Below are 72,089 nucleotides of genomic sequence, written 5' to 3' on the forward strand. Positions count from 1 at the left end.
TGGCTTCTCTCACAAAGCCAATGTTTAACCCAATTTACTATCTCATCTTGAATACCAAACAACTGAGTCTTGACCAACTTCTCACACGGGACCTTCTCAAATGCCTTACTAATGTCTATGTAGACAACATCCACTGCCTTCCCTTCATCAACTTTGCTGGTAACTTCCTTGAAAAAAAAACTCTAAGATTGGTTAGACATGGCACAAAGCTATGCTGACTAGGGTTTATTCCTCTTGCTGTATCCAAGAAATTCAGTCCTAGCAGGTAACTCTTGTTTTCTGTGGTATGCAGTTCCGACATCAGATCTATAAGCTCCAGTAGCTTCTATGGTTCTTTGTGTGGAGACCTTTGGAAAACTATAGAATGTACTGAACAGAGATTCTTCATTTGCCTCCGGAGAGGCACATCTATATCATTTGTCCAGTCTCTACCACAGTATTCGTAATCGCACAGCTGGATTATTGATGTGAACTGACTTAACCCTACTTGCATATTCCAGCGACTCCCCACCAATCCACTTGCAGAGAAGATCTAGCTCTCAGCTAGACCTGAGGCTTAGTCCTTCCATGAGATTGCGAAAGCTTGACTTCCAGGACAGATAACCGGCAGACTGGTCATTAAACATTTTTGGTCCTGCTGTGACTAGGTCTCAACGAGCCAGACACTGTGCCAAATCTAATGCACCTGCAGCTTCTGAATGAGGGCATTGAGCAGTCTGCTTGCCAAATGTGTGTCCTGGAACAGATGGAAGCCCAGGCTGTCCATATCTGTGTAAATGGAGCTGGTATTTGTAGCAACTCTTGGCAGAGATTTTTGCTGTGTTGAAACTTCAGAAGGAGGTGTTGTGGATTTTTGCTACTGTAGACTTAGACTGTTAATACCTGGACTATGTTGTTGGCTGCGTGGTGTGGATATCTTCTCCTTATAGAGCTGGAACACTGTCTCTTTTATAGCCAAAATGCATTAGAACATATTCTTTAGGAAACTGTGTTGGCTATTGTGACAGCAAAGCAGGGATGAACCTGGTTGCAGACTCACCACTGTCTAAGTCAGGTGCTGCTTCATACACCTTTGCCTCTGCTGTGGCAGCCTCAGCTTCATGCTTTTCCCTGAGCGCATTTAATGTAGCCTCTACAGGTGGTCTCGTCATGTTTATATGTGCTTTCCCTATGTCTATAAGAGCTTTCTCCATTTGCATCTCAACTTCACATTTGGCATAAGCAGCTTTCATTCTTGCACCTTCAGCTCTGGCGTGGGTTCATGCTGCAGCTCGGGGAATTGTGGATTTGTTCGAGCGATGTGAGGAAGCGATCGATGCACCACATTCTGACCTGACTTTCAAGTCTCGGCAAGTGATGTTGCTTGGGTCAGAAGCTGACATTGCCGTGTACGACACTAAGATGCACTTCCAGTCTCTGGGCAATACCTTGGAAGACAAGTTACCCTTTCACTCTACTGCTGTCACAGTGCATATTTACAAAGCTATGCAGTGAGTTAAACACCCTTGTAAAAAGCACCCCAGGCAGAAGCTTCCTTCAGGATTGTTAATAAGATCTTACTTATGAAACTGCAGAAAGTTAAGTAAAATGCAAATTAAATTCAATACAAAATTGCAGCATGCCAGCATATACTAATACTATTGATTATTCTTACTATCTGTGTTAACCTAGGTAATACCCACACTCAACTCTCCATTACTATGCTTTGTAAACAAGGGTAAATTTGTGACACAAAGTTATCTTAATAATGATAAGTAATAAACATAATACTTTCAAAATATTTCCCAAATGTTTACTGATATTAACAACAAGGATGTTGCCTGGAGTGGGGAGCATGCCTTATGAGAATAGGTTGAGTGAACTCAGCCTTTTCTCCTTGGAGTGACAGAGGATAAGAGGTGACCTGATAGAGCTGTATAAGATGATGAGAGGCATTGATCGTGTGGATAGTCAGAGGCTTTTTCCCAGGGCAGAAATGGTTGCCACAAGAGGACACAGGTCTAAGGTGCTGGGGAGTAGGTACAGAGGAGATGTCAGGGGTAAGTTTTTTTACCCAGAGTGGTGAGTGTGCGGAAGGGGCTGCCGGTAACGCTGGTGGAGGCGGATATGGATCTGGAGAAAGTAAATGAAGTACAACGATACCACAAACATGACATACAAGGTTTCTAGGGTCAAAAAAGTCTATTTACATTCTATGCCAGAAACATGGCGACACTTGTGGCTGCCCAGCACAATCCTCGCTGATTTGACTTGACGCAAACGACACATTGCGCTGTATGTTTCGAAGTTCATGTGATAAATTAAACAAATCTTTATTTCTCTATACTTCCCTGTAAGGACAGTGAAAAGCATAAATTAAATGTAACGGGCAGCCTGCTGGAGAATCTCAGCGGGTCAAGCGGTATTTGTGCAAGGAAAGGAATTGTCCACATACCGGGTCAAAACCCTGCACCCAGTTTCTGCAGTCTTTTGTGTCAAAACCCCTCTACCTGCATTCCAGCTCCTGTAGTCTGTGTCACCACTTAAATTTATTCGTGCACCTAGAAACCATACTGGGAAATATATCATTGGCTTTGTTATGTTCCAGAAAACACGAATTAACATTATACAAACAGCCGTGATACTACCCACCGCAAGAAAAAAGTGCCCTAACCTGAATAGTTATGGTGGCAAACATTATAACTTGTCGCTAACAGATACTTTCGAATCTTTGAATTATTATGAATTATTCAACTTTAGGTTTCTGATTTATATCGCCTATCTATAGATAGGGAATAATTTTCATTGTGTTTAGAAGGGAGTTAGAGTAAAAACCACAGCACACTTTCCCTCGTTTCAGTTAGTTGAATTTTAATTACTGGTTGCTTATAGAGTGGCTTTGCAGGAACCAACTCACTCTGCTGCGCTCACTTCTGAATATGTTGGCCACACATCTTCCACTAACCTACAACAGCTGCCGTCACCCGGCAACGGCCAGCCATTCGGGTACTACCAAATAGAAACCATGCCTTAAAAGGAGGCAGTTAACTCAGTAAACGAGCGCTATTTATACACTAAGAAATGCATTAGTTCGAACAATTCTGCGCCGAGGAATCACTGCAAGTGCGGAGACCGATAATTAAATAGCTGACGCTGTTTTTGAAGCACCTCTACTAACGCGATGGAAGGACGATGTGCAGCGCACGTCGGGAATGGTAGTCCTCGTAGGCTGTCCAACGAGGTGTAAGAAAGGTTGACTTCGATTCCAAAATACTACAGGAACCAGCATTCCCCGCGAAGACGCAGAGGGAAGCGCCTGTCGGGACAATCGAACAGGTCGCCGGTAAACTAAGTAAGCGGTTTGTCTTGTGCGCTGCTCAGGCTTCTGACAGCGTCTGCTGTGTTGTCCGGCCTAGGGTGGGATCGCGGAGCATTTCCCTTCCTTCCCTACTCCCCCTTCTCGTGAGGCGGATGTTGGGCCTGGTGATTGTCAGTGATAGGCACGCACAATCACAGTATGTTACAGAGCATCGGTCTGACCCTGCTGGTCTTGGTCGCCACTCTCCTCTGTGTCCTACTCTTCATGTTGTTCGGTGAGTAACATACAGCCTAGAAGGGCTCTTCTTCTCTGCAAAGAGGAGACTGATTAGGCTAAAATTTGAGATACAATTTTGTTTAAATATTCACACTGCACGGGATCTAAATTTTTGGCGTCTACAGAATCAACGTCTGGTTTCAACAGGGAATAATTTTCAGAACTGTGGAGAATGAGACGAATAGATCAATGATTTCATGTCTACCGACTTTAATGCATGGGTTCGTTATTTTCTGGAGTTGGAGATACAGTAGTTGCAGTGATTGGGTGCGTTTGAAGAGCGAGAATGTAAGTGAACTCCTTGTGAATGGGAAACATCAAAGAAGTATTTCTAGTTCCAGACAAGAAGGAGCCCGTGCATTAAAGTCATTAATCATGATATAGATTTGATGGGCTGAATGGTGTTATCTGAACTTTAACTCTTCCTTCACTCTAAGCAAATGCATTGGTGGGCATCTGGTATCCCAGCACAAATACTGTGTAATGACTTTTGGGTATTTCCATTTATGTATGCCTAAATATATGTATGTATGTCTAAATTATTGAGTCTGCAAGGGTAAATTGAGCATTTAATTTGTATTATTAAAACCAGTCAAAGCCTAGAAAACATATTAATGTCTTTCATGGAGATAGGCTTTTATAAATGACTGCAAGCCATGATAGGTAACCAAAAGTTTGGTTAGGGAGGTGGGTTTAATGAGGAATCTTGAAAGAAGAGTAAAGTGTGAAGATTTTCTGGAAAGAATTCTAGAACAGACAGAAGCTGTGGTTTATTTCACTTTGTTTTGTATAGACCCAATGCATAATTAGATTTTTTAATGGAAAAAAGTAGGCAAAAAACATTTAAAGTAGCTCTGTCATTTTGTACACGTGCATGGAAAAAGTGATGTTTCAATAGGTACATTTAATATCAGAGAAATGTATACAATATACATCCTGAAATTATTCTTCGTAAACATCCATGAAGACAGAGGAGTGCCCCAAAGAATGAATGACAGTTAACTGTTAGAACCCCAAAGCGCCCCCTCCCCCACATAAGCAGCATCAAAGCGACAACTCCCTCCCCCAACAGCGAAAAAGCATCTGCTGTATGCAGTTCTGCTCAAGTGCTTCGTGTGTCACTGTTGTGTTGACCACTGGGAAGTTCAAAGTTCAAAGTAAATTTTATGTTCAAATTAAATTTTATTATCAAAGTACATGTATGTGACCATACACAACCCTAAGATTCATTTTCTTGTGGGCACCCTCAGCAAATCTATAGAATATTAACTGTAACAGGATCAATGAAAGATCAACCAAGTGCAGAAGACAACGAACTGTGTAAATGCAAATATAAATAAATAGCAATAAATAGAGAACGTGAGATAATGAAATAGAGTCCTTGAAACTGAGATAAATGGTTGTGGGAACTTTCAATGATGGGGCAGGTGAAGAGTGTAGGGGATAACCCTTTTGTTCATGAGCTGGTGGTTGAGGGGTAGTGATTGTTCTCGAACCTGGTGGTGTGAGTCCTGAAGCTCTTGTACTTTCTGACGGCAGCAGCAAGAAGAGAGCATGATCTGGGTGATAGGGATCCCTGGTGATGGATTCTACTTTCCTACCATAGCATTTCATGTAGGTGTGTTCAATGGTTGGGAGGGCTTTACCTGTTATGTATTGGTCCGAATCCACACTACACATCTATAGAAGTTTGTCAAAGATTTAGATGTCATGCCAAATCTCCACAACCTCCTAAGGAAGTGAGTTAGTGCTTCTGGAACTTTCTGTAGCAACCATAAAACAGTGGCCAATATGGCTGCTATAGAGGTAAGGAAAACAGCAAGGAGTATAGAAATTATATTGTCCATCGTGTGCCTGTGCACATACCACATATTGGATTAGCCTATTTCGCTTCCATGCCATAAGAGTTCCAAGCCATTGTTGGCTGAAGACTGATCAGGGCACACAGGAACTGCTGGTTTGAATTGGATTATATTTACAAATTGCATTTGGTGAAGTGCACCATTTTATAATGCTGTTCTTTGAAAGACGAAGCTGGCAAGTGCTCTGTGTGATATGTTTGTGTGACATTGCAGTTCCTTTCATTGCTGCCTTATTGCCAGACCCTGCATGAATGTGCTGTCAGTTCTGTGAGTCATCAGCAAAGGTGGTGGGTACACCCAGTCCTCACAAGAAAACAATTCCAACTTCTACCAGCAGTGAAGGAAATGTGCTGTGGACAACATCTAACATTAGATGCAGGACTAATGGGCATATATTGGCTTAGGTAAGGTAAGGTGAGTCTGCAATTTATATCTAGGATTTCCTGATGCCTTAATTTGAGCAGCAAAGTATCATTCTGGGGATCCAAGGAAACTTTATTTTCTGAATGATTTGCACATGTTTTTATAAATGTTTGTAAATGGATTCATTTAGTTGGCATATTGGTGTATAACCAATCCAAACTTCTCGAAGGCAATTAATTTTGTTCTTGAAAATGTTTTTCAGTAGTTTTCGCACTACTAGTTTACATTGATTGGTAATCCCAATTCCCTTTTGTGAATAGCATTTGCAATTTATTCTGGCACCACAGTAGTGTTTAAGGTGAATTAGAAATTCTGTTCAGCGTTTAAACTATCTCCATTTTTCGTCGCTTCTCCCGTCAAGCTCTGAAGGCGACTCTCTCCGCCATGAGGAGGTACTTGATGTCCCTATCCCAGACCCTTCCACACCTTCGGGACACTTTCTTCGCCGTCTGTAATGGTCCTACCCGTTATTTCATCCTCCGTCGGATTCACGCCTGCAATCGCCGTTTTTTTGACTTTGTCATGTTAGGCAAAGATCGCAAGATCCTACATCTACGGACTCCAGAGCCTGCTGGCCCTGAAACTAGCAGGTATGAACTTCAGATTGCAGCCCCTGCCATTGATCTCGTCGGCTCCAACACCTCAGGGCATATTCAAAACCCGGACTCCAGCAACGACCATGGACACCTTCACAGCGATTGCGCAACCACCAACTGCGACTCCAGCCTTGAACTCCAGGCTATGTGCTACTTTATGTGCTACTATTGTGACTCCCGTCTCCCCTTCCCCCACCACCACTCTGCAACTCCATCTCCCTCAGATCCCACCATCAGCTCCTGGGCCCTCAGAGGCTCCATCTTCCTCTCACCCCAACCATCCCCTCTCCACTGACACCCCCAGCCTCCCCCCTCCCCCCTCTGATCCCAGCTCTCAAGATTCCAGCCTTGAACTCCAGGCCGAGTCTTTATGTGCTGCTATTGTGACTCCCGTCTCCCCTTCCCCCACCAATACTCTGCAATCCCATCTCCCTCAGATCCCACCATCAGCTCCTGGGCCCTCAGAGGCTCCATCTTCCTCTCACCCCAACCCTCCCCTCTCCATTGACACCCCCAGCCTCCCCCCTCCTCCCTCTCATCCCAGCTCTCATCCGTGCCGGGTCTTTACCATCCCCTCCGACCTTCAACTGTCGGAGGCAGAACGCTCTGTCCTCAGTAAGGGCCTCACCTTTGTCCCCCTTCACCCACACCTCAGCGAGTTCCGTGTTCACCATGATACGGAACTTTTCTTCCGCCGTCTCCATCTCCGAGCCTACTTCTTCGGCAAGGACTCTTCCACCCCCACCGATGACCCCTTCTCCCGTCTTCAACCCTCCTCTTCTTCATGGACACCCCGCTCTGGTCTTCTGCCTGCTCTGGATCTCTTTATCGCTAACTGCCGACGGGACATCAACCACCTCGACTTCACCGCACCTTGTCCCCATTCCAACCTCACTCCTTCGGAACACTCTGCTCTCCACTCCCTCCGCACTAATCCTAACCTTATTATTAAACCCGCCGATAAGGGGGGTGCTGTTGTAGTCTGGCGTACTGACCTCTACCTTGCCGAGGCACAGCGACAACTCGCGGATACCTCCTCTTATTTACCCCTCGATCGTGACCCCACTAAGGAGCACCAGGCCATTGCCTCCCACACCATCACCGACTTTATCCGCGCAGGGGATCTCCCATCCACTGCTACCAACCTTATAGTTCCCACATCTCGCACTTCCCGTTTCTACCTCCTACCCAAGATCCACAAACCTGCCTGCCCTGGCAGACCTATTGTCTCAGTTTGCTCCTGCCCCACCGAACTCGTTTCTGCATACCTCGACATGGTTTTATCCCCCCTTGTTCAATCCCTTTCTACCTATGTTCGTGACACTTCTCACGCTCTTAAACTTTTCGATGATTTTAAGTTCCCTGGCCCCCACCGCTTTATTTTCACCATGGATGTCCAGTCCCTATATACTTCCATCCCCCATCAGGAAGGTCTCAAAGCTCTACGCTTCTTTTTGGATTCCAGACCTAATCAGTTCCTCTCTACCACCACCCTGCTCCGTCTAGCGGAATTAGTCCTTACTCTTAATAATTTCTCCTTTGGCTCCTCCCACTTCCTCCAAACTAAAGGTGTAGCTATGGGCATCCATATGGGTCCTAGCTATGCCTGCCTTTTTGTTGGCTTTGTGGAACAATCTATGTTCCGTGCCTATTCTGGTATCTGTCCCCCACTTTTCCTTCGCTACATCGACGACTGCATTGGCGCTGCTTCCTGCACGCATGCTGAGCTCGTTGACTTCATTAACCTTGCCTCCAACTTTCACCCTGCCCTCAAGTTCACCTGGTCCATTTCCGACACCTCCCTCTCCTTTCTAGATCTTTCTGTCTCTGGACACAGCTTATCTACTGATGTCTACTATAAGCCTACTGACTCTCACAGCTATCTGGACTATTCCTCTTCTCACCGTCTCTTGCAAAAACGCCATCCCCTTCTCGCAATTCCTCGGTCTCCGCCGCATCTGCTCTCAGGATGAGGCTTTTCATTCTAGGACGAGGGAGATGTCTTCCTTTTTTCAAGAAAGGGGCTTCCCTTCCTCCACTATCAACTCTGCTCTTAAACGCATCTACCCCATTTCATGTACATCTGCTCTCACTCCATCCTCCCGCCACCCCACGAGGAATAGGGTTCCCCTGGTTCTCACGTACCACCCCACCAGCCTCCGGGTCCAACATATCATTCTCCGTAACTTCCGCCACCTCCAAAGGGATCCCACCACTAAGACATCTTTCCCTCCCCCCCCCCCCCCCCCGTCTGTGCATTCCGCAGGGATCACTCCCTACGCGACTCCCTTGTCCATTCGTCCCCCCCATCCCTCCCCACTGATCTCCCTCCTGGCACTTATCCATGTAAGCGGAACAAGTGCTACACATGCCCTTACACTTCCTCCCTTACCACCATTCAGGGCCCCAAACAGTCCTTCCAGGTGAGGCAACACTTCACCTGTGAGTCGACTGGGGTGATATACTGCGTCCGGTGCTCCCGATGTGGCCTTTTATATATTGGCGAGACCCGACGCAGACTGGGAGACCGCTTTGCTGAACATCTACGCTCTGTCCGCCAGAGAAAGCAGGATCTCCCAGTGGCCACACATTTTAATTCCACATCCCATTCCCATTCTGACATGTCTATCCACGGCCTCCTCTACTGTAAAGATGAAGCCACACTCAGGTTGGAGGAACAACACCTTATATTCCGTCTGGGTAGCCTCCAACCTGATGGCATGAACATCGACTTCTCTAACTTCCGCTAGGCCCCACCTCCCCCTCGTACCCCATCTGTTACTTATTTTTATGCACACATTCTTTCTCTCACTCTCCTTTTTCTCCCTCTGTCCCTCTGAATATACCTCTTGCCCATCCTCTGGGTTCCCCCCCCCCCCTTGTCTTTCTTCCCGGACCTCCTGTCCCATGATCCTCTCGTATCCCCTTTTGCCAATCACCTGTCGAGCTCTTGGCTCCATCCCTCCCCCTCCTGTCTTCTCCTATCATTTTGGATCTCCCCCTCCCCCTCCAACTTTCAAATCCCTTACTCACTCTTCCTTCAGTAGTCCTGACGAAGGGTCTCGGCCTGAAACGTCGACTGTACCTCTTCTTAGAGATGCTGCCTGGCCTGCTGCGTTCACCAGCAACTTTTATGTGTGTTGCTTGAATTTCCAGCATCTGCAGATTTCCTGTTGTTTTCATCTTTCTCTCCCTGGTAATCTAGAATACGCTGAAGGTGTTTTGTGTGTGGGGGGTGGGGTTTCAACTAGAAGTGCCACTGTCTCTCAGTTTCAATGTCCTGGGTTTTTATGCTGTCTGTATGGAGTTTGCAGGTTCTCTCTATGACCACTTATTTTCCTTTGATCATCTGGTTTCCTCCCAGATGTCAAAAACATGGTGCGCGGTAGGTTAATTGGGTAGGTTATTTGGGTGATAAAAGAATTGGGGCATGTTGAATTTTTTAAAATCCACAATGTGAGGGAGTAAAAATCTTTACATTATGACGCCGTTACAATGTACAGATATGAGAATTTATAAATCTAATAGCTTGTAGAAAGAAGCTGTCCTGTAGCTTGTTGGTCCTGGTTTTAATGCTGCAGTACCGTTTGACCGACGGAAGCCATTGAAACAGTTTATAGTTGGGGTGACTGATGTCCCCGATGATTCTCCAGGCCTTCTTTCTGCACCTGCTGCTGTAAATGTCCTCAATGAAGGGAAGTTCACCTCCACAGATGTGCTGGACTGTCTGTTCCACTCTGTGCAGTGCCCAGCAATTAACGTTGGTGCAGTTCCCATACTAGGCGGTGAAGGGCTTGAAGATTTGGGGGCTCATGCTTAACTACTTCAGTCACCTGAGATGGAAGGGACACTGTTGTGCTTTTTTTTTGCAACTCAGCCGCTGTGTAGTCCAGGTGAGATCTTTGGTGACGTTTATACTGAGGTACTTGAAACTATTAACCCTCTCAACTGCAGACCTATTGATGTTGATCAGGGTGAGCCTGACTCTGTTCTTCCTATGATCCACGATCAGCTTTTTTTGGATTTTTTTTGGACATTGAGGGAGAGGTTGTTATCTTGGTACCATTGTGTCAGGGTGTCAGCCCGTCCTCTGTAGACTGTCTCATCACTGCTAGAAATAAGGTCGATCAAAGTCGTGTCATCTGTGAATCGAGAGAGAATGGGTTACAGGGAAACTGGTGGGAAAAGGCATCAGTGCTATTTCTCTGAGAGATGCGGGACTCAGTAAGCTAATTCTCAGTTTTATGTTTTGAATAAATTTGAGAAATATAACTAGTAACTAGATACTGACAACAAAGCAATTCCAAAACCAATGATCTGCACCTCCTTCTGTGAATGGAGATGCGTGGATGGTTAAGAAGATACTAGATGTGGAATCTGAGTAAGCATTCTGTTTTAGCAATGCTGAAATCCTTCTCATGAATACAAAAAACAAAGATGAAGTACTTGCAGTTACCATGTTGCCAGAAGCATCAAGTGAAAATTTTCTTATGACATAGTCTGTTTGGCCCTCAAATCTATTCTAACTCTTGGGGTATGTGTGTGGCGCGTGGCCAAGTGGTTAGGGCATTGGACTAGCGATCTGAAGGCTGTGGGTTCGAGCGTGTGTGTCCTTGAGCAAGGGACTTAACCACACGATGCTCCAGTCTACCCAGCTGAGAATGGGTACCAGAAAAAAAATGCTGGGGGTTAACCTCGTGATCCTATCGGGGGGGGGCGGGCGAGGGGGAGTCTCATACTCTTAGTGGCTTCATACCACAGAAACTGGTGTAAGCACCGGCCTCACACATCAAAGTTGCTGGTGAACGCAGCAGGCCAGGCAGCATCTGTAGGAAGAGGTGCAGTCGACGTTTCAGGCCGAGACCCTTCGTCAGGACTAACTGAAGGAAGAGTGAGTAAGGGATTTGAAAGTTGGAGGGGGAGGGGGAGATCCAAAATGATAGGAGAAGACAAGAGGGGGAGGGATGGAGCCAAGAGCTGGACAGGTGATAGGCAAAAGGGGATACGAGAGGATCATGGGACAGGAGGTCCGGGAAGAAAGACAAGGGGGGGAGGGGACCCAGAGGATGGGCAAGAGGTATATTCAGAGGGACAAAAGGAGAGTGAGAGAAAGAATGTGTGCATAAAAATAAGTAACAGATGGGGTACGAGGGGGAGGTGGGGCCTTAGCGGAAGTTAGAGAAGTCGATGTTCATGCCATCAGGTTGGAGGCTACCCAGACGGAATATAAGGTGTTGTTCCTCCAACCTGAGTGTGGCTTCATCTTTACAGTAGAGGAGGCCGTGGATAGACATGTCAGAATGGGAATGGGATGTGGAAATAAAATGTGTGGCCACTGGGAGATCCTGCTTTCTCTGGCGGGCAGAGCGTAGATGTTCAGCAAAGCGGTCTCCTAGTCTGCGTCGGGTCTCGCCAATATATAAAAGGCCACATCGGGAGCACCGGACGCAGTGTATCACCCCAGCCGACTCACAGGTGAAGTGTTGCCTCACCTGGAAGGACTGTTTGGGGCCCTGAATGGTGGTAAGGGAGGAAGTGTAAGGGCATGTTAAGGGCAAGTGTAAGCACCGGCCTGATGGGCCACAAAGCTCATGACAGGCTTTAATCTTTAATCATGGAGTATGTACAAATATTCCATTGTTTTGTCCTCTGTAAGCTATTCTCCCCATATTCCCAATCTCCAACTAGATTCTACTAATTGGCAATGCGCTGTGGGAAGATCTACTGTGCCAATCTCGCCTATCAACCTGCACATCTTGAGATAGGAAACTGGAGCACACAAGAGAAATTTGGCCTGTCAAAGGGAGGACGTGAAACTCTAGTAATACAGTACTGTAGGTCAGAATTGAATATGGGTTGCTAGTTCTACTACCAGTGTCATTGTGCATCCTTGCCCTCAGTCGATTCCATCGGAGATGTCAGCTATTACCCATTTGATCCATTGCCTTTTCTGCCATTCAGTGAGCTATCTCCAAAAGCTTCCTTTGCAAAATGTCAGTATATACTTGTGGAACTGAAAGGGTAAAAAGACCCTGATGGGAGTTTTATAGAGACCCCCTAACAGTATAAAGGATGTGGTCTACAAATTACAATGGGAGATTGAAAATGCATGCCAAAAAGGCAATATTACAATAGTCATGGGGGATTTCAATATGCAGGTCAATTGGGGAAAATCAGGTTGGTGCTGGATTCCAAGAGAGGCATTTTCCAGAATGCCTCCCTGATGGCTTTTAAGAGCTGCTTGTGGTTGAGCCCACTAGAGGATCAGCTATTCTGGATTGGGTGTTGTGCAATGAACCAGAATTAATTAGAGGACTTGGGGTTTAAAAAAACCCCTCAGGGGAAAGTGATCATAATATGATCGAATTCACCCTGAAATTTGAGAAGGATAGCTAAAGTCAGGTGTATCAGTATTACAGTGGAGTAAAGGGAATTACAGAGGAATGAGAGAGGAGTTGGCCAGAATTGATTAGAAAAGAACACTGGCAGGGATATCGGCAGAGCTGACATGGGTGGAATTTCTCTAAGCAATTCGGAAGGCACAGGATATGTACATCCCAAAGAGGAAGAAGTATTCTAAAGGTGAGATGACACAACAGTGGCTAACAAGAGAAGTAAAAACCAACATGAAAGCCAGAAAGAGGGCATATGATAGAACAAAAATTAGCGGGAACTTTAGAGGATTGGGCAACTTTCAAATGCCATCAGAATGCAACTAAAAAGTCATTAAGATGAAGATGGAATATGAAAGTAAGCTGGCTAATGATATTAAAGAGGATACCAAAAGTTTCTTCAGGTACGTAAAGTGTAAAAGAGAGGCAAGAGTGGATTTCAGACTGCTGGAAAACGATGCTGGAGAGGTAGACAAGGAAAGGGCGGATGATCTGAATAACTATTTTGCATCAGTCTTCACTGTGGAAGGCACTAGCAGTGTGATGGAAGTTCCAAGTGTCAGGGGTCATGAAATGTGTGAAGTTACCATTACTAGAGAGGGAAACTGAAAGATCTGATGGTGGATAAGTCACCTGGACACCCCAGGGTTCTGAAGGAGGTGGCTGAAGAGATTGTGGAGGCATTAGTAATGATCTTTCAAGAATCACTAGATTCTGGAATGGCTTCAAAAAACTGGAAAATTGCAAATATCACTCCCAAGTAGGGAGGGTGGCAGAAGAATGGAAATTATAGGTCAGTTAGTCTGACCTCAGTGGTTGGGAAGATGTTCAAGTCAATTGTTAAGGACACGGTTTCAGGTATTTAGAGACACATGATAAAATGGGCTGTAGTCAGCATGGTTTCCTCAAGGTAAAATCATGCCTGACAAATCTGTTGGAATTCTTTGAAAAAATAACAAGCAAGATAGACAAAGGAAAGTTGGTTGATGTTGTGTACTTGTATTTTCCGAAGGCCTTGACAAGGTGCCACACATGAGGCTGCTTAACAAGCTACAAACCCACGGTATTACAGGGAAGATTGTAGCATGGATAAAGCGGTGGTTGGTTGGCAGGAGACAAAGTGGGAATAAGGGGAGCCTTTTCTGGTTAGCTGCCAGTGACTAGTGGTGTTCTGCAGGGGTCTGTGTTAGGACCGAGTTTTTTTTAAACATTATATGTTAATGATTTAAATTATGGAATTAATAGCTTTGTTGTAAAGTTTGCAGATGCCTCGAAGATAAGTGGGGGGGGGGTAATTTTGAGGAAGTACAGGTGTTCTCCGCTTTTCGAACGTTCGCTTTACCAAACCTCACTGTTACGAAAGACCTACATTAGTACCCTGTTTTTGCTTTCAGAGGGTATTTTCGCTGTTACGAGAAAAAATCAGCGCGCAATAAAAGGCAGCGCGCCCCCGAGCAGCTGCTCTCCCCTGGATTCGGAACTGCATTCTCGCCGACATTGCTTAAACACATGCCTGGGAGCAGCCGTTAGCAAGATGAGTTCTAAGGTATTGGAAAAGCCTAAAAGAGCTCGTAAGGGTGTTACACTTAATGTAAAACTAGACATAATTAAGCGTTTTGATCGTGGTGAACGAAGTAAGGACTAAGTGAGTCTGGCTTGTGGAAGCTGACGAACATGATGTTGAAGACGTTTTGGCATCCCATGACCAAGCACTGATAGATGAAGAACTGATGCAATTGGAAGAGGAAAGGATAACGATTGAAACTGAATACAGTAGCGAACGGACCGGAAGTAAAGTCGTCCAGGAACTGAACGTGAAGCAACTGCGTGAGATTTTCGCTGCAGTGATAAAGTACGATGTAGCCCCCTGGCCAGCCTCAGGGTCACTGGGCTCGCTGTTGTCTAGGGAAACAGCCCTCGGCCCCGCCAAACTGGGTAATTAGTTTGTGTGGATGCTGTGTGATGTACCCCACCCCGCCAAATAACAGACAATACACCAGATACGATTAAATGATTTACAGTTTATAGGTATTACTAGAACTATAATAGAGAATAAAACATAAAAGGAAAATAAAAGGCGCCACACTTATCAAAGTTCAATCTCTTCATGCACAAACAGTTGGAGCTCAGGACCCTTTTTCTTCACCTTGCAACCCCTCGGACCACCTCGGCTGGCCGCCTGGGACCAACAACGGTGGTCGACCAGATGCTCCACACGAGTCCGTCTCCGTCTCCTCTTCTCGCCGAACGCCCTGCTCGGAGTTTGACCCCGTTAGCGGACATCACAGCACCTGGTCCATCCTCTGTCTCTCTCTCTCCCGCCTTCCCCCCCAAAACCCTGCGCATACAATAACTTCAAATACACCAAAAACCTAACAACTATCCCAATTGGTTCATAACATATTCTTATCACAGTCTAACCCAAAGCAAGCTGCTAGCGCAAGAACTTTCTCAGTGTTTAACATAACAAAGAAGCGTTCCCAAGTATAACATAACAAAGAAGCCATTTTAATTAGCCTACGCAGTAACATAAAAGACGAAACCCCCTTACAACGACTTTAATTTTGAAAGGGTATGTCGGTTTAGGGGATATTTGCAGGATGGTTTGAGTCCTTACAAAGAACTGTATGATTAAAAAAAATGCTCGAGGCTCAGCAGTCAAGCAAGCCTTCCACTTCAGCCACAGCAGACGACAAACCTCGACCTTCGACACTGAGGCAGGCAGTCATAGGAGAAGATGAGCTACCTGCTCTAATGGGAACAGACGACGAGATAACACCCCAGTGTCCCACCACCCCGCGATTTGCGGAGAATGCAGCGGTAGCCGGGAAGCACACAGCACATCTTTAAGAAAAAAGCTGAAATAAACATGCTAATTAATTAAGTGCCGCCTGACACGTAATTAATTAGCATGTTTATTTTAGCTTTTTTCTTAAAGATGTGCTGGATGCCTCCCGACTACCGCTGCACCCCTGCATGCTTCACGTTTCGGTATCTGTCGGCGGCCTGGATGGTGGGGGCCACTGCGACGACTCAGCCTAACACACCATCATCAGTGTGCTCCGTGCTTTCCCAATTCCGGTAAGTGATACTACATTGTACATACATTATTTCTGCTTTATATCGGCTGTGTATTTTTACGTGTTATTTGGTATGATTTGGCAGCTTCATAGCTTAAAGGTTACTGGACAGCGCTTGCGCTGTGTTTTTGCTAACAGCGCTTGTGTGAGATTTTTGCTACAGAGAACAGTGCAGTAATGATTGTGGAAAAGTATTTCTACTTTATATAGGCTGTGTATTTATCATATCATTCCTGCTTTTACTATATGTTACTGTTATTTTAGGTTTTATGTGTTATTTGGCATGATTTGGTAGGTTATTTTTGGGTGTGCGAACACTCACAAATTTTTCCCATATAAATGGTAATTGCTTCTTCGCTTTACAACATTTCGGCTTATGAACCGTTTCATAGGAACGCTCTACCTTCGGATGGCGGGGGAAACCTGTAGACTGGCTACAGAAGGACTTGGACAGATTAGGAGAATGGGTAAAGAAATGGCAGATGTGAACAGTGTTGGGAAGTCTATTGTCATGCACTTTGCTAGAGGTCATTAAAGGGTTGACTATTTTCTAAATGGAGAGAAAGTACAAAAACTGAGATGCAAAGGGACTTGGGAGTCCTTGTGCAGGATTCCCAAAGGTTAATTTGCAGATTGAGTCTGTGGTGAGGAAGGCAAATGTGATGTTAACATTCATTTCAAGAGGACTAGGATATAAAAGCAAGAATGTAATGCTGAGGCTTTATAAAGCATTGGTGAGGCCTTACTTGGAGGATTGTGAGCAAATTTGGGGCCCTTTTCTTAGTAACGATATGCTGAAACTGGAGAGGGTTCAAAGGAGGTTCACAAAAATGATTCCGGGATTCAATGGCTTGTCCTATGAAGAGCGTTTGATGGCTCTGGGCCTGTATTCACTGAAATTCAGAAGAATGAATGATGATCTCATTGTAACCTATGGAATGGTGAAAGGCCTTGATAGAGTGGATGTGGAGAGGATGTTCCCTGTTGTGAGAGAGTCTAAGACCAGAGGACATTCACAACACGCTGGAGGAACTCAGCATGTCGGGCAGCATCCGTGGAAATGATCAGTCGACATTTCGGCCGGAACCCTCCGTCAGGGTTGGGTTCCGGCCTGAAACGTCGACTGATCGTTTCCACAGATGCTGCCGGACCTGCTGAGTTCCTCCAGCGTGTTGTGAGTGTTGCTTTGACTCCAGCATCTGCAGTTTATTTTGTGATTAAGACCAGAGGACAAAGCCTCAAAATAGTGAGGCATCTTTTTAGAATGGAGATGAGGAGGAATTTCTTTAGCCAGAGTCTGGAGGCCAAGTCTGTATGTATATTTAAGGTAGAAGTTGATAGATTCTTGACTGGTCAGGGTATGAAGGGATAGGAGGAAAATGCAGAAGATTGGGGCTGAGAGGAAAATTGGAACAACCGTGATAAAGTGGTGGTGCAGACTTGATGGGCCAAATGGCCTAATTCTGCTGCTATGTTTTATGGTCTTTATACTTCTGGTTAATTTCAGCTGCTATTGTGGTTGGAAGGAACCATTAATTGACCTAACATTAATTGCAATTTGGGGAAATAATTTCTTCAGCTGCTCTTTCTAAAAGTGTGTCCAAATTTCAAGTCAAGTCACTTTTTATTGTCTTTTCGACCATAACTGCTGGTACAGTACACAGTAAAAACAAGACAATGTTTTCAGGACCATGGTGCTACATGAAACAATACAAAAACTACACTAAACTACGTAAAACAATGCAAAAACTACACTAAACTATGTAAAACAATGCAAAAACTACACTAGACTACAGACCTACCCAGGACTGTATAAAGCGCAGAAAACAGTGCAGGCATTACAATAAATAATAAACAAGACAATAGGCACAATAGACGGCAGTAGGTTGGTGTCAGTCCAGGCTCTGGGTATTGAGGACTCTAATGGCTTGGGGGAAGAAACTGTTACATAGCCTGGTCGAGAGAGTCCGAATGCTTTGGTGCCTTTTGCCAGATGGCAGGAGGGAGAAGAGTTTGTATGAGGGGTGCGTGGGGTCCTTCATAATGCTGTTTGCTTTACGGATGCAGTGTGTGGTGTAAATGTCTGTAATGGTGGGAAGATGATCTTCTCAGCTGACCTCACTATCCGCTGCAGGGTCTTGCGATCCGAGATGGTGCAACTTCTGAACCAGGCAGTGATGCAGCTGCTCTCAATACAACCTCTATAGAATGTGGTGAGAATGGGGGGGGTGGGAGGTGGACTTTTCTCAGCCTTCGCAGAAATTAGAGACGCTGCTGGGCTTTCTTTGCTATGGAGCTGGTGTTGAGGGACCAGGTGAGATTCTCCGCCAGGTGAACACCAAGAAATTTGGTGCCGTTTATGATCTGTACGGAGGAGTCGTCGATATTCAGTGGAGGGTGGTCGCTCCGTATCCTCCTGAAGTCAACAACCATCTCTTTTGTTTTGTTCACATTCAGAGACAGGTTGTTGGCTCTGCACAAGTCTGTTAGTCGCTGCACCTCCTCCCTGTATGCTGACTCATCATTCTTGCTGATGAGACCCACCACGGTCATGTCATCGGCGAACTTGATGATGTGATTCGAGCTGTATGTTGCAGCACAGTCGTGGGTCAGCAGACTGAACAGCAGTGGACTGAACACACAGCCCTGGGGGGCCCCCGTGCTCCATGTGATGGTGTTGGAGGTACTGCTTCCAATCCGGACAGACTGAAGTCTCCCAGTCAGGAAGTTTAGGATCCAGTTGCAGAGGGAGGTGTTCAGGCCCAGTAGGCTCAGCTTTCCAATCAATTTCTGAGGAATGATTGTGTTGAGTGCTGAAGTCTATGAACAGCATTCAAACGTACGTGTTCTTTTCACTTTCAATTGCAAGAAATTGAAAGCAGATTTTATAGAAACATAGAAAACCTACAGCACAATACAGGCCCTTTGGGCCACAAAGTTGTGCTGAACATGTCCCTACCTTAGAAATTACTAGGGTTACCCATAGCCCTCTATTTTTCTAAGCTCCATGTACCTATCCAAAAATCACCTAAAAGATCCTATCATATCCGCCTCTACCACCGTTGCCGCCAGCCCATTCCACGCACTCACCACTCTCTGCGTTTTTTTTTAAATACCCCTGACGTCTCACCTTAAACCTGTGTCCTCTTGTGGCAGCCATTTCTGCCCTGGGAAAAAGCCTCTGACTATCCACATGATCAATGCCTCTGATCATCTTATACACCTCTGTTAGGTCACCTCTCATCCGCCGTAACTCCAAGGAGAAAAGGCCGAGTTTACTCAACCTGTTTTCGTAAGGCATGCTCCCCAGTTCAGGCAACATCCTTGTAAATCTCCTCTGCACCATTTCTATGGTTTCTACATCCTGTAGTGAGGTGACCAGAACTGAGCACAGTACTCCAAGTGGGGTCTGACCAGGGTCCTATATAGCTGTAACATTACCTCTTGGCTCCCAAATTCAATTCCACAATTGTTGACGGCCAATACACCATATGCCTTCTTAGTCACAGAGTCAACCTGCGCAGCTGTTTTGAGCGTCCTATGGACTCGGACCCCAAGATCCCTCTGATCCTCCACACTGCCAAGAGTCTTACCATTAATATTATATTCTGTCATCATACTTGACCTACTAAAATGAGCCACTTCGCACTTATCTGGGTTGAACTCCATCTGCCACTTCTCAGCCCAGTTTTGCATCCTATCAATGTCCCACTGTAACCTCTGACAGCCCTCCAGACTATCCACAACACCCCCAACCTTTGTGTCATCAGCAAACTTGCTAATCTATCCCTCCACTTCCTCATCCAGGTCATTTATAAAAATCACAAAGAGTGAGGGTCCCAGAACAGATCCCTGAGGCACACCACTGGTCACTGACCTCCATGCAGAATATGACCCGTCTACAACCACTCTTTGCCTTCTGTGGGCAAGCCAGTTCTGGATCCACAAAGCAATATCAACTTGGATCCCCTGCCTCCTTACTTTCTCAATAAGCCTTGCATGGGGTACCTTTTCAGATGCCTTGCTGAAATCCATATACATGGCACCTACTGCTCTTCCTTCATCAATGTGTTTGGTCACATCCTCAAAAAATTCAATCAGGCTCGTAAGGCACAACCTGCCCGTGACAAAGCCATGCTGAGTATTCCTAATCATATTATACCTCTCCAAATGTTCGTAAATCCTGCCTCTCAGGATCTTCTCCATCAAATTACCAACCACTGAAGTAAGACTCACTGGTCTATAATTTCCTGGGCTATCTATCTCTACTCTCTTTTTGTAATTTATTTTTTATTGAATTTCATCATCAAACAAACATTTCCATAAGATGTATTTCAGATACTGTACATGTATATCATATAATATTTGTCACAAATCTCCACATAATATTTATTTGAGGTGTACACTTATAGAAAGGAGAGGAAAGAAAGAACAATTGAAAGAAGAAAACTATGTACAGAGTAGGGAGTGATTTTATTTTTAAACAACATATTCATTGACTTGTGAGAATAAAATCAGGCCTATGAGGTGTTATGTAGTTAAACCATTTTTTCCAGTATGAATAGAATCGTTCCAACTTATGATTAACAGATGCTGTTATCTTCCCCGGTTTGTAAATGCCCATTGTAATTTTCATCCATACATTTAAAGTTATAACCATTTCCTGGTAAGGGTCTTTTTACCAGCCACCAGCAGTACATTCATTAAATATTTATCTCTTTTCAATCATTCTTGAGGTATCTATCCAAAATATATGGTCTTACTCTCTAAAGGTATTTCACATTTAAAGATGCCTTGTGGGGCATTATGTATCCCACTCCAATAGTTTTTGATAATGGGGCATTCCCAGAAAATATGATAATGGTTTGCATTTTGATTTCCACTATTTCTCCAGCAAGCAGGGGAGTTACTATTATAATGGGATTTCTGAGAGTGTTTAATAAAATATCTTATCAAGTTTTTCCATCCCAACTCCCTCCATTTCTGTGAACTGGTACACTTTCGTTGATACCTCCGTATTATTGTCCAGTCTTCCTCATATTATTATCCCTCCTTCCTTTTCCCATTTTGTTTTAATGTATGAAGTCGAATGTGTTTTAAGATTTGACAAACCCTTATAAACGCTTGAAATTATTCTACTACTGTTGTTTGAATTATATGCTTTTCTAAATAGCTCTATCAGACATGTACATTTCTGATACATTTGGTTACATTTTTAACCGTCCTATTAACATACTGTTGCAACTGTAAATACCGGTAAAAGTCTTGTTTTTCTAATAAGTGTTTCTCTTAGAGCATTTCAAAACTGAACAGTGTTCCTTCTTTCATTATATTGCAAATAGCTGTTATTCCTTTAGCTGTCCAGTCCTTAAGTCTTGTATCCAGTTTATTCGGCGTAAAATCCGAGTCATATGCACACCATTTAAGAATTGCAATGTCTCTCTCTAGTTTATATTCTTTTATAATAGTTTTCCATATTTTAAGAGTCCATTTCACCCACGGGTTGTCAATATTATTTATGTAACTTTGTAGGTTGTTATCAGCCAAAATTGCCTGTATGGGGATGGAAAGTATCCTCTCCTCAATGTTTTTCCATTGAGCGTCATATGATGGGTTGCACCAGCGTATCATGGCTCTCAACTGGGCTGAAAAATAATAGTCTCTAAGAGAAATAAGGCCCCATCCTCCTCTTTTCCTTGACTAATTGCAAAGTTTTGAGATGAACCCTAGGTCTTTTACCTTGCCATATATATCTTGATAGCATCTTGTTCCATTCATTGAATTGATTTTGGTTAATCTCTATTGGTAGGGTCTGAAAGAGGTATAGTAGTTCTGGGCAGTATATTCATTTTAATAGATTCAGTCCTTGAACTAAGACCAAGAAAAGGAATTAGGTTCCATCTTGTTATATCTTCCTTAATTTTCTTTTTATATATAGACTGATAATTGCATTCTGATAATTTTGCCAAATTTTTTGGCATAATGATGCCCAAATATTTGACGGACTCTGTTTGCCATGCCCAAGGATATCTACTTTCAATTTCTCTTGGTGGGCTATAGTTATATGAAAGTAGTTGGGTTTTATCTATGTTGAACTTGTATCCTGATAATTGGCCATATTGTTTAAAGGATTGCATTAATTTAGGTAAAGAGTCTGTTGGTTGCCCTAGATAGATCAAGATGTCATCCGCGTGACAGGCCAATTTATGCTCTGTCCCTTTAATAGTAATTCCCCTGATATCTTCATTTTGTCTAATGTATTGAGCTAATGGTTCCAGATATATTGCGAAGAGTGGTGGTGACCATGCACAACCCTGTCTCGTGCCCCTTTCTAGGGTAAAACTATTAGATAAATATCCATTGATTTTAATCCTGGCAGTAGGATTGTCGTATAGTGCCTGTATAGTTTTAATAATTGTGCCATATAGACCAAATCTATGTAAAACTCTGTAAAGAAAATTCCAATTAACCGAATCAAATGCCTTTTCAGCATCCATCCTTATCACTATTGCTTCAATTTCATTTTTAAAAATATGATCCATAATGTGAAGTGTCCTTCGTATATTGTCTTGTGTTTGGCGTTGTTGTATGAAACCTGTCTGATCGTTATGCATCAGTGTGGGTAGAAACTCTTCTAATCATTTGGCCATGATGGAAATAAATATTCTATAATCCACATTAAGAACAGATATTGGTCTAAATGACCCACATTCCATTTTATCCTTGCCGCCTTTTGGTATAGCTGGGTTTATTGCCTCCTTCCAGCGGGTGGCATTTTCACCTTTGTTAGGGTCCAGTTCAGTGTGGGGAGTAAAATAGGAATTAATTAACTCACTTCTAAACTCTTTATACCACTCTGCTGTATATCCATCTGATCCTGGTGACTTGCTTAATTTAAGCCTACTAATTGCAGTTTTTAGTTCAGCTTCAGTTATGTCAGCAGTCATCGTTCTATTTTGTTCTTTGCTTAAAGTGGGTCACTTTTGTTCTTGGATCCCTTATTCTATGAATTGTATTTTCTGCTATCTTCTTTTCAGTTTCCACGCCAGTATTTTCATAGATTTAGATCCACTTTCATAGTGTCTCTGTTTCAGAAACATTACATTTTTTCTAATTTCTTGTGTAGCCAAACTATTAATTTCATTCCTAAATTTCCTCCAGTGTATCCTGTGCCAACCTCAATTTGTGTTTTTTTTTTCTAGTTCCTTTGGCTTATTTTGTAATTCCTCTAATGTTCTATTCCTTATTTTTTTCTTATATGAAGATAGCGCTATAATTTTCCCTCTTAAGACAGCCTTCAGAGTATCCCATAGAATGGGAGGTGAAACCTCTCCATTATCATTGAATTCTAAGTAAAGACCAATTTCTTTTTTAATTTGTTCTTTAAAATAAGGGATCATTGAATAGACTTGAATTTAGTTTCCAAATGGTATTCTTTGGTTGTAGGTCAAAATCAGTAGATAAATAAATAGGTGCATGGTCACTTACATCTGTTGTCCCAATTCCACAGGTGATTATTTTGTCTCTATCTTTTCCAAATGTTATGAAATAGGTTATTCTTGTATATGCGGAATGGGGGAGGGGCAGAATAATGAGTATAATCCCTTCTGTTGGGGAAAAGGTCCCTCCATATATCAATTAGACCAACATCCTCAAAAAGAGTGTTAACTTTCTACTCCCTTTCTTGAATAAGGGATCAGCATCCACAACCCTCCAATCCTCTGGAACCTCTCCCGTCCCCATTGATGATGCTAGAGGCTCAGCAATCTCCTCCCTCACCTCCCACAGTATCCTGGGGTACATCTCATCTGGTCCCGGCGACTTAGCCAACTTGATGCTTTCCAAAAGCTCTAGCACATCCTCTCTCTGAATATCTATATGCTGAAGCTTTTTAGTCCCCTGCAAGTCATCACTACAATCACCAAGATCCTTTTCCATAGTGAATACTGAAGTGAAGTATTCATTAAGTACCTCTGCTATTTCCTCTGGTTCCATACACACTTGCCCACTATCATACTTGATTGGTCCTATTCTTTCATGTCTTATCCTCTTGCTCTTCACATAATTGTAGAATGCCTTATCCCAAATGCTAATCTTATGTTTCAGCAGAAATGATTTCTTTTTGTTAGGGCTACCAATTTCACTGAGCAGCAATCTTGCCATCTTGTAACTTTGTAAATTATCAGAATACCACCTTAGTTACCACCTGAAAAATTAACTCTCCTCCTGTCTGTTTAGAGTCTGTCTGACTTGAGTCTTTCCTGCATTTTGTATTTTGACTTCTTTGTAAAATAACTTGTATCTAGGGAAACAGAACAAAAGAGCCTAAATGCTAGCATTTGATGAACCTTTTAAATGTTTGTCCTTGACAATCTCAAAGTTTAAAGTAAATTTTATGATTGAAGTGCATATATGTCACCATATCAGACATCCCACCCTGCAAAAACTCATTTCAGGGAGGTAGCACTGTCAATTTGCGGGAGACTCCCGGAACTTCCGGGAGAGGTGGGATGTCTGCAATAGAGTAGCTCCTGAGCAGCTAGCCAGCTAGTTTAAATAACGTTAGCTATGATAATGAATGAATAACATCTGTTAAACTCACCTCAACATGTCTTTTACAGTCTTAACCCACCATGGGCAATAGAAAAGTCCCTGTTGCAAACAGTGCAGCGAGCAACACTGTCATTATTTTTAACCCCTATTAGGCAGGGGTACACTTTAGTGTAGTCTGGGGTGACGTACGTTTTATATTTTTTTTGGAGCACGCTGCCACTCTGACTTTTTTTGGAACTCTCTCGCTCTTGCTCTCACTCTCTATCGCGTGCGCGCTCTCTTGCTCGTCGTCTCTCTCACTCGCGCCTGCTTTCTCGCTCGCTCTCTCACTCTCACTCATGCCTGCTTTCTCGCGCGCTCTCTCGTGGTCGCTCTCACTCGCGCCTGCTCTCTCGCGCTTGCTTTCTTGCCCTTGCACTCGCGCTCTCTCTCTCGCGCGTGTTCTCTCAGCTCCCTCTCAAAAAAATCAGTTTCCGGGACATTGTATATAATTTGCGGGCATCAAGGAGCTACTATTAATTTGCGGGAGACTCCCGGAACTTCCGGGAGGGGTGGGATGTCTGCCATATACAACCCTGAGATCCTTTCTTTTGTGGTAATTTGAACGGAGTCATTGGACAGACAATGAAGCTAGTGGATCTAGAAGTGTTTTATTCAACACAAATGAGCAGTAGCAAATGACTCGCTCTTGGAGAAAGGCCTCCCAATCCAATACTACACAACATTTTTATATGTTAAAGATCAAGGATAACAGCTGAACAACTCTACAGTTACAGTGTATTTGCAATGCTTCACACACCTCCTCCTGCACACCCACACTCTAGGCACCCAAAATGAATGTTAATCAGCATCATCTCCATTGCACAGCTCCAGGAAAAAGTATTGCTTAGGGCTGCATTTTAAATTCAATCTACAATCTATGTTGATGTCTGGTGAGGTTAATATTTGCTATATATCCTAACTCCAGAATGTGCCCTAACAATACTCAACAAATCTATAGAATAATAACTATAACAGAAGCGATAAAAGACAGCCTAAGTAGGGTGTTTTACCAGCGTGCAGAAGACAGTAAACTGCGCAAATACAAAAAGAAGAAACAATAAATAAATAAGCAATAAATATCCAGGACATGAGATGAAGAGTCCTTGAAAGTGAGTCCATTGGTTGTGGGAATATTGCAGTGATGGGGCAAATAAAGTTATCCCCTTTGGTTGAAGAGCCTGATGGTTGAGAGGTAGTAATTGTTCCTGAACCTGGTGGTGTGAGTCCTGAAGCTCCTGTATCACCTTCCTGATGGCAGTAGTGAGAAGGAAACATGTCCTTGGTGGTGGCTTCTGCTTTCCTGCGATAGCGTTTCATGTAGATGTGCTCAATAGTCGGGAGGGCTTTACCCACGATGGACTGGGCCAAATCCACTACTTTTTGTTGGATTTGCCATTCAAGGACATTGGTGCTTCCATTTCAGGGCTGAGGCAGCCTGTCAATATACTCTTCAGTGCAGATCTATGGAAGTTTGTCAAAGTTTTAGATTTCACGCCGAATCTCTGCAAGCTCCTAAAGAAGTAGAAGTGCTGCTGTGCTTTCTTCATAATTGCGCAGATCCTCCACAGAAACATCATTGAGGATCTTAAAGTTGCTAATCCCCTCCACATCTGGCTCATAGACCTCTGGTTTCCTTCTCCTGAAGTCTATAATCAGCTCCTTGGTCTTGCTGACATTGAGTGAGAGGTGGTTGTTATGATGCCACTCAGTCAGATTTTCAATCTCCCTCCTATATGCTGGTACATCATCACCAGTAAGTTTGAATATGGCATTGGAGCTGTGCTTAGCCGCACAGTCATAAGTGTAAAATAAGTCGAGCAGGAGGCTAAGTGCACAGCCTTGTGGTGCAATTTAATGATGCAAATATGTTTTTGAACCCTCTGAATCTCTTGCTTTTATTATTATTGTGATTACTGAGTAAGTAATTGTTGAGCGTATTTTCATTTTCTTATTTATATTTTCACTATCACTTTTGATAGTTTGTAAAAGTGTCAGTATTACTCCCGAACAAACATTTTCTTCATATACTGCTAATGTTGTAATTTTCAGACCGTCTTTATTCTTGCAACAATAGAAAGGACACTTCACCTGTTTGATGGAATTTGTTTTTGCGAAGTCTGCAGTTATTACAGTCACTGTGTTGGGAGAAACAATTTGCATCATAAATGATCATGGTTTTTAACTGTGAATTAATACACTGGTTAAACACAGTGGGCTCTGGTAGCATCCCACTTACAATGCTGAAGCTCACCAGTGTAGCATACCACATTGCACTCCAAACTATTCCATTATACCAATGGCTAGATAGAAAATTGTCAACTATGTTTGAATACAAATAACAGGACAAATCTCATCTGACCAATTGTTGCTCCACCAATCTCCTCGCAGGCATAAGTTTCTCACTATCTTGGTAACGAACGACTTTCTATTTCTTTCCAGGTTGGTATGTAGTTTGGCAGCTGTTCCTATCCAAGTTCAAGTTCCTTCGTGAACTCGTAGGTGATACCAGCTCACTCCAGGGAGACAGCGACCCATCAGAGAATGTAAGCATAGGAGAATCGTCATCTACACCTCCAGGGCATAGACCTAAATCAACACGTCTACGGAGACCACCAGTTGAAGGCAGCACATAGAAAACCAAACTGCCGCATTTTTCCACTCATTTGGAATTACTCACTTGGCATTTAAGCACGACTTCAGTCTGTGATTGACATGCTGTGCTTTATTTGATTGTTTGACTTGCTAAAAATACAATTTCTCGTATATGGAGAAATTTACATATGTTTGGGTCACATTGAAATAATAATGCTTACTTTAATTTGTCAACATAAGGTTATCTATTTCTCTCCCATTGCTCAATGAATCAATTTACAATTAATTAGTAGGTCACTCAGTCATGAGTCAAATTGTGCTACCAACTAACACTAATTTTACTGGATATGATTCCACTATCTGAATTACTGAGCTAAATACTAAAAAAAAAAATTTGTCGTGAAATAGCATTTTTAAAAATGTTAATATCATTTGAACTTCGCTTTAGGTTCTATTTTTTAAAAACTTCTCATGTAATTATGAAGAACACATTGAGCATGTTTACATAATGGTTATTCCATTTGCTGCTGCATCTTGCTTATTTTAATGTCAATTGAAACAACCTAACTTGCTTTCATTGGAATTAGTAAGAACATAAGACCTACCTAAACTAGCGTTTTCTTTATAAACAAAACAAGGTTACTATTAGCAATCAGGAGAGACGTGTGGAATTTTAGTTTTCCGAACAGTTGACTGAAAACCAGAAATGGGTCCTGCCTGCTAAAAGAGTGCTAAAGGGATGTACACCAACAACTATTTGAATTGTGTGCCACCTGTGGCTGGGTTCAGTAGCACCTGGCTTGATGTCTACTGTTTGTTTGATGGACACTTCCTTTCACCTAGTGCAAAACAGTGAAGAAAAATGATGACAACAAAAGATCAGAGCCCCTGTGAGGTGGAAAGTAGGCTCTTCCAAATGTGCCCGATGAAACATAACCTCTGAAATACATGATTTAATTTTCTGGGCAAAGACTCCAAAGGATTAATTTAGAGGGAATGATGTAATCCTCTGCACGACTGACCAGGAAATTATGTCAAGCATACAAGGCTGTAGCATCACTGGAATTCCCAGATCAAATTTCCAGAATTGCATTTTTTGACACAGAAAAGGCTACAGTCATGCTCCATTCTGAAAGGAAATTATTTTCATCCACTTTGAACTGCAGAAAGCAGTTCTGTCTGAATTTCTAGGCCATAGTTTATTGTTAGCATCCTTTTTGGTTTAATTGACTATGATTACTTTGTGGATTCCAAAAACTTTGATTTATTCATCCATTTTGACAAAATCTGCCTTACATTTTCAAGGCAGTTACAAGCTGATAAAATGCATAAATTATATAGAATTTCATAATCATGCAATGTACAGTTTGAGGCATACTTAGTAATTGCTTTGACTGAACATTGTAGTGGGTGTGGGGGATTGTCCTTTGGCATCTGTTTGGATCTAGGCCCAAATTACAGGCGGTGTCTAGAGTGACAATCACATCTATGTGCCAACAGCAAACTTTGTCAAACAGCTGGAATTAAAGGTGTGGAAAATGAAAAAAAATTGTACTGTAAGATGACTTTTACATTGAGTTAAAGGTGCATCATTGAAGTAGAAAGCAGTTCTCTGCAATAACTGACTTTGAAATGTTTAATGCTACTTCAAGCTGTCAATAAATCCATTCCACAGGATTGATTTTTTTCCTTTAGTTATGAATGGAGGAACTTATTTTCCTCCCTCTCTGCTCCTTTCCCCCATCTCTTTAACTAAAATAATAATTGCTATCTTGTCTGTTTCGGAAAAAAAACAAGATACAAATAAAATGATGTAAACTAGGTCAAGGCGGGAAGCGAGGGAGAGATAGAGGCAATTAATTTCAGACTGAAGATAAGACAGGTCTTGCTAATAGTTGGTTTCCCCATCAATTTTGCAGTATTCATTCAAGCTCGTCAAGGCTTTTTGTGGCAAGACTGTATAGAATTCATTCATAGCCCATCACCCCAACTGGGGCAAAGGCCATCGACAGCAGTTTGCCAAAGTCCGCTGTCCTGAGCCAGTCTTTTAACTTGTCCCTGCCTTCTTAGTGTATCTTTCCTCTCCCAGGGATATGCCTTTGGAGCTTCTGTTGGCATTTCTGTAGCACTGGGTTTTTACGGGATGGGGTTGCTTACCCCATACCCAGTCCTCCTCTTCACAGCTAGGCTTGGGACCATCCACAGTGGAGTTATATATTGGATGGTGCTGGTTTTTGTTTTGCATACTATATGGTTTATCAACACATCCACAGATTACCTCTGAAGGATCACGGCAGGAAACCTTTTTTTATTTTCTAAATGAACTATAGAGAAATAGGCTTATTTTATTTGAAATTTTAACTTCTTTTACATGAAGTGTATTGATATTAGGTATCTCAGATGTAGACAAAACGTGTATAGAGATTTTATGGTAAAAAGAGGGATTTAAAAATGTATATTAATGATCACATGAACATTATACAAAAAAAGTTACCCTAATGTTACTCGCCTCCTCATCTGTCCTAAACCTCTATGACTTTGTCACAATAAATCACTCCATACTTCTGGCTGTTTACTACGCCACTGTTGTATCATGGTGCCTGTGCTATTTTTCCAGCAAAGCTAGTACTTTATTACCTGTGGATGTCACTCCATCAGCTATCCTCTAGGGCTGGCGTTCCCAAATTTTTTTTATGCCATGGTCCCCTACCATTAACCGAGGGGTCCTGGACCCCAGGTTTGGAACCTCTGCTCTAGGGTACAAATTGCACAGCCATATAAAGTTCCATTCAAATTTTCTTGCCTGTGATTCTTTGTCCCTCGCCCCAATTTCTGCATTTTCTATGGTTTAGCTAAGCTCAGTTCTCTCCCTTTTAATGTGGATGGTGCTCCTTGGTAACATTAGCACAGGATCAGAGGAGATTGCAGATGCTGGAATCTGGAGGAGGTCTGCTGGAAGAACTCAGCAGGTCAAGCATTGCCTGTAGGAGGAAAGGAATTATTGACGTTTTGATTTGAAACCTGTATATGATGCAGTGTTTTGTCCCAACCTGTTAATGATTTATTTCCTCCTATATATGCTGCTTGATCCTCTGAGTTCTTCCAGCAGATTGTTTGTTAGCACAAGATCAATTCCCAGAATTTAAGTCACCTATCTTTGTCCTTCTCCTGTCTACTCTCCTTAACCCCATAGATGCTACCATTCTGTTTGAAGGTAAACCTAATTTTCTCCATTTCAACAGTGGTATTACTGTCATGGAGCCTTTGAAAGAAATATTTCGTAAGTCTGATTTTTTTTCCTTTAGTGAGTCAATAACAATGGTTTCCTATTTGAAGTAAAGACCAATAGAAGAGAGGCTGTAGAGAAACTTACTGTTGCGGAAAGGCTCTGCAGTACTGTTTTAGTGCAGAGTTGTTGAGGTGGAGGAATCAAATAAACAGCTGAAATAATATAATAAACAGATCATGGCAGAAGGAGTACTTTTTCTATTGCTGTGATACAGAGCCAGCAAAGAGCTTGGATGACTTCATTTTGTGTTTGGAATTTTAACAAAAATTGCTTATTTTGTTCACAAATTGTCATCTACCAGATCACTTGTCTAACTTTATTACCTTTTGGTTTGAGTAGCATGACCAGAATCCATTTTGAAGATTGTCATCTTTCAGCTTGATCCCAGTAACTTGTTCCAAAATGGTACCCTGTGTAAATTCCATCTTTTACAAAATTTTTCAGTTCTTCAATTTATAACGCTTTCATCCTCCAACCATGATTCATTGACTTTAAAATTAGCTCTACTCATCCATACCTGGATAGTCTTGAGAATATTTACAATCCATACTCTTCTGACTCCGTGTATACGACTCAATTTCACCCTTCCTTACTGCTCTGCTCTCTGCAGCTTGCTGCCTGACATCTTTTGTGTTACTGTGTCACTATCCACATTCAGAACAAACTTCCCTGATTCTCCTTTCAACCATCTCCCTGTATTTTGTCCATTTGTCCTCTGAGGTGCCTTTCATTACTGGAAAGGCTCTACAAAGCTGATCGATGCTTATTGAATGCATACTACTTTTTGTTTCAGGAGATACTTGAGCCAATATTTATGGGGGCAGTGTAAGTGAAAAAAATACAAGTCGAGAGATGCAAAGTTTCTGCTGAATTTAACACCAGAACCCCATCATTTCAATCCTATTTACTGCTCCTATAATCTTGTTGATTGACATTCTCTCTTTCCACTTTAGGAAAACCAGTCGAACGCTGTACTAGGAAACTGAGTAGGAGAGGTTGTGGATGGGGTATTGTGAATGGAGCACTAAATTAGGAATTGTGAGGGGAGATGCTGGTGAGAGAGACCTGGGTCAGATTGGGGGAGGGCCTGTGGTGATGACAGGGAAGGAGGAGACCGCGATTGGGCTGTGGGGTGGGGAAGCCTTGCTATTTCTGTAATTCCGTAACAAAGCCTTTATATTTTTGAGGCTAGAAGCTACTACATGCTCTTCATAGCTGCATTTACAAAGCCCAAGAAACAACATGTGGCACCTATTAAATTCAAATCTGGCTCTTCTAATATAGATATGTTATTAGAATATCTACAATGATTTAAGAATTTGTTCACTACTTCTAAATTCCTAATGCCATTCTCTTGTCTGTCATGAAGGGTATATTATCAAGGTTAAATATTTAGAAGGTGAAGATCTGATTTTCCCCAACCTTTATTTGTATTATCAAAGAGGCTACCTCAAACTCTATAAATGGTAGGTGCTTGTGCTTTCGTGGAAGTAACTTTAGATTAAAAACATTTATAAATACAGAGTGAAATGCAACTTTGTATTAAGTGACAAATCTAATTTTGCATTGAAACCATTATATGTTTTAAATTTGTTTCTGGTTATATTTGAATCTTAGTTTGAATCCATGTTACATTTAAGTTATTAGAATGCAAGTTGGACTGTTTACTTGACTGAAGGAATGCTTTCATAGTTGTATGGTCATGTTCATATAGTATTATAGACAAAAGTCACTTAACAAAGCTGATGAGTGTTAATAATGTCCTTGGTATGTTTTCTGTTTCTTAAACTGACTGCTGTAATAGAAACAATGAAATAAAATGAAAAAAAAAGTTTTTTATTGATGTCTTTTTCTGATACCGCCTTTTTCTATTTATCTTCAGCTATCCTCCCATGCCCTCAGAAGAATCCCCTACACTTTTTTTTTGAAGCAGTACAATGTTTCTTTTTGTGGTTGTCACTTTTAAACTGTTTTGAAGCATCCTAATAATTTATTATTAATCTATGCAATTACAAATTTCATTTCTCATTTACATCACACCTGGTGTCTTTTTTTTTGCATTTAGTGATTGAAATTATTATAAGTATGAACAATTTTTTCACAACTTTCCTGCCATTAAGCGTCAAAGTGAATCACCTGTTCCTAATCCAAAGAAAATTGCAGTGCCTGAAAATTAAAAAAAGAAACTATCACCGATACTGGGAATCTGAAATAAGAACAGAAAATGCTAGAAATCTTCAGCAGGTCAGGCAGCATCTGTGGAAAGAGAAACCGTGAACAACTCTTTATAAGAGAAGAGGAAACGGAGAATTACCCATTGGTCTTAAATAAGAGAGGAGCTGGAGAAGAAATGTGTAGAACAAAAGAAATCTTTGATGGAAGCAGTTACTGGAATGTTTACTGTTGACTGGTTTTCTTCTCACAGATGCTGCCTGACCTTATAGATTACAAAACCCTCTTGTGCTGATTTTAGTTTTGTATATACTTATAACAGGTCTTCATCCTTTGTTAAAAGCATTATTCCTGCTCTTAATTCCTCTCACTTTATTTTGGCAAGAAAATGAAAAAAAGTCTTGTCAAAAAAATGATGAGAGAATGTAGAGATGTCAGTGACCCAGAAAATGATTCACAGAAGGTTAGTTTTCAGGTAGAACAAATGATGAGAAAAGCTAACAGAACCTTGTTTATTGCTATGGCAATTGAATGCAGTAGAGAGGAAGTTATGTTTCAATGGTGAGATTACATGTGGATCACTGTATTGGCTTCCTAAAGGAAAGACATTACTACATTGTAAGCAATTCAGAGGTTTCCTAGACTACTGCCAGGAAAAGGCTGGAAAAGTAAGGGAACTTGATCGAAACACATACGATCCTGAGCAGTCTTAACAAGGTTAATTTACTGAGGACATCTCTTGTGCGAGACTCTAAAATACAGTTTACAAAGAAGAGGATGCCTATTAAAACAAAAGTTATTTTTTTTTCTCTGTGGGTTGTAAGTCCTTGGAATTCTTTTCCTCCAAAGTTCTGGAAGCAAAGTATTGTAATATTTTTGAGACAAAGGCAGTCATTTGATTAAAAAGGGCAAAAGATTGCTGTGGATAAATGGGTTTGTAAAGTTGAGGTTACAATCATATATGCCATGATCTGTTAAATGGATTTAAGGAGATCCACAAAATCACCAGAAGAATACAACAAGCAATTTAGTTACATTTTTTTTGTTCCAGCTATTATTGATCTAGGCCTGATGAGCAAATGTCAAAACACAAAATAAATTTTATGAACATCTGCAGTTAGAGTCTTGCACACAATTTAACTTAATACCTTCTGGTGTTGTTGAAGTAAGTTGGAGAAAAGTGAAGCAATCTATGAACAAAGCCAACTGTGTAATTTGACCTGTTAAATGCACTTAATATTTTGTGTTTTTTTTAAAAAAGAGTGATGAGTTGCCTGTAGCAGTCATCGACATCTACCTATTCTCATTGGGCAACTTCCCCTAAATTTTCTGTCATGCCCTTGTTCCTTTTTGCATCTTGTGCTTCAGGTGGCATTTATCTGTCTTTTATGAGGCTGAGTTGCTAGCTTGACGCTCAACCCAATATGGATGGACAGTGTGCAACACATAAAATGCTGGAGGAACTCAGCAGGCTAGGCAGCGTCTACGGAAAAAAGTACAGTCGACATTTTGGCTGTCTGGCCTGCTGCAGCATTTTGTGTGTGTTGCTCGGATTTCCAGCATCTGAAGATTTTCTCTTGTTTGTGGATGGAAGGGATGCAAGGCGCTGGTGGGATTTGAACCCGTGACCGTAGGTTTTGAAGTCCACTACACCACTGGCTGGCTAACTCATGGCATTGATTCAACAAATTCTGGCCCAACTTCATTCTCTCCCTCTACTTCCTGTATAATACTACAAACTCCTTGCCACCCCTTACCCGCCATGCCAGCCTCCATGACAGCATAAATCTCATGCTATAAATAAAAACTTCAACAGTAAAACACATTGTTGTGAATGCAAATTGAATATATATCTTCAAAGGCTAATTATTGTAAATACTCATGTGCTACTACTTGTTGGATGATTGTGTGTAACACACTTATGATCTAGTTTGTTTGCCTGATCATGTGCACTTGCAACATTAGTCCTATAATTAAAATCATTTGCTGGCACTCCCATAAAGTGTCTTGCAATGTCTAACTTCATTTAAAACAATCATTATATGACACAGTTAATCTTTACTGTCTTGTGTAATTTATGTTCTCAAACCCGAGAAAGTCTGCAGATGCTGGAAATCCAAAGCAGCATATGTAAAATGCTGGAGGGACTCAGTAGGCCAGGCAGCATCTATGGAAAAGGATAGGCATATCCTTTGTCATTGCCCAGGATCAGAGGGAATTTCTTGCACAAAAGTAGTCGATTTATGGAAGGGATACTTTGTGGCACTGCTGGAGTGGTGGGTTGTGGGGGAGGAAGCCACTGGAGATATCTTGTCACAATGTTTGCTAGTATGCAGTATTACTGAGAGATCCCGAATTGTAAAGCAGTGAGACAAGGGTTCTATTGAACAATGTAAGTGATGTTCACTTTATTGCTCAGCTCCGCCCTGACATTTACTCCTACCCATTGAAACAGGAGAACCAGAGATGAGACGCTGCTCAGAAGTCACAGAATGGTTGAGTGCCGGTAGGTAGAAAGATCAAGTACAATCCGGACCGTTATTTTTCTAGCAAAGTGCCAAGCTGCTAGAGAAACTGAGGGAGTCTATCTGCATCCTCGGGAGTTGTGAAAGAATTCCCTAAGAATGTATCAGCTCCTGATGCAGACTCTTGATCCCAAACATCACAATTCCTTGTCCCTACCCCACACAGATACTGCTCAGCCTGCTGAGTTCTTCTGGTAGTTTGCTTTCTTGCTCCAGATTCCATTATTTGTATATTTGTTCTTGGTATTTTCCATTGATTGTATGTCAACAATGTTCTTTTAAATGTAAGTAGCTAGCCAGAAATCACTAATTGTTATATGGCTCATTCCTATCCCAATGATTAATTTTTAACATTGGAAACCAAATCTGGAAGAAATTATTGAAGAATAGTAAAAATAAGTGCCTTTTCTCTCTTATCAGATCAAATTATTTAAACATATAATCCCTGTCAGTCTGGAGCAAAGTTTATGATTTATAGTTTTTGATGAAGCTGAGATTCACACAGTGGGATTACACTGTATTTATAGAAATTCACCCTCACGGGACAGCTTTCTTAACTCCTAATCTGGAATAAAATCATAGGAACATTTGATGTTTGTTTTCCATTTCATATAATATTTTTAGTATTTTTGCAGCAATTGGCTGTTAATGGGAGAGAACAAAAGCTGATTCATATATTAAGATCTCCAAGAACATCCTCCCATCTGGGCCATGTATAATCTCCCACGTGTAATTGTTCAGTAAATTTTCCAGCAATTGTAGTATAGCAGATTCTGTATTTTATTCAGCTTCTTGTTTTTCTGCACTGGGAGTCACACCACTTGAATCCAGCTATTTTATAGGTTAATTGTTAATCACTGGACTAGTGTTAATTGGAAGACTGGACAATGCTGATTTAAATTCATTATTTGGGTGTCATTTAGTTGTCTGTAGTATGGGTGTGAAGATTGTGTATGGTTCAAAGGAAGCATTGTGGATGCATTGTAAATATGGAATTGTCGTGAATCGTGCTTTGATCTTTAGCATATAAAATGTTGTGTACGGTAGGGTCAAGCAGACTTTCTTCCTTGGAAAGGGGTCTCCATGTGATGCCTGCTGTGTCTTATTTAGTTGAATAAAGAGACTGCTTTATATCTACCAGTACTTCTCGCCAGTGACTTTGTTTATGTTAATGACCATGAGTTCTTATTTTCTATGTCTCTGTTCATTCTTTGTTCTTATAACATTTAATAAAACAACCATAACTGCCATGTTTTATGCCTCATTCTTGACTTCCGAAGAACCTCTGGATCAATAATGCTATATCCAACAGTCTCAACCTGAAATCCAAGACAGCGTGAAATTTGTTGGTGAACCATTGACCTATAGTTAACTCTTAAATTATTAAACTGTGGATTATTGCCAAATGCAATATGTAGAGTACATCTACATATTAGGAGCAATGTGCATGCTGAGAATAGGAACAAAAACTTGCCCTTAATGATAAAAGGCAAACTTCGGTATAGAACAAACCAAAATGCTGGAAGAACTTGGCTGCTCAGGCAGCATCTGGGGAAAGAGAAACAGGTCAACCTTTCAAGTCAGGGAGCTTTCCTCAGAACTGGCCTGAAAAATTAAGTGGTTTCTCTTTCCACAAATGCTGCTGGACTGGTTGTCTGCATTTCTGTTTTGGTTTCAGATTCTAGCATCTGCAGTTGTATTAATTTCTCTAAATTTACTGGAATGTTATCAATCCTCTGCATAGCATTTCGGTTCCCTGTGCTAAAAAATTTTTTTTTTTTTGCTGTCTTTATTTTCACAATTTCTGAATTCTTCTTCAGTGCATTTAGATCAGTTGAGTTAATTGTTACATGCATAAGTGCCTGTATGCACAGGTGCAATGATTATTTCACTTTGAGCAGATACAAAATGTTCACACAAAAAATATAAATTAACAACTTATATTATACAAGATGTTGCAATGTTGTTATGATATGGACCTCCAGATTGAAATAGAATCAGCTTGCAAGTGGTTTGCATTCTGATTTAGTTGATACTTCATGCATGTTAAATCTTACTCCTCTTTCTTAACTACCTTTTTTCTTTACAGTACTGGGATTTACACCCTTCCTCTGTTGGTACTTGCCCTGAATTTGTTCATGATGTTTCAGCAAACACAGGGATGACCCACTTGCATTGATTTCTTTCAACTTCAGGTTCCTCAAGTTTTTGTAGAATTACTTGAGCATAGAAACAGACTCTTTGGTCCATCAAATCTGACAACATTGTGACATCTTGCATTACTCCTGTCTAACTCTTCTCACCTTCCACCACTCACCTCCCCTCTGTGCGGCAATTATAGTTGACAATGAACCTACCAAACTGCAGGACTTTAGGAAGTGTGAGGGAATTGGAAAACCTATCTCAGGAAGAATGTACAAACTCTACTCTGAGAACAGCATAGATCAGGATTAAATCTGGATCATTGGAGCTGTGAAGTGGCTGCTCAATTCCCGTGCTACTGGGCTATTTGGGGCACTTGCCTTCTTTCTGGCTCTTGTAAACTCATCTTTCGTCAGGTTTTGCTTTTAATCCTGCTCGGTTTCCACACTCACTCCTTATTTGGCAGACCATATGGGAATTTTGGCTTAGTTACTGACAGAAGTGCTGTGAATTATTAAAACCATTTTGTTATTGAATTAGTTATTGAGTCATAGAATTATACAGGATGGAAAAAGGCCTTTCGGCTAAACTTGTCCTTACTACCAAAGCTAGTCACATTTGCCTGGATTTCGCCAATATCTTTCCGATATCTACATTCAGTGGTCACAGGTACAGGAGCGAAATTCAAGGTTTCACATGTTGTGCATTCAGAAATGCTCTTCTGCACACCACTGTTGTAATGTGTGATTATTTGTGTTACTGTCGCCTTCCTGTCGGCTTGAACCACTCTCATTTACAAGGTATTTTCACCCACAGAACTGCTGCTCACTGGAATTGTTTTTTGTTTTTCACACCACTTTCTGCAGACCGTTGTGCATGAAAATCCAAGTAGTTTCTGAGATATTCAAACCACCCTGTCTGGCATCAATAATCATTCCATAGTTAACCTTATTTAGATCACATTCCTTCCCTGTTCTGATATTTGGTCTGAACAACAACAGTACGTCTGACCAAGTCTGCATGCTTTTATGCATTGAATTGCTGACATATGATTGACTGATTAAATACTTGCATTAACGAGCAAGTGTACATAATAAAGTGGTCACTGGGTATTGAAATGTTTTTTTTAATGTTGTAATTGTCCCTACTTCCATCATTTCCTCTGGAAACTCATTCCATCTCAGTGTGAAAATCTTGCTGACTTAACAAAGCAGCCAAGTAGAAATTGAATTAGAAAACAAAGCACAGATTTAGTCACAGAATTACAGAAAGTAGAATGGAGATCATTTTGTCCTTCGAGCTCATGCCGGCTTCACACATGAGCAATTCAGCTATTCTTATATGCCTGTATTTTCGGGGCTGTACTTTGTTCACTCATGAACTGCAAGTTGTGGCCGGGCTTTGAATTATTGAACAACATTCTGTTATTGTAGGAAGAGGTACAGTCGACGTTTCAGGCCAAGACCCTTCGTCAGGACTAACTGAAGGAAGGGTGAGTAAGGGATTTGAAAGTTGGAGGGGGAGGGGGAGATCCAAAATAATAGGAGAAGACAGGAGGGGGAGGGATAGAGCCAAGAGCTGGACAGGTGATAGGCAAAAGGGGATACGAGAGGATCATGGGACAGGAGGTCCGGGAAGAAAGACGGGGGGGGGGGGGGGAACCCAGAGGATGGGCAAGAGGTATATTCAGAGGGACAGAGGGAGAAAAAGGAGAGTGAGAGAAAGAATGTGTGCATAAAAATAAGTAACAGATGGGGTACGAGGGGAAGGTGGGGCCTTAGCGGAAGTTAGAGAAGTCGATGTTCATACCATCAGGTTGGAGGCTACCCAGACGGAATATAAGGTGTTGTTCCTCCAACCTGAGTGTGGCTTCATCTTTACAGTAGAGGAGGCCATGGATAGGCATGTCAGAATGGGAATGGGATGTGGAATTAAAATGTGTGGCCACTGGGAGATCCTGCTTTCTCTGGCGGACAGAGCGTAGATGTTCAGCAAAGCGGTCTCCCAGTCTGCGTCGGGTCTCGCCAATATATAAAAGGCCACATCGGGAGCACCGGACTCAGTATATCACCCCAGTCGACTCGATCTCCCAGTGGCCACACATTTTAATTCCACATCCCATTCCCATTCTGACATGTCTATCCACGGCCTCCCCTACTGTAAAGATGAAGCCACACTCAGTTTGGAGGAACAACACCTTATATTCCGTCTGGGTAGCCTCCAACCTGATGGTATGAACATCGACTTCTCTAACTTCCGTTAAGGCCCCACCTCCCCCTCGTACCCCATCTGTTACTTATTTTTATGCACACATTCTTTCTCTCACTCTCCTTTTTCTCCCTCTGTCCCTCTGAATATACCTCTTGCCCATCCTCTGGGTTCCCCCCCCCTTGTCTTTCTTCCCGGACCTCCTGTCCCATGATCCTCTCGTATCCCCTTTTGCCAATCACCTGTCCAGTTCTTGGCTCTATCCCGCCCCCTCCTGTCTTCTCCTATCATTTTGGATCTCCCCCTTCCCCTCCAACTTTCAAATCCCTTACTCACTCTTCCTTCAGTTAGTCCCGACGAAGGGTCTTGGCCTGAAACATCGACTGCACCTCTTCCTACAGATGCTGCCTGGCCTGCTGCGTTCACCAGCAACTGTGATGTGTGTTACTTGAATTTCCAGCATCTGCAGAATTCCTGTTAACATTCTGTTATTTATTTTTTGCTGTGCATTTTTGGAAAACCTGATCCTATTTGTCCACCAGGTGGTGCTGTCTGTTCAGCATATGTCATATGAATTCTGAGACAATAAACTTTAAAATGAGATAGTGCAAGCCAAACCTGCTGTATCTATGAAAGTTAATATTGCCAATTTCTCAGAATCAGAAAAAGGTTGATCGTCACATGATATGAAATTAGTTGTCTTGCAGCAGTAGAAAAGTGCAAAGACATAAAGTTATTATAGACTGAAAAATAAATAAATCAAGCAAAAAAAAAAGGAATAATGAGGTATTATTCATTGGTTTATGGACTGTTCGGAAATCTGGTAATTGAGTTTGGGTCTTCAGTCTCCTGTATCTACTCCCTGCTGGTAATAACAAGACGAGGCCAAGTTCTGAATGGTGAGGGTCCTTAATGATGGATACCTCCTCTTGAAGATGTCCTCGCTGGTAGGGAGGATGTGCCCGTGAAGAAGATGACTGAGACTCTGAAGCCTCTTGCGATTCTGTGCTTTTGGAGCCTCCATTCCAGGCTGTGAAGCAACAAGTCAGTATGCTCTCCACTGTACATCTGTAGAAATTTGCACGATTCTTTGGTGACATTCCAAATCTCCTCTACTCCTAATGAGTAGAGCTGCTGGCACACCTTCCTTGTGATTACATTAATATATCGGGCCCAGGACAGATCCAGGAACTTATAAACCTTCTCTTCTTGAGTCCACAAAGATCACAAATGATAAAATGGCAAATTTTGATCATTTTGCCATTAAAGTCACATGACATGAAGCAACTGAGCCTTTTATCAAAACATTACAAATTCTACAGCGTGCTAGAACCCTTTGAGTTGCTTCAAAAAATAACCCAGAAATGATTCCAATTCACGGCAGGGAAATGAACAATAGCTTCAGCAATTTGTTGCTAAAATAAGCAAAGATAGTCAGGATCCTTATCGTTCAATTATTCTCTAAACTCAGTTGAAGAAAGATCAATTTCAGAGCAAGTCTACATTGTTGCTGGAACCATAGATTGATAACATCTTATTTACATTGGTGACTTGCATTACATAGTCAGAAAGTTATTTTAATAATGCAGGATTAATGATAGCAATAAAAAATATGACCGACAGCCCTGCAAATATTGTAGAAAGTGAATTTGTTTCAGTCATTCAAGTACAGTTTTAACTTTTCTCCACTGTGGAATGGATTTCATTGGTGATTGTGGAAAGCAGCATCTTTCTGATGAAATCCCAGACAATAGTTCTAGGAGCACACCTACATCTGTGACTCTTCTCATGCCCGCAATCTTCCTCATCTTCAGCATGGATGTTCAGTCCCTCTACACCTCAATCCTTCATCAGGAAGGCCTCAAATCCCTCTGCTTCTTTCTTGACAAAAGAACCAACCAATCCCCTTCCACCATCACCTTCCTCCGTCTGGCAGAACTGGTCCTCACACTGAACAATTTTTCCTTTGACTCCTCCCACTTTCTCTAAACCCCAGGGGTGGCCACAGCCACTTGCATGGGCCCAGGTTATGCCTACCCTTACTTAGTCCATGTTCAAAGCCCTGCCAGTATTACTCCCCAACTCTTCCTCCACTACTGATGCACCCTGCCCTTACATTCAGTTGGCTTTCTCTGACACCTCTCTCTCCTCCTTCTTGATATCTATGTCTCCGTTCTTGGAGACAAACTGTCAACCGACATCTTTTATAAACCTACTGATTCCCATAGTTACCTCTTCCCATCCTAAGTCCTGTAAAAATGCTTTTCCCTTTTCTCAGTTTCTTCACTTCCACTGCATCTGTTATCAGGATGTAGCTTTCCATTCCAGGACATCAGAGATGTTCTCCTTCTTTAAAGAACAGGATTTCCCTCCCTCCAGTATTGGTGCTGCCTCACCCACATCTCCTCTATTTCTCCAACGTCTGTGCTCACACCATCTTTCTGCCATCATAATAGTGATAGTGTCCATCTTGTTCTTACCTACCACCTCATCAGCCTCCACATCCAACACATTATCCTCCGCTACTCCACTATCTCCAAAGAGACCCTATCAGTAAACATACCTTTACTTCCCCCCACTTCCGCTTTCTGCAAGGATCACTCCCTCCGTGATTCCCTTGTCCTTTTGACCCTCCCTACTAATCTTCCACCAGGCACTTAACCCTGAAAGAGGCCTAAGTGCTACACCTGCCCATACACCTTCTCTCTCACCTCCATTCAGGGCCCCAAACATTCTTTCCAGGTGAGGAAACACTTCACCTGTGAATCTGATGGGGTCGTCTATTGTGTCCGGTGCTTCTGATGTGGCCTTCTCTACACTGGTGAGACCTGTCATAAATTGGGGGACTGCTTTATTGAGCACCTCTGCACCATCTGTCATAGGTGGCCAAACATTTTAATTCTGGTTCCCATTCCACTTCCAACATGTTGATCCATGGCTTGTGCAAAGATAAGGCCACCCTTAGGGTGGAGGAGCAACTCTTTATATTTTGTCTGGGTCATATCCAACCTGAAGGTATGAATATCAATTTCTCCTTCAGTTCAACGAAACTACTCCACCTCTATTCCCCACTCTGAGTTTTTAGTTTTTCCCCTGCCCACACCTTTTCATTCAGGCTTCTCCACCCCACTCTTCCCTCTCAGTCCTGAGGAAGGATCTCGGCCCAAAATGTCAAATGTTCACTATTTTCCATAGATGCTGCCTGGCCTGCTGAGGTCCTTCAGAATTTAGTGTGTTGCTTTAATTCTAGGAAGTGATTTTTGTTTTGTTATCGAAGTACAGTATCAGCCCTTCTGCATTGCAGAATTTTGTTGTATTGGAATGGAATATTTTGCAACATCAACGTTTGATGTGGTGAGGCACCAGCACAAATGTTTGTTGTTGTTCTGACATTGGATCAGTGGATCTTTAATGGCATAAACTTTGATCTATTGCATTAGATTTCATTGGAAAAGGTACTGCTCTCCACAATTACCAGCCACAATCATGGCCCTCTGGAACTTCCATTAGCGGAGACTTATTTTGTTGGTTTGAAACATTCTCGAATCCCTTTTGTGCTCTGGATGGCCCTAAACTCTGGAATTTTCCACCTATACATCTGGATCGAACAATATTTCCCAAAAAATGTAGAGGCACAATGCACATTTAAGATGTTGCTCCTATCCTGCTCGATTTCAGTTTCAATTATAATTTATTTGGGACACTGGAAAAGATTCTGGCCTAGATGTTGGATCCTGTCAGGCTGCTTTTGTAAGTGCAGCAAACTGTCACAAAATGGTAACTGGGGTGTAATTTCACAAGTTTATGGCTGTTCTGGATATGTGACCAGGTGCTACCTGGTAATTGAATCTGTTAGATTGTTGTCATATGTACTGACAATTTGTGATAAATGTTGTTTTGCATACCATCCATACAGATCATTCCAAACATAGATACATTAAGGTGGTACAAACATAAGGTTCTCAACCCCGAGGGGTCCATGGACCCCTCAGTTAATGGTAAAAGTTCATGATATAAAAAAGATTACGAACTTCTGGTAGGGAGGGAAAATAAATAACTGATTGTAGAATATAGTGTTGCAGTTACAGAGGAAGCACAGAGCAGGTCTTAAAGTTGTAGAATTTTTACTATGAAGAATGGAATGATTTTAATGGATACAGTGAATAGATCTGCTACACTGGACAACAAATTTTTTTCAAAAGTGCTGCTTCCTCAGAATTATTGTTGTTTATGATAGACTGCTTGAAGCTGAACACAAATATAATTTCAGGCTACTTGTATCACCTAGGAATTCGGAGAAACAAGAAATGAACTTTTCTTGAACATAATTACATAACTGTGCTGACCTTTGCAATAGTTCAACAAAGCTAAAAAATGTTTTGTTGAAGATTTTTGTTTGTACTCAGTGTCTGAGGCTTCTTGATTAACTGTCCAACAATTATCAGCTAGCATTGATGGATCCCGGTTGCCCTGATACCGTTTCTCCATGACCACAACGGCCTGGTGAAACCTTTCACCATGCTTATCACTGACAGCACCAAGATTTGCAGGGAAGAATTCTAAATGGGAAAGCAGAAAATGAATCTTTAGTGACATGTTGATCTTCATGGTTTTGCATGGTTGAAGCATTCTGTCAATGTAGATTGGTGCTCTGTAGTTGCCAAGAAAATTTTCAACAACATCCTTGAACGCCTTCAATGCAATTTTCTCCAGCCCCTCTAGAACTCCTTTGAATTGCTTTATTTGTGGACCAACAAAAGATCCCTTCCTTAATCTTGGTATCAGCTATTCTGACTTGAAATAAATTATGAATTGAAATAAATATAGAAGATTTCAAAAATGGTGCATGATGGGGAAATATCATGGTAAGATCCCCCAAAAGGATTCAAGAAGCAAAATCTTTGTTGTCCAGTGTCATCAGAGTCACCACACTCTGACACCATCTTGAAAAGTGATGGTGAGAAACTTGTGTGTTTCTTCTGCTTTCTAATCACACAATCACTGTTCTTCAACAGTGCTTTTCATGTGGAAGATTCCCTTTGGAGCGTTGTTCTTGAAATGGAACTACAGAGTATGTGTGAGATGCAACTTTCAGCCAACATAATCAATATATTTCCTTCTACTTACTAGGTATGGCTGATCTTGCATGAAACAGATACCCACATACCAGTCTGACAACTCCTGATCACATTCTAGAGCCCCTTCTCATGTCCCAAACTCACAGACCCTTCACAACTTGAACAAAAATGTCTTAGTTCACTTCTGTTCCTCTGTATACCCTTATAACAGTTTTTGCCACTAATTATACCTGTCTTTCAAAATAAGCAATTTCAGCCATATGAATGTTACAACGTTTCAGAAACAGGATCCTGTTCACCTACATGAGAGGGAGAAAAAACACATTTGATGTATTTATAGTAACAGGAAGCTGCTTGCCAGCAGCTTTACAAACAAATCAGCAACTATAAACAATATCTGCTGTTTTGAGAAATGGAGGGATATTTTTCATTGTAGCAGCTTGGAATATTGAGTGAATATTTACGAGGCTGCTTTGGCAAGTAAGGTGAAAATAAATCCAAAGGGTTTCTACAGTTGTATTAATAGCAAAAGGATAGTGAGGGATAAAATTGGTCCCTTAGAGAATCAGAGTGGATGGCTATGTGCGGAGCCAAAAGAGATGGGGGAGTTTTTGAACAATTTCTTTTCTTCGGTATTCACTAAGGAGAAGGATATTGAATTGTGTAAGGTAAAGGAAACAAGTAGGTTAGTTATGGAAAGTATGCTGATTAAAGAAGAGGAAGTACTGGCGCCTTTAAAGAATATAAAAGTGGATAAGTCTCCGTCCGGACAAGATATTCCCAAGGACCTTGAGGGAAGTTAGTGTGGAAATAGCAGGGACTCTGACAGAAGTATTTCAAATGTCATTAGAAACAGGGATGGTGCCGGAGGATTGGCGTACTGCTCATGTGGTTCCATTGTTTAAAAAGGGTTCTAAGAGTAAATCTAGCAATTATCGGCCTGTGAGTTTGACGTCAGTGGTGGGTAAATTGATGGAAAGTATTCTTAGAGATGGTATATATAATTATCTGGATAGACAGAGTCTGATTAGGAACAGTCAACATGGATTTGTGCGTGGAAGGTCATGTTTGACAAATCTTGTTGAATTTTTTGAAGAGGTTACTAGGAAAGTTGGCGAGGGTAAAGCAGTGGATGTTGTCTATATGGACTTCAGTAAGGCCTTTGACAAGGTTCCACACGGAAGGTTAGTTAGGAAGGTTCAATCGTTAGTCATTAATATCGAAGTAGTAAAATGGATTCAGCAGTGGCTGGATGGGAGACGCCAGAGATTAGTGGTGGATAACTGTGTGTCAGATTGGAGGAGGGTGTGTAGCGGTGTGCCTCAGGGATCTGTACTGGGTCCAATGTTGTTTGTCATATATATTAATGATCTGGATGATGGGGTGGTAAATTGGATTAGTAAGTATGCAGATGATACTAAGATAGGTGGAGTTGTGGATGATGAAGTAGGTTTTCAAAGCTTGCAGAGAGATTTAGTCCAGTTAGAAGAGTGGGCTGAAAGATGGCAGATGGAGTTTAATGCTGAAAAATGTGAGGTGCTACTAATCAAAATAGGACATAGACAATAGACAATAGGTGCAGGAGTAGGCCGTTTGGCCCTTCAAGCCAGCACCACCATTCACTGTGATCATGGCTGATCATCCACAATCAGTATCCAGTTCCTGCCTTATCCCCATAACCTTTGCTTCCACCATCGTTAAGAGCTCTATCCATCTCTTTCTTGAAAGCATCCAGAGACTTGGCCTCCACAGCCTTTTGGGGCAGAGCATTCCATATATCCACCACTCTCTGGGTGAAAAAGTTTTTCCTCAACTCCATTCTAAATGGCCTACCCCTTATTCTTAAACTGTGGCCTCTGGTTCTGGACTCACCCATCAGCGGGAACATGTTTCCTGCCTCCAGCGTGTCCAATCCCTTAATAATCTTATATGTTTCTTTTTTTTTAATTTTATTTTTATTTGGATAAGGAATTCATGTACTTTTTTCACACGTATAACCTTTTCCATTTTTTTATATGTATAAAACTATAATTATTTATACATTCTTAAGTACACATTGAGATGATATAAAAGGAAATTAGACACTTAAATAGATAATTATGTACAGCGGTAATTCTAATCTATTAGGCTAAGTAATGGTATTAGTTGTTAAGAAAAATAGTAATAATAGTTTCCATATATCTCTTCTGGACTATTTCTACTGGTCCAAAATGTTGTATGTAAGCCTATGTAATAACCATTGCAGGTGTTTATATCCTAATTTGTTCATGCTTGCTCCTGCCCCCAGACATAATTATCCAGTCCCTATGTACTTATTTACTTAATTTTATCATTTTTTATCCCTTTCCCAAATCTTTTCCTTTACTTGTGTTAATTCTCTATTTTCCAAAAGAAAACAAAAAATAGTAGACATTTAGACTAGGGGTGCTTACGTTAGCGATATTACTGTGTTGATGAGAAGAGCAGTATAAATCATTAGGAGAGTCATCTAAAGTCTGCTCACATATAATCTTATATGTTTCAATAAGATCCCCTCTCAGCCTTCTAAATTCCAGAGTATACAAGCCCAGTCACTCCAATCTTTCAACATATGACAGTCCTGCCATCCCGGGAATTAACCTTGTGAACCTACGCTGCAATCCCTCAATAGCAAGAATGTCCTTCCTCAAATTTGGAGACCAAAGCTGCACACAGTTTACATGGTAAATGGTAGGGCATTGAAGAAGGCTGTAGGACAGAGAGATCTAGGAATAATGGTGCATAGTTTCCTGAAGGTGGAATCTCATGTGGATAGGGTGGTGAAGAAAGCTTTTGGTATACTGGCCTTTATTAATTACAGCATTGAGTATAGGAGTTGGGATGTAATGTTGAAATTGTATAAGACATTGGTAAGGCCAAATTTGGAGTATTGTGTACAGTTCTGGTCACCGAATTATAGGAAAGATGTCAATAAAATTGAGAGAGTACAGAGGAAGTTTACTGAAATGTTGCCTAGGTTTCATCTCCTAAGTTACAGAGAAAGGTTGAACAAGTTAGGTCTTTATTCTTTGGAGTGTAGAAGGTTGAGGGGGGGGACATGATAGAGGTGTTTAAGATTATGAGGGGGATTGATAGAGTTGAATTTTTCCATTGAGAATGGGGCAGATTCAAACAAGAGGACATGAGTTGAGAGTTAAAGGGCGAACGTTTAGGGGTAACATGAGGGGGAACTTCTTTACTCAGAGAGTGGTAGCTGTGTGGAATGAGTTTCCAGCAGAAGTGGTTGAGACAGGTTCGATGTTGTCGTTTAAAGTTAAGTTGGATAGATATATGGACAGGAGAGGAATGGAGGGTTATGGGCTGAGTGCAGGTTGGTGCGACTAGGTGAGAGTAAGAGTTTGGCATGGACTAGAAGGGCCGAGATGGCCTGTATCTGTGCTGTAATTGTTATATGGTTATATGGAATAGCACTGGGAGCCCTTGTCATTAAATTCAGACCCACCAGGATCATCAAAGCCAACATAGGTGTGAAAGCCACTGCTGATTACTACCTATTGATCTTACTCATTTATTTAATTGGTATTTTTTGTAGAATAGCACTTGGAAAAAGCAGTGCAGAGCCCAAGAGGCACAAAATATCCTGCTGGTTCTCCATACAACCTGCTTACCAGCCAAACTAGATGGCGGTTGGGGGAGGGGGTCTTTAGTTTACTCTCTGACAATTTCAGCACATAATCATTGAGTGGGATGAAATGGCATGGCAAATCTAATCTACATAGATAGTGTCATAACCACCGACTCTGCCATGGAGTCTGGGTGCCTTCACATGCAGGCAACCTAAAGGGAGCTATGTATCCATTTTCTGTCTGTATTTCATTTTGTGACATGTTTATTATGGTAATCTTTCAAAGTTGGTTGGGACATGGGAGAAGCAAATGAGAATAATTGGATATTCAGTTAGTTTAGTTTAGTCGAGTTGAAAGGGGGTGAGCCATGAGGAATAATATTTTATTATTGACCACTAACTAGATTGTTCATATTGCTTAGTTAGCTCGTAAGTTACGCTATTATACCGCTTAGTATCACTAAGACCGCTATTAAACCTCTAATTAAACCGTTAATTTGGTTTTGGTAGTTTTTTATTGCAACAAGGTTGTTCATCTTTGCTTGTCTTGTAATTAAGGGCCAAACGTACCTTTTTCAATTTGGAAATTCAATATTTGGAAGTGTGTCATGCAGTGGCTTAGTCTCTCAGCGGTTTCGGTTGGTTTTCAAGTAACAGCTACATTTTGTCAATAAAAAAATTTATACCAAATAAGCACCAGTCTACGGCAAAGGATTGCCTCAGACCTCTTGTTGAATCTGAAGCAGCTTGTAAGTGGCCTCTTGCTGATTCATGCTGTGTATTTGTGGTTTGAACACAGTTTTGAATGGTCAGTGCTGCCTGCCCATTAGGGACTGTTGCTTGATCATGTTTGCCTGAGGGTTTGTTGCTTTGATTTATTGAAGTGCTGAAATATTCCAGTTGCTGACGTTTGAATTGAAGGCTATTTGTTCAGTCTGGTATAAGTGCGGGCAGCTTGTTTGTTGCCTACCTTCTCAATCTCTCTCTCCAAAGAATATCCTTGTTGTTCTTCATCCAAGTCAGACTATGCAAGAATGATGTTCAATTGCTTCCTCTTCCAACTAAGAAATAAGAGCAGGTTCTTAAATCTAAGAATCTAGGTCACTGGCTTCCTCAAACGGGTTCGGGGCGAGAAGTGACGGATTATATACGTTACCGCATCCATCTCCTCTTCAATCTGCATGGTATTCATTATAACACTCCTCTTGACTTCTGGATCATCTAGCAGAAATCTCCAGAAAAATCAGGATTCGCAGGCCATTTTCTTTCAGGCTGAAGAAAATACTAAGGCCCTGATATCCACGTCTCATTCTTTAGGATGCATTCACTTTCAAGCCTCTAGAGGCCACATCTGCTGGGTTGCTTGAAGCGTTTGCATACCTCCATTGAGAAACTTGTGAGACCTTAAGAACTTCTGAAGCTCTGTTTACAATGAAGGTTTGGAACCTGGATGTTTCATTCTTGATATATTTCATCACAGAAATACCGTCAGTCCGAAACTGTGCAGCAGTAAGTTCTCCAAAATCCATGGGTTTCAAACAACCTTGAAGTCTTCCAACTGGCAGGGTTCTTTCAACAAGCTTGTCCACTCATTAGCAACTGATATTGGTGTAGTGTCAACCCAGCCAAGCCTTTTCTTACACATTCTGTAGGATCTTCTTAGCTAATAGTACCACTGGACTCAAGATTACTAAAGATCATGGAACTAATTGTGGAGAGGATCTCCCTTCCGGTGAGCAGTCTGTCTTGGATTGTGATCTTAAACTTGAAAGTATCAGACTGAATGCACCATTACACACCCAGTACACTTTCCACTGAAGTTATATCTTGATCCAAATCCAAATCCTTCATGTCCTTCATTCCTTGCTCTTCTGGTATCACAGACAGCACACTTATCCACTTTGTGAGTTGAAATCTGCCTTTAGCACAAATGGATACAAGGTCATGATAGAGAGACACCACTTCTTCCTCTGAGGACACTGATACAAGGCAGTCATCAACATAGATGCAATGCAAAACCTTATCCACTGTCTCATGGCTGAATTGTCTTCTGTGCATTTTCTAAGAGTGAAATTGGCACAACTTTGTGATGACATTGCTCCAAAGGGATCTACCACCATTCTAAAGTATACCATATCTTGGCTGAGGTCACCATCAGACCACCAGAGAAGCCTCAGCAGATCTGCATCTTCTGCTGGTACTTTAACCAGATGAAACATTGATTCACTATCTGCCAAGATCACCACTGGTTCTTTTCTGAATCTGGTTATGACTCCAATCAGTAAGCTAATAAGATCTTGCTCCTGTAAAAGCTGAGCATTAAATGATATTCCCTGAAAAGTTGCTCCGCAGTCAAACACAACACAGTTTCCCTTTTCTGGGGTGATAAACACCATGATGTGGAATATACCAGACTTTCCTATCACTGTATCTCTGCGGGCACACCTTCAGCATAATCTTTGGAGATGAATCAGAATCAGGTATATTATCACCGGCATGTATCGTGAAATTTGTTGGCATATCTCACTCCTGTACACCCTCTCGTCTCCATCAGACTCTACCAACAATGGTTGTATCATCAGCAAATTTATAGATGGTATTTGAGCCACACAATCATGGATATATAGAGAGTAGAGCACTGGGCTAAGCACATGCCCCTGAGGTCCACCAGTGTTGATCGTCAGCTAGAAGGATATGTTATCACCAGTCCACACAGATGGTAGTCTTCTGGTTAGGAAGTCGAGGATCCAATTGCAGACGAAGGAACAGAGGCTCAGGTTCTGTAACTTCTCAATCAGGATTGTGGGAATGATAGTGTTGAATGCTGAACTATAGTCAATGAACAGCATCCTGACATAGGTGTTTGTATTGTCCAGGTGGTCTAAGGCCATATGAAGAGCCATTGAGATTGCATCTGCCATTGACCTATTATGATGATAAGCAAATTGCAATGGGTCCAGGTCCTTACTGAGGCAGGAGTTCAGTCTAGTCATGACCAACCTCCCAAAACATTTCATCACTGTAGATGCGAGTGCTACTGGACAATAGTCAATGAGGCAGCTTACATTATTCTTCTTAGGCACAGATATAATTATTGCCTTTTTGAAGCAAGTGGGAACTTCTGCCCATAGCAGTGAGAGATTGAAAATGTCCTCATGAAAGTTGTGTAGTCAGTGTGAAATGACAAATTCCCGAATTCTCTCTTTTAGGCAAAGATTAAATGTGTCGCTCTTCTACCAATAAGGCTGTTATCTCATTTTGCAGCAATCTTTACTTGTCTCTCAATAAAATCCACAATATCACTGAAAATAATCTTAGGTTTGTGCCTTACTTGCAGTTAAAAGACCATCATTCCCATTTATCCCAAAGTATATATAGAGGGGGATTTTTTTTATGACAATTGACATATTGGCAGGCATATCCAGCTCATGCATGTGCTGCACTTCTTCCATGGCATTGCAACAGGCTCTAAGAAAAAGACTGAAGTTTTGAAGAGACTTCACATCTTCAGATTTGATAGGTACCCAAAAAAGAGTGATTTGTATGTAGGCAAATGCAAATTTCTGTTCACTTCCAAAATGTTCCTGTTTGTAAAGCCTTAACATTTACATATCTTTTCTTCGGGTCGACATGCTAGCAACTCCTGGCAGGTTCTCTAGGGCAACCCTTAGTGTACTGTTGAAGGAAATAAAGGTAATCACTATAGCTGTCAGTCTTGCCTTCAACACTATTTTCAAAAGCTCTCATGAATGCATGATCCTGCAGTGGATCTCCATCAAAGATTTGAATCTCTCTTTTAGGCAAAGATGAATCCTTACCAATAAGGATGTTATCTCATTTTGCTTTCTCAAAACCTCAATAATAATATTTTGACATCTATCATGTAAAACAAGAGTGTTTCCATGCTGTAAGTGAATATCCCCAGGAGCACTTTGAGTTGTGGATATGACTCAGGTTCCGAGTACCTTATTAGTGCAGGCTGGAAGTAAACACCGTGGGTTACCTCATGGGGGTTTAGCTCATGTTTCACTGACACTTGAGGAACAAATGAATCAGCATTGACATTCAGTGTTTTTGTTTTCTTCTGTGTCCTTTCAATATAGGAACTCACAACACAGGACTGTCTTGCTGGAGCACTTTGAGCACTCACCACATTTGAATCCCTTAGCACATTAACTTTGGTCACCTGTGCAGCACTTCCTTCCTCCAACTTAAACTTTTCTTTCCTTCTCCACACCAATTAATGATTCCTCTTGTTCCTCTATCATATGTCTGTCCTTTAATAATTGTTGATGTGCCATTAATACAGCTAAATCAATCTCTGATTTAATACCTGCAAAGGAGGTAGTAGATACCAAATATTTTCTTCCTGCAGCAGAAGTTCGAGCAGTGACATTTGACGCACTGTTCATTTTCACATCATCTTAAGGGTCCTCTGCTATATGCACATTCAAAATATGCCTTGGAATTTGAGAAACATTGTCTGAAGGAAGATGAGATACATATTCACTTGTTGCAGCAACATGACGTCCAATGGAACATGTTTGGTTCAACTATTGTTTCATATCCTCTATGAATGCATTGCAATAGCAATCAATGTTTAAAAAACATTAGTTCTGTTTTTCTTGTTTGGCCAGGGGAAGGTAATGAGATTAGCCTGTGATGTTCCTTAGCAACAGCTTCACTAGCCAAGTCCTCATGACAAGATTGCACTTGTGAGACATCTTTTTCATAAGATCTTTAATTGTTGTTATTAAATCTTTAATTTTATTCACATTTGTTTCATACTCCTTTCAAAGACTTTCAATTAGATTTGACATAAATTTGGCTTTAATTTCTCTTTTGCAGGCCCCAACTCCAGAGTTATTGGCATCAGTTCCACGCTATAATACATTTATGTTACTTTCTCTAGTTGCATGGCTCACAATTAACTCTGTTTGCCTGCAGCACCAAGATTGTCTTTCGGGGAGGAGCTCAGAAAATCTGAAATAGAGATCACCGGGTTTTCCAAAGAAAAAGATTTCCATATGAGTTCACAAATTTGCAAAGAGAGAAAATGCAAAAAGCCATATTTTCAAGCTCAATCCAGTACTTGAAGAGTTGGTAGATGGTTTAGTAGGGCAGCCATGCCTGAAGAGTCTAAACATCCTGTTATACTGGCAAAGGATCTTCATATCTCAGACATCATCCTGAGGCATGTACTTCAAGAGGTGGGACATGGAAGGCTGTAACCACATGTTATCCAGGTTCCACCAAAAATACTAGATTCCCGGTACTGGTCCAGCTACAGAATCCTGTCCAAGTGTTTTGCTTGTGGATGGTTGCATACAGCTCCAGGATGCCAGGATGTCAGATCTACCTCTGGACAAGGTCTTTCCAGATGAACCTCCATTTATGTGTGTAGGAGTGGATTACTTTGGACCTTTTGAGGTAATGAGCAGAAGGAGTTTCGTGAAGAGGTATGGGGTCATATTTACCTGTCCAGCTATAAGAACTTTTTTAATTAAAACAGCATCTTCTTTAGACACAGATTCCTTTGTGAATGTAGTTCAACACTTAATAGCAAGATGAGGACAGGTTCGTGAACTGTGCTCTGATAATGTGACAAACTTTGTTGGAGCTGAGGGTGAATTGTGAGAAGACATTGAAAAGTGGAAGTAATCACGGATTTGTGACATCCTTCTTCAAAAAGGAATGAAGTGGATTTTTAGCCCCTGGCTGGTTCACATCTTGGAGGAACATGAGAAAGATTGATCAGGGTCTGTGCAAAGGGTCCTCAGTTCCACCATGAAGATACAGAATCTTGGTGAAGAGGGTTTCCATACAGTGCTTTGTGAAGTAAAGGCTATTATTAATGGCTGTCCAATATTAAGGCATCCTCTGATCCCAATGAATTAAAAGCATTGGCACCCAACTATCTGTTGCTTCTGAAGACCTCACCATCCTTACCACCAGGGGAGTTCCAAAAGGAGGATATTTATACTCATTGTAGGCAGAAGGAGGTCCTATACATGTTAAACTTGTTTTGGAAATGGTGGGTAAAGGAGTATTTACCACAGCTATAGGAACATCAGAAATAGTCAGGTATAAAATGCAATTCCCTTCCAGGAGACATTTATGCCTGACGACACAATGCCTCGAAACTCATGGATCATGGGAAGAGTCATTCAAGTCTTTTGAGACAGAAGAGGATTTGTGCAGCATGTGTGCATCAAGACCAAGACCAGCTGTCTGGACAGGTCTATAATCAAGATCTGTCTTCTACAGGAGGCAGATGTTTGAGGAGCTACTGCTCTAGAATCCTCATGACTTTGACTTGACTTACTGACTTGTCAGAGAGTGATGATAAAGATCACTCTGTACTGGGTTAAGTGCTGGTAATCTCTGGCCTAGATGACTGACATGACTTGACTAGAAGAAAGAGGATATTTGTATAAGTGTTAAGATATTTGTCCTTGAAGACTATGTCTTATAGTAGTTTAGTAGTTTGTAGTTGTAATTATTATAGTGTAAAAATTAGGGCTGGGATGTAGGAGCCATGTATCTATTTTCTGTCTGTAATGTACTTTGTGACACATTTATTATGGACATCTGTCACATGGGTTGAGGTGTAGTAGAAGCAAATGAGTATAGTTGCATATTCATGCTTTGTCTTAGTTTAGTTTAATACACAAAAAATGCTGGAGGAATTCAGCGGGTCACGCAGCATCTGGGAAAAGAGTACTGCTGATGTTTCAGCCCAAAATGTCGACTCTTTTCATAGATATTGCCTGGCCTGCTGAGTTCCTCCAGCATTTTGTGTGTGTTGCTTGGTTTTCCAGCATTTGTGGATTTTCTCTTGTTTGTGATTAGTTTAGTTTAGTCTAGTTGAGAGAGTGTGAGCAACAGGAATGATATTTTTTCGTTGACCACTATTTGCCCACTAGATCACTAATGTCATCTAGTTATATCACTAATTATGCTATTATACCACTTAATATTGCTGAAATTGTTATTAGATCGCTAACTAGACTATTATGTCACCAGTTTGATTTTGTTAGTGTTTAATTGACACAAGATCGATCCTCTTTCCTCGTTTCATAATAAAGGATCGAATGTACCTTTCTCGATTTGGAAATTCGTAATTTGGCAGTGTGCCATACAGCGTCAATTACACGGGCTTAGTCTGTCAGTGGTTTTGGTTTATTTTCAAGAAACTGCTACAGGGTTGGCAATCACGCTCATGAGAATGTACATAACAGCAAATTAGGGTTTACTTGTGGTTGGATTTAACTCCCTTCTTTTTGTTCAGTCTTGACTGAAGCACAGTGATGGCAACGCTCCCTGCTTACCTTAGATTACGTTCCAGGAAAGAAGATTACAATTAGATTGCCACTGCAAAGGAGCAGTATTTATTTAGTATTAAGTTACTGCTTTCAAGCCACAGACATGGCATTAAAGTTTAGTTTGAGAGTTTTAGTTAGAGGTCCTGTTAACTCAGTGAACTGTTGATTCCGCTTCTGTGCGCTTCTCCTGCACTTGGGCCATCACCGAACACTGTGTCAGTTAGTGGATCAAGGCAAATTCTAGACTGGGAATATCAATAGATTGTTTAGAATGTAGCCAAAGAAGAACAAATTTTGAGGCACGTTCCCCTACTGTGATGGATACTCATATTGAGTATCTATGCTTCTAACACTTTTATGGCAGCTTTGCCATCTAGGATTGGCTAGAAGATGGGACATTTGACATTGTTGATGGATAATGGACAATGGGTCAATAAGGTGATGGCTTTATTCTATAGATGGTGTTGCCTTTGACCTCAAACCCAGGAGGATTCCATTTCTTGTTTCACTGCAACTCTCCTCCAGACTGACTCATGGATGGACAGAATCTTTAATGCAGGAAGATATTCATCCTCGATGTATTGTAGGCCAACAAAAGTGAATCTGCCCATACAGTGAAATTGCATTGTCGTCAAACTTAGATTGCATGCTGGCTGAAGTTGCCATATTCTAATTGTAGGGTCCTGGGGAATATTGAGGAACAGAGAGACCTTAATCTACAAGTCCAAAGTTCCCTAAAAATGGCAGTGCAGATTAAAAAGACACATGAGATACTGGTTGGGCCATTGAATATGTAGGAAAGGAAATTATACTCCAACTCTATAAAACATTGGTCAGACATCCACTAGAGTACTAGGTGCAGTTTTGGTCAGCATACTTTAGGAAAGATGTTTTAATGCTGGAGAAGATACAACAGTGCTAAGTAATTTGCAAAAGAGATCCAACAGGATAAAGCACACAGAATACTGGAGGAACTCAGCAGGTCAGTTGCTGGTGAGGACAGCATCAATGGTGGAGGAAAGGAAATGCTATTCTTGGAAGAAGGAGGGCACCTCTGATGTCCTGGATAAAGGAACTGAGAAAAGGGAATGGCATTTTTATAAGAGACAAGGTGGAAAGAGATATTGTCAAGATAGCCATGGGAGTTGGTAGGTTTGGGAGATGGAGGCAGCGAGATCAAGAAAGAGGAGAGACAGGTGTCAGAAATGGACCAAGTGAATTTAAGGGCAGAATGAAAGTTGGTGGCAGAGTTGATGAAATTGACGACCTTAGAAGGGACTCGGCCTGAAATGTCAACTGTTTATTCATTTCTATAGATGCTGCCTGATCTGCCGAGTACCATCAGCATTTTGTGTATGTTACTCTGGATTTACAGCAACTGCAGAATCTCTTGTGCTTAAGATTTACCAGAATGTTGTCTGGATAAGAGGGCATGTCTTACGAAGATAGGTTGAGCGAGCTAGGGCTTTTCGCTTTGGAGTGAAATAAGATGAGAAATGCAAAGACAAGAACATCTCCAGATGCTGGAAATCAAACAACAGACAGAAAATGCCGGAGGAACTCAGCAGACCAAGAAGCATCTATAGAAAAGAATAAAGCAGTTGACGTTATGGGCTGAGACCTTCATCAGGACTGGAAAAAGAGATGAGAAGTTAGAACAAGAATGTAGAGGGTGGGGAGGAAGAAGAACAAAGTGGTAGATGATAGGTGAAACCAGGAGAAGGGGAGGGGTGAAGTAAAGATCTGGGAAGCTGATAGGAGAAAGCAATAAAGGGCTGGAGATGTGGGAATCTGATAGGAGAGGGTAGAAGACCTTGGAAGAAAGGGAAGGAGGAGGAACACCAGAGGGAAGTGATGGGCAGGAGAGAAAAGGAAACGGGAAAGGGGGATGGTGAAGGGGTGTGGGCAATTACCAAAGGTTTGAGAAATTGATGTTCATGCCATCAGGTTGGAGGCTACCCAGATGTGGTGTTGCTCCTCCAACCTGAGTGTGGCTTCACCACGACAGTGGAGGAAGCCTTGAACTGTCATGTCAGAATGGGAATGGGAAGTGCAGTTAAAATGGGTGGCCACTGGGAGATTCCGCTTTTTCTGGCAGACAGAGTATAGGTGCTTGATGAAGGGGTCTCCCAATCTACGTTGGGGTCTCACTGATATACAGGAGGCCACGCTGGGATCATCAGATACAGTATATGACCCCGACAGACACCATCCACCTCCTCTCTCACTACCATTCAGGGCCCCAAACAGTCCTTCCAGGTAAGGCAACACTTCACCTGTGAGTCTGTGAGTTTGTAAGTCATAGATGCTGCCTGGCCTGCTGAGTTCCTCCAGCATTTTGTGTGTGTTGCTAGGATAAGAAGTGACTTGATAGAGGTGCATAAGATGATAAGAGATGTACTGTAGGGAGAATGATTAGCCAGAGGCATTGTTTCTCAGGGCAGAAATTGCTGATACAAGGGGGTATCATTTTAAGGTGATTGGAGGAAAGTATAGAGGGGATGTCAGAGGTGAGTGCTTTACTCAGAGAGTGGTGGGTGCATGAAATGCTCTGTCAGTGGTGGTGGTTGAGGCAGATACTTTAGGGGCAATATTAGAAACTCTTGGATAGGCACACAGATGAAAGAAAAATGGAGAGTTATGTAAGAGGGAAGTGTTAGATTGATCTTAGAGTAAGTTAAAAGGTCTGCTCAGTATTTTGGATAGAAGGGCAGAAGGAGAGAATGTTTCTGTTTTTTGTTCTATGAAGGAAGGTTTTTGCTCATGAAAACAGAAATAGTTTTGTCATTATATAAAATCTTGAGGGTTTTATAGAAGTACAGAGAGAAAAATCTTGTGTTCTCCAGCTGTGCATGGGAATGAGAGGTAGCAACATGCACAGGAAAACACTGAATAAAACTGCAAAGTGAACTTGTAGTGCAAATAGCTAGTTCTAATATTTAACTAGAACTTAAAGTAAATATCAATTGTTTTGGAATACAAATATCAAAGGAATGTACAACTGTTACTATTCACTCTTTGCTTCTTTAATATTGACAATCTGAGATAAAAGAATCATTACAACTCTTCCCTTCTTTATTCTGACATTCATTGATCACAACTGGTTTCAACTTCTTACCTGCCTATCACCTCCTCCTGGGTCCCCTCCTCTTTCCCTTTCTCCTATGGTCCACTCTCCTCTCCTATCAAATTCCTTCCTCTCCAGCCCTCTATCTTTCCCACCCACCTGGCTTCACCTATCACCTTCTAGCTATCCTCCTTCACCTCCCCCCACCTTTTTACTCTGTAGTCTCCCCACTTCCTTTCAAGTCCTGAAGAAGGTTCTCGGCTCAAAATGACAACTGTTTATTCATTTCCAGAGATGCTGCCTGACCTGCTAATTCTTTCAGCAGTTTGTGTGTGTGGCTTTGAAAGTAGATACAAGTTTTGCTGTTCATACACCATTCTGGAGGAACTCAGCTGATCAGGCAGTTTCTATAGAGGGGAATAAATATTGACGTTTTAGGCTGAGACCTTTCTTTTGAACTGTCCCAGATGCTGGAAAAGTGATATCTCGGTCTGAAGCATCCACTATTTATTCCACTCCATAGGTTCAAAAATTCAAAGTATATTTATTATCAAAGTATGGATGCAGTATACAACCCTGAGATTTATTTTCCCACAGACAGCCACGAAGCAAAAAAAAGAATCACATAAGCAGTGAAAAAAAACATAGAATATAAACAGAAAATTGGAAGAGTCCAGGCATATTTAATTCAATTCAATCACTTACTGTGTGATTCCTTATCTTCAGGGCCTCCATAGATCCTCCATGACTTGTTGAGTTTTTCCAGCACTTTGTGTGTGTTGCTCTATATTTCCAGCATCTGCAGAATCTCTGTGTATGTGTTTTGCTGGGTATGTTCTGCAAGTATTAAGAACATAGACCAAAGAACACTGCAGCACCAAAACCGTGTTTTTTAGCCCATGATATTGCATTGGATAAGTAATTAAATGCCTAACTGAACTAATCCCTTCTGCCGACACAATGTCCATGTGGCTCCATTCTCTGCACATTTACAGGATATGCCTATCTGAGAGCTTTTTAATTGTCTCTACCAAACACAAACACATGGTAGTGCAACCCAGGCACTTACTGCTTTCTGTGCAAACAACTTGCTTTGGTATTCTCCTTTGAACTTACCTCCCATCACCTGAAATGTATGCCCTCTAGTATCAGACATTTTGACCCTGGGAAAGATATACTAGCTGTCTACTCTACCTATACCTTTTATAATCTTATAAAAATTGATAAGGTCTCCCCTCAGGCTCCGCCACACTAGAGAAAATGTACTTAACTTTATTGTTTCCTTGTCTAATCTCTGTCATTGGTTTCACACTACTGGCCCGCTGAGAACAGAGAGAAGTAAGGAGTATCCTGCCTGTGAACGGACAATCCTTTCAATGGAAATATTGAGAAATTGTGAACGGACTCTCAAGTTACAACTCAGGGATAAGAAGCAATCAGTGATAGAATAAAGGAAACTTGGTGCTTCGGAAACTATCAAGTCAAAATATTTGTAAATAACACAACATTATACTGACAACAGATAAAGCAAGCAAAAAAATAATATTGTGGAAAAGCGAGGGTGTAAGTGGCAAAAATAGAAGCAAGGAAATGTGGTTTACTTCTAGGCTAATGAAAATAAATGGCAGGGAAATTAGCCTTCTTAGAACTCTGGGAATACTTTGAAGACCTCTGTTTTAATATCAAAACTTAGATTTTTAATTCTTTGAGGCCTCCCATTGGTCTATGCATGTTGGGTCCTAGCTTTCTGCGTGATACTCAAGCCAGTATGGAAGCCAGGGCAGTAAGGTATCGAAAACAGGCTGTTACCCATACGGCAACCTCCCCCTCTCCACACAGCTGATGACTCCAAAGGAATGGCAGGGGGCAACCCAACCAACCTGAGCAACCGTAACCCCACCTCAGCAATGGAACATGATGGACCACCTCTTGCACTATCATGGTCTGTGTGTTGTCTGAATCGAAGTGCCTGTCATGCTGCTCCAAGCAAGTCTATCAATGTACCTGTACTTCACTGCACACGACAATAAACTTAACTTGACTTGAAACAAAGGACAGAAAGGGAAAAAGGAAAAAAAAACAATAAAGGCAGAGAAATAAAGGGCAAGAAGCAAACAGGGTCACAGTGCAGCAGAAGAAACAGATCACCTCATAAACCTGTGCACCCTGACAAACCAAACCATGCACCTGTCCACCCTGACAAACCAAACCACGCACCTGTCCACCTGCCAAACCAAACCACGCACCTCCCCACCATGACAAACCAAACCATGCACCTGTCCACCCTTGCAAACCAAACCACACACCTCCTCACCATGACAAACCAAACCACACACCTCCTCACCATGACAAACCAAACCACACACCTGCCCACCCTGACAAACCAAATCACACACCTGCCCACCCTGACAAACTAAATCACGCAGCTGTCCACCCTGACAAACCAAACCACGCACCTGCCCACCCTGACAAAACAAACCACGCACCTGTCCACCGTGACAAACCAAATCACACACCTGTCCACCCTGACAAACCAAACCACACACCTCCCCACCGTGACAAACCAAACCACGCACCTGTCCACCCTGAAAAACCAAACCACACACCTCCCCACCGTGACAAACTAAACCACGCACCTGTCCACCCTGATAAACCAAACCATGCACCTGCCCACCCTGACAAACCAAACCACAAACCTGCCCACCCTGACAAACCAAACCACACACCTGTCCACCCTTGAAAACCAAACCACGCAGCTGTCCACCCTGACAAACCAAACCACGCATCTGTCCACCCTGACAAACCAAACCACGCACCTGTCCTCCCTGACAAACTAAACCACGCACCTGTCCACCCTGATAAACCAAACCATGCACCTGCCCACCCTGACAAACCAAACCACACACCTGTCCACCCTTGAAAACCAAACCACGCAGCTGTCCACCCTGACAAACCAAACCACGTACCTGTCCACCCTGACAAACCAAACCACGCATCTGTCCACCCTGACAAACCAAACCACACAGCTACCCACCCTGACAAATCAAACCACGCACCTGCTCTCCCTTGAAAACAAAATCACACACCTGTCCACCCTGACAAACCAAACCACACACCTGTCCACCCTGACAAACCAAACCACGCATCTGTCCACCCTGACAAACCAAACTACGCACCTGTCCTCCCTTGAAAACCAAACCACGCAGCTGTCCACCCTGACAAACCAAACCACACACCTGTCCTCCCTTGAAAACCAAACCACACACCTGTCCTTCCTTGAAAACCAAACCACACACCTGTCCTCTCTTGAAAACCAAACCACGCACCTGTCCACCCTGACAAACCAAACCACGCACCTGTCCACCCTGACAAACCAAACCACGCAGCTGTCCACCCTGACAAACCAAACCACACACCTCCCCACTGTGACAAACCAAAGCACGCACCTGTCCACCTTGCAAACCAAACCACACACCTCCCCACCGTGACAAACCAAACCACACACCTGCCCACCCTGACAAACTAAACCATGCACCTGTCCACCCTGATAAACCAAACCATGCACCTGCCCACCTTGACAAACCAAACCACACACCTCTCCACCGTGAAAAACCAAACCACGCACCTGCCCACCCTGACAAACCAAACCATGCACCTGTCCACCATAACAAACCAAATCACACACCTGTCCACCCTGATAAACCAAACCATGCACCTGCCCACCCTGACAAACCAAACCACAAACCTGCCCACCCTGACAAACCAAACCACACACCTGTCCACCCTTGAAAACCAAACCACGCAGCTGTCCACCCTGACAAACCAAACCACGCATCTGTCCACCCTGACAAACCAAACCACGCACCTGTCCACCCTTGAAAACCAAACCACGCAGCTGTCCACCCTGACAAACCAAACCACGCATCTGTCCACCCTGACAAACCAAACCACGCACCTGTCCACCCTTGAAAACCAAACCACGCAGCTGTCCACCCTTGAAAACCAAACCACACACCTGTCCCCCTGACAAACCAAACCACGCACCTGCCCACCCTGACAAACCAAATCACACACCTGTCCACCCTGACAAACCAAACCACACACCTGTCCTCCCTTGAAAACCAAACCACACACCTGTCCTCCCTTGAGAACCAAATCACACACCTGTCCACCCTGACAAACCAAACCACACAGCTGCCCACTCTGACAAACCAAACCACGCACCTGTCCACCCTGACAAACCAAACCACGCACCTGTCCACCCTGACAAACCAAACCACACACCTGTCCACCTGCCAAACCAAACCACACACCTGCCCACCCTGACAAACCAAACCACACACCTCCCCACCGTGACAAACCAAACCACGCAGCTGTCCACCCTGACAAACCAAACCACACACCTCCCCACTGTGACAAACCAAAGCACGCACCTGTCCACCTTGCAAACCAAACCACACACCTCCCCATCGTGACAAACCAAACCACACACCTGCCCATCCTGACAAACCAAACCACGCACCTGCCCACCCTGACAAACCAAACCATGCACCTGCCCACCCTGACAAACCAAACCACACACCTGCCCACCCTGACAAACCAAACCATGCACCTGCCCACCCTGACAAACCAAACCACGCACCTGCCCACCCTGACAAACCAAACCACGCACCTGTCCACCCTTGAAAACCAAACCACGCACCTGTCCACCCTTGAAAACCAAACCACGCAGCTGTCCACCCTGACAAACCAAACCATACATCTGTCCACTCTGACAAACCAAACCACACACCTGTCCTCCCTTGAAAACCAAACCACACACCTGTCCTCCCTTGAAAACCAAACCACGCACCTGTCCACCCTGAAAAAACCAAACCACACAACTGCCCACCCTGACAATCCAAACCATGCACCTGTCCTCCCTTGAAAACCAAACTACGCACCTGTCCACCCTGACAAACCAAACCACGCACCTGTCCACCCTGATAAACCAAACCATGCACCTGCCCACCCTGACAAACCAAACCATGCACCTGTCCACCCTGACAAACCAAACCACACACCTCCCCACCGTGTCAAACCAAACCACGCAGCTGTCCACCCTGACAAACCAAACCATGCACCTGCCCACCCTGACAAACCAAACCACGCACCTGTCCACCCTGATAATCGAAACTACGCACCTGTCCACTCTGACAAACCAAACCACGCACCTGCCCACCCTGTCAAACCAAGCCACACACATGCCCACCCTGACAAACCAAACCACACACTTGCCCATCCTGACAAACCAAACCATGCACCTGTCCACCCTGACAAACCAAACCACACACATGCCCACCCTGACAAACCAAACCACGCACCTGTCCACCCTGCTAAATCTGGAGCAGAAGAAATTCATCTTTGATATTGGGGTGCCTATGAAGGAGGAGAATAACAATGTTTTCTCAATCCCACCTTTAATGTTTGCATTAATTCTTTTTCATTTTGAAGATAGGGAGCTACATAATGCTGAGATTTACCATTCCTCACACAAATGTGTCTTTGCAATGTTTTCCAGTTTTGCTCCAGTCGTCTCCTGAATTACATCTCAAACTAATATCCCACTATATTTCCCCAATTTTATGTTTGCTTTTGCTTAGTGAGGTTGTTTTCTCCAGGATGGTTTAATTTGACCCACTCCTCCATATTAAACTGAGCACTATCACAATGCTTGAAGCACAAGTGTTAACTCTATCATCACTAGAAAGGCAAACGTAGATGGGAGTGACTTGCAGTAAAGGAAGTCAAGCAGGAGAGACTTTCCTCATAAAATGAGCCAGAGGAGCACTTTTGTTTCACATGCTGTTTTAAAATGATGGAAACTTGACAACGAAAGGTAAGATGAAATGTGTTGTTTTACTTTACTTTATTGTCGCCAAACAATTGATACTAGAGCGTACAATCATCACAGCGATATTTGATTCTGCACTCCACGTTCTCTGGATTACAAATCAATAGTAAACATTAAAAATTTAAATTATAAATCATAAGTAGAAAATAGAAAAGGGGAAGTAAAGTAGTGCAAAAACAAAACTGAGAGGCAGGTCCGGATATTTGGAGGGTACGGCCCAGATCTGTTAAGCAACATCTGTTAACAACTTTTGAGTCTAGCTGACTATAGTAGTGGTAAAGAGCATCTAATAGTTCCTGATGTCAATGATGTAAGAAGGAACACAAGCATATTTTTGAGAATGCCTACATGTTCTAAAAATAAACTGGAGTAATCTTTACATGAGGAATTCTGCAGATGCTAGAAATTCAAGCAACACACATCAATCACTTTGATGTGTGATGCTGGAGTAATCTTTTATTGTCCACAGTTTCTCACTGTTAAACTAGTTAGGCAAAGACAACCACTCCAAAACAAAGTAAAAGTTGAAAGTACAAAGTAAAAACTTAAGAAGAGAGAAAATAGAATTGGCTCATATTGGCAGTACAACTGAAAAACTGTCTTTTTTTCATTAAAAAGAACCAGTTCAGATTTCAGGCTATATGCAGTATCAAATAAGCCACCTGCTTCAGATAAATATAAGACTTTCCATTCCATAACTGCTGTCTTTAGGAATTAATATTCTTGGGCTCAGTTGCAAGTAATTTGAGTTAAACAAAAATGTCTGTTGTTTAATAAAATTGCCTATTTTACTTTTGTTAAACTCACTTCCTTATATTTCAGAGGTTTTCAGGGAAGTCCACTTGACTTGATTGGGCAGCTGGAGGAGTGAGGAGATGTGAAGAAAATCCATGGAACTATATTGAAAGTGTTGAAATATTATGAGGAAAGTCTTTCCTATTTGTCCGTCTTTATCATAAACACAAGAAATCTTGCAAATGCCGGAAATCTAGAGCAATACATTCTAAAGTGCTGGAAAAATCAGCAGGTTAGGCAGTACCTATGGAGAGGAATAAACCATGAATATTTACAGCTGAGATTCTGATGAAGGGTGTCATTAATCCCAAGCATTTGCAATTGCCATCCAGCATTTCTTGTGATGGTATTGCCTGCCATTTTAAATGCTGTCTTCAGTTTGCTGGATGAGGAGTCATTTCAACTCTCATGAATCCATGGGAATTGGTCTGCTGTGTTATGGTTATGACATCAGCCTCTGACGACAGGGCTTCAGGAACTTACTATGAATGTTCCCGTGTGGAATACCAATTGATTTCTAAGCTTGGTTCTGTGTTTTTTTTATTTTGCTTTCTTCACCCTAATTATTTAATAGGAGCCATACTTGTTCTTTACGAAGGTGGAATTGTTGAGAGAAGAGGAGTGGTAGGAGCCAGCAGATCAACCTATTTGATGATTGTAGGTTGGGAGAGCCTGAAAGTACCCATGAGACCATGGACTGAGCCTTTCAAGATTGTTGGGGTGTTTTATAGAGTTATGGAATGTAGCCAAAGTTAATTTCAACAGCAACTAGTCTTCAGATCTGAATGTTGATTGTAGATTAAATTTAAAATGCTGCTCAGAGCAATGGTCTTCGTGAAGCTGCAGACTGGGGTTGAGTACAGACCAGGAAACCCCCCATTGACCTGAGGTGTCTGAATATACATGAATGTAGTTTCAACTCAGTGGAGATTAACATTCATTTTGGCTATCTGGAGTGAGTGTTCATGTCAAGATCCAGGTCTTTGAAAACTAAATGTAATTCAAAGGAAGCGTTGTGGATACATTGTAACTGTAGAATTGTCCTGCTGTTACCTTTGATCTTTAGCATATAAAAATGTGATATATTGTTGGGTCAGGGAGCTCCTTCCTAGAGTGTCTCCAGTACGAAGCCTGCTTTTTATGATGAATAAAGACTTCCATATCGCAGTTTCAATGTCTCTCTGGTGATAACGTTCACAGTCACAACAGAGATAACTAAAAGCCACTGCATTCAGCAATGCCCCTTTAACCATATAACCATATAACAATTACAGCATGGAAACAGGCCATCTCGGCCCTTCTAGTCCCTGCTGAACTCTTACACTCACCTAGTCCCACTGACCTGCACTCAGCCCATAACCCTCCATTCCTTTCCTGTCCATATATCCATCCAATTTAACTTTAAACGACAACATCGAACCTGCCTCAACCACTTCTGCTGGAAGCTCGTTCCACACAGCTACCACTCTCTGAGTAAAGAAGTTCCCCCTCATGTTACCCCTAAACTTTTGCCCTTTAACTCTCTACTCATGTCCTCTTGTTTGAATCTTCCCCATTCTCAATGGAAAAAGCCTATCCATGTCAACTCTATCAATCCCCCTCATAATTTTAAACGTCTCTATCAAGTCCCCCCTCAACCTTCTACGTTCCAAAGAATAAAGACCTAACTTGTTCAACCTTTCTCTGTAATTTAGGAGATGAAACCCAGGCAACATTTTAGTAAACCTCCTCTGTACTCTCAATTTTATTGACCTCTTTCCCATAATTCGGTGACCAGAACTGTACACAATAATCCAAATTTGGCCTTACCAATGCCTTATTCAATTTCAATATTACATCCCAATTCCTATGCTCAATGCTCTGATGAATAAAGGCCAGCATACCAAAAGCTTTCTTCACCACCCTAACCACGTGAGATTCCACCTTCAGGGAACTATGCACTATTATTCCTAGATCCCTCTGTTCTACAGCATTCTTCAATGTCCTACCATTTACCATGTATGTCCTATTTTGATTAGTCCTACCAAAATGTAGCACCTCACATTTTTCAGCATTAAACTCCATCTGCCATCTTTCAGCCCACTCTTCTAACTGGCCTAAATCTCTCTGCAGCTTTGAAAACCTACCTCATTATCCACAACGCCATCTATCTTAGTATCATCCGCATACTTACTAATCCAATTTACCACCCTGCCATCCAGATCATTAATATATATGACAAACAACATTGGACCCGGTACAGATCCCTGAGGCACACCGCTACACACCCTCCTCCAATCTGACACACAGTTATCCACCACTATTCTCTGGCATCTCCCATCCAGCCACTGCTGAATCCATTTTACTACTTCGATATTAATGCCTAACGATTGAATCTTCCTAACTAACCTTCTGTGTGGAACCTTGTCAAAGGCCTTACTGAAGTCCATATAGACAACATCCACCGCTTTACCCTCGTCAACTTTCTTAGTAACCTCATGAAAAAATTCAATAAGATTTGTCAAACATGACCTTCCATGCACAAATCCATGTTTAATCAGACCTTGTCTATCCAGATAATTATATATACCATCTCTAAGAATACTTTCCATCAATTTACCCACCACTGACGTCAAACTCACAGGCCGCTAATTGCTAGCTTTACTCTTAGAACCCTTTTTAAACAATGGAACCACATGAGCAATGCGCCAATCCTCCGGCACCTTCCCTGTTTCTAATGACATTTGAAATATTTCTGTCAGAGTCCCTGCTATTTCCACGCTAACTTCCCTCAAGGTCCTTGGGAATATCTTGTCCGGACCCGGAGGCTTATCCACTTTCATATTCCTTAAAAGCGCCAGTACTTCCTCTTCTTTAATCGTCATATTTTCCATAACTACCCTTCTTGTTTCCTTTACCTTACACAATTCAATATCCTTCTCCTTAGTGAATACCAAAGAAAAGAAATTCTTCAAAATCTCCCCCATCTCTTTTGGCTCTGCACATAGCCATCCACTCTGCTTCTCTAAGGGATCAATTTTATCCTGCACTATCTTTTTGCCACTAACATAACTGTAGAAACCCTTTGGATTTATCTTCACCTTACTTGCCAAAGCAGCCTCGTATCTTCTTTTAGCTTTTCTAATTTCTTTCTTAAGATTCTTTTTACATTCTTTATATTCCTTGAGCACCTCATTAACTCCAAGCTGCCTATATTTATTGAAGATCCCTCTCTTTTTCTGAACCAAGTTTCCAATATCCCTTGAAAACCATGGCTCTCTCAAACTTTTAACCTTTGCTTTCAACCTAACAGGAACATAAAGATCCTGTACCCTCAAAATTTCACCTTTAAATGACCTCCATTTTTTTATTACATCCTTCCCATAAAACAAATTGTCCCAATCCACTCCTTCTAAATCCTTTCGCATCTCCTCAAAGTTAGCCTTTCTCCAATCTAAAATCTCAATTCTAGTTCCAGTCCTATCCTTCTTCATAATTACACTGAAACTAATGGTATTGTGATCACTGGTCCTGAAGTGCTCCCCAACACATACCTCCGTCACCTGCCCTATCTCATTCCCTAACAGGAGATCCAGCACTGCCCCTTCTCTAGTTGGTACCTCTACGTATTGCTCCAAAAAACTATCTTGCACACATTTGACAAACTCCAAACCATCCAGCCCTTTTACAGAATGGACTTCCCAGTCTATGTGTGGAAAATTAAAATCTCCCACAATCACAACCTTGTGCTTACTACAAATATCTGCCAACTCCTTACAAATTTGCTCCTCCAGTTCTCGGAACCTTTTAGGTGGTCTATAATACACCCCTATAAGCGTCACGACACCTTTCCTATTCCTCAATTCCACCCAAATAGCCTCCCTAGACAAGTCCACTAATCTTTACCTGGAAGTCTACTGCTGATCACCACAACCTCTTACAACAGAGCCTGCTAAAATTTGTTATGGAACAGGAAGTGAAGCATCCCAGGTTAATAGACATTTACGCTCATATTTGAAATCATAAGGAAGGTGCATGAGCAACTCTACTTTTTTCAGAATGTTAAGGAGGTTTGGCATGTTACCAAATACTCGAACAAGCTCCTACAGATGTGCAGTTGGAAGTATGCATAATGTTCTGGGACCACAATTCAAAAGCACAGGAACGTAAGAAGCTGCAGAGAGTAGTGGACACAAGAGATTCTGCAGATGCTGGAAATACAGAGAAACACACACAAAAATCTGAGACATGATTTCCAGTGGCCGAGCATTTTAATCCCATTCCCTACTCCTGTTCTGACATGTCAGTTTATGGCCTCCTCCACTGCCATAATGAGGCCACTCTCAGGTTGGAGGAGGTAACCTCCAACCAGATGGCATGAACATTGATTTCTCTAGCTTCCAGTAATTTTTTCCCCTCCCCTTCCCTCTTCTTCCAATCCCCACTCTGGCTTCCTTCTTACCTATCTCCTCCTCCCCTGGTGTCACTCTTCCTTCCCTTTCTGCCATGGTTCACTCTCCTCTCCTATCAGATTCTTTCTTCTCTAGTCCTTTACCCTTTCCACCTATCACTCCCAGCTTATCACTTCAGCACACCTTCTCCCATCCACCTGGCTTCACCTTCAACCTTCTAGCTTGTATCCTTCCCCCCCCCCCACCTTCTTATTCTGGTTTCTTACCCCTTCCTTTACAGTCATAAAGAAGGGTCTCGGCCTGAAATGACTGTTTATTCCTTTCCATTGATGCTTCCTGACCGGCTGACATCCTGCAGTGTTTTGTGAGAGTAGCTGACTTAGTCCAATACATCCAACTCACTGTTGGTAGTTTCTACAGGGGGCACTGGCTCAAGAAGGCAACATCTATCATCAAAGATCCCAATCACCTGGGCCATGCCATCTTCTTGCACAACCATTGGGCAGGAGGTACAGAAGCCTGAAATCCCACATCACCAGATTCAAAAACAACTCCTTCCCTTCAACCCTTTAGTTCTTGAACCAACCAGAAAAATTCTAATCACTACCTCTGTATATCAACCCATGACCACTTTCCAATACAATGGACTTTATTTGTTTTGGTGTTGTTTGTATTTTCTTCTATGGTTTTGCCTATGTTTTGATTATGTTTTTCTTCTGAATGCTGTGTCTCTAATGTGCTCGTGATGTTGCTACAAGTAAGCTTTTCATTGCACCCGTACATACATGTGCATATACCAATAAACTTCACTTTGACTTTCCAGCTGTTCCAATGACTATACTGTTCATGGGCTGGGGTTTGGTAAGGACCCAGCCAATCTTCCTCAGAAGCTCTGGTTAGTCAGTGGCCATCTACTCGACCATGCCAGAAGGCTTTCCATAAGCTGTTTATTGAGTCTTGGAATATCTTTCAGTTTTTGTCTGTCCCCATGATGACCAGCTGTGAGCCATGCCCATGCTGACATTTTTGCTCATCTACACTAATTCCATCTCCCTGCATTAGGAGCATGTCCTACTAATCTGGGAAATTCAAGCACTTGCGAAAAAGAAAGTGCAGAATCCTGCTCTGTCTGAGTAGTGGGGCTCTGTCACAACACCATTTCGGCAATGGGCTACAAACTCTGAGACCTTCCACTACCTGTGGTGATTCAGGAGTTCAGGGCAAGAATTGCACTCCACAGGGAGAGCCACGTAGTTGTGGATGCATGCTGGAGAATCTGGCTGATTTTCGCCATCACTGTCTTTAGAAGTCTTTACTTTTAAAGAGATTGCTGCCCAAAAAGGTGATGTTAGCATCTGGAAGATTCTGGGGTGAGTGGCCTTTTTATCTCTTATTTCTTATCTTCAGTTATTGAGGGGGATGTGGAAAGCCTTTCTATCTCTGTAGAAAAAGGGAACTTGCACAGTTGTTTCATAGCTAAACAATTTATCACTTCATCTATGTTAAAAACACAAGGTCACAAATGTACTAGAGTTCAATGTGGCAACTGCGTGGCAACTTATCCAGTTCACTCTCCACATGTGAAAGAAATTGATAAGATTTATGATAGTTTAAGAAGAATGGAAGTAATTCTGAGGCATGTTGAAACTTTGTGGGTGTCTTTTTCATCAATGGTAGCAATGAAAAAGAACAGTTTGTAGAATTTTCCGGTTTTCAAACTTACAGAATGCGGCAATATTCAGTCACATGTCACTGTCATCAGAAAATGTCTGGTTTGGAGTAATCTCAAATCAGTTTGCTTTTACAGGGTCCAACTGTGTCATTACTCACTGAAGATGGACAGTAGAACGCTTTTCAGTGATGGCTTCAAGAAGTTAACAAGCGAGTACAAGCCCAGTTCATCCATTCTTTCTTCATATGAAAGTCCTGCCATCCCAGGAATCAATCTGGTGAACCTTCTTTGTACTCCCTCTATGGCAAGGATGTCTTTCCTCAGATTAGGGGACCAAAACTGCACACAATACTCCAGGTGTGGTCTCACCAAGGCCTTGTACAACTGCAGTAGTACCTCCCTGCTCCTGTACTCGAATCCTCTCGCTATAAATGCCAGCATACCATTCGCCTTTTTCACCGCCTGCTGTACCTGCATGCCCACTTTCAATGACTGGTGTATAATGACACCCAGGTCTCGTTGCACCTCCCCTTTTCCTAATCGGCCACCATTCAGATAATAATCTGTTTTCCTAGTTTTGCCACCAAAGTGGATAACTTCACATTTATCCACATTAAATTGCATCTGCCATGAATTTGCCCACTCACCCAACCTATCCATGTCACCCTGCATCCTCTTAGCATCCTCCTCACAGCTAACACTGCCACCCAGCTTCGTGTCATCCGCAAACTTGGAGATGCTGCATTTAATTCCCTCATCCAAGTCATTAATATATATTGTAAACAACTGAGGTCCCAGCACTGAGCCTTGCGGT

The 72,089-nt window shown here is 42.0% G+C and overlaps 1 protein-coding gene across 1 annotated transcript; it reads left to right on the forward strand.

The window, feature by feature from the left end:
- Nucleotides 1-3,091: 3,091 nt before the first annotated feature.
- smim13 (small integral membrane protein 13) lies at nucleotides 3,092-32,237 on the forward strand. Its single transcript, XM_072283663.1, has 2 exons — nucleotides 3,092-3,572; nucleotides 26,962-32,237. The coding sequence occupies exons 1-2, from the start codon at nucleotides 3,497-3,499 to the stop codon at nucleotides 27,153-27,155; spliced, it is 270 nt and encodes an 89-aa protein (XP_072139764.1). The 5' UTR covers nucleotides 3,092-3,496; the 3' UTR covers nucleotides 27,156-32,237.
- The last annotated feature ends 39,852 nt before the right edge of the window (nucleotides 32,238-72,089 follow it).

Source organism: Mobula birostris, chromosome 19 (assembly GCF_030028105.1).
Source record: "Mobula birostris isolate sMobBir1 chromosome 19, sMobBir1.hap1, whole genome shotgun sequence".
Taxonomy (NCBI): domain Eukaryota; kingdom Metazoa; phylum Chordata; class Chondrichthyes; order Myliobatiformes; family Myliobatidae; genus Mobula; species Mobula birostris.

Excerpts from the sequence above, each read along its gene's own strand:
- smim13 (XM_072283663.1), top strand. The coding sequence starts at position 3,497 with ATGTTACAGAGCATCGGTCTGACCCTGCTGGTCTTGGTCGCCACTCTC. Across the intron at positions 3,573-26,961 it reads CCTACTCTTCATGTTGTTCG|GTTGGTATGTAGTTTGGCAG; the intron begins GTGAGTAACATA and ends ATTTCTTTCCAG.